Here is a 72,089-nt window from a genome sequence, read left to right as displayed (position 1 = left end):
ACGTCTAATTTTTCATTGTAAGCCCTCCTTCATATGCTTGTACATCCACATTGAAAAGAGGTCCCTTCTTAAGCACCCATTTTCATTTCATAGTTTGTTTCATGAGTGTGTAGCTTCTGCAAACCAGTCGGACTCATATGGCACAAATGCAAGTGTTTTAGGATTTTATCATCAATCATCAGTTCATGTAGAATATACAATGAAGCTTCACCTATCACAGTGATCCCCCGCTGGCTGCACGGCGTATATAAACTAGAATTCCAGAAGATGAAAACAAACTCGAGGCCACGCTGCCTGGACAAGGTTATCCGTGGAGTTTCTCTGTTTGCAAATAGTTGGAACTTATTTCAAGATAATTCTCTTAGGTCTCAAGAAGTATAATACTTTCTGGATATTTTGAATTTGAGAGTGGCCCTTAAAGAGCTAAACCAGGTTTTGGATTTAAGGTTTCAACTCAATTTTTAATTGGTTTTCGGCTTCAGTATATTTTTAATTAATTTGAATGAAAATGACATTAGATTCTTATTCGCAGTTTTTTAGAACCCAAAGAGTGAGACTTATAGGAATGACTGATTTCCAAATGATAGCTGCTTATAATAATTCCAGTGTAATTATAGATTTACAAATTTAATAATATTTTTAATTTCACAAAATTGTTACCCCTCTTTTTGAATTTTATTTTTAAGAAATTATTTTTAAAATTTAGAACTTTTTTTATTAGTAGGGTACTACACAAATTGCATTTTATCTTAAATGTCTGCATTCACTGTATAATTATAAAAATAATAAATATCAATGAGTTTAAATTATCAAGAATATAAAATATAATAAAATATGAAAATTAAATATTTAATTTCACCCAAAAATTATTTTTATGAAGTTAAGTACTTGAGTAAATATTTTTCTCTATAAAATTTATCTTGAAGTCATAAATTTTAACATTATTCAATTTAAATTAAATTATGTCATACAATTATTGTGGTTCATATTCAATTTGAAATTTTAAGTGAATATAGTTTTTTTTCTCATTAACTAACTATTCCAAGCTTCCTTAAATATGAATATTTTATCAACGTAATTAAAATACACAATAACTTTATGTTATTTGAAAATAGAGTTTGACTAATTTTAGTATGTGCCTACAATCAATTGTGTGAAAATTTAAAAAATTTTAAATATTTTTAATGTTTAATTAGATGTGTATATTAATGGTAGAAGACTCAAAACTATGATTGTATTCATGTTTTATGATACTATCAAAAGGCAGGAAAGATCAAATTTATCCAAAGTTACAAGGTTGTAATCTGTCTAATAGTCTAGTATATTTTCTATAATTGTACTATATTTTCATAATAATTAAAATTTTTATTCAAATATACCATAATGTGTGGTTTGTACATTATAAATACATATGCAGTGTTTGAATTTGGTAGAAGACATTATATAATTACATGATCTCTACATAATTTATTAAATAAGGATTTCCTCCGTATGCATGAGTTATTCCTTAAGATAAACATTGGAATGCATAAAATTTCATGCATTTGATTACCACATATTTTTTAGAGTTTTTATATGATAGTTGAGATTTTTTCAAATATTTTATTATTTTTTAACATTTTACATCTCAATGGATGATTTTGACCTATTAATGAAAGTGATCACCCAATCAAAGGTGAAGGTCAACTAATTCCTTGAAGTAAATTGGGACTATGGATTACTACTTGAATATATTAGTTTGTCCAAGAAAGCCAACCAAGGATCACAAAAGCATGCCTTAATTGAGATGGTACCTTTTGGTACTCCCACATCAGGTGTCTTGGGGCCATTCCAAGTATTCTACTAGGAGTGGGGGTATGATGAGAGAAAACAATGTGGTCATTTAAACACCTGATTTTTTTATCAAAAATAAAGTTCCAAAGACACTAAGAGGTAGAAACTTCAGTACAATGATGAATGCGGGTCAAATCCACTCCCAACAAGGTTTAGTTCTTAAAACTGTTAACTACGTAAATCAAACTTAATTTTATGAATAAACTTATGAAAATAATGTCTCCAGCAAGCCAATCACACATTCCATATCTTGTTCTATGTTCATTAATAGATAATATTCATTATAATACAAGTGTGATGCTTATTTGATCAGACTTATTTAATTATGATGAGATCATAATACAAAGATCATTAGTCTTTAAGCATGCGTTTTAAATCTTCATGTTCAAAGGAAACTAGATAAGGACATCAAATTATAGAGATAGAATAGCATTACCTACCTTCACTTATATGACGAGTATGGTCGTTCCTACAGCCATTAGTGTGGTGACACCAAGAATAGATAGTGGGTGCTCTGTAGTGGAAAGAATTCACTGAAGTGATCTGTATGAACTGTCAATCAGGTTAATTCACATCACAGTTGTGCAAGTGGTCCTTAGACATGAGACACCAAAGACATCTTGTGGACAGACATTTGTACTTTGACTATGATCTACGTGTTCTTAGTTCTTAGTTCAGGGGATTATAAATATTCTTAGTTCAGGGGTATTAAGAAGTTCATGAAGAGGATTGAGTGGTCAAGATGGGATCATCCACCCTTGGTATAAGAGGTGGCAGTTCAAAGAAGGCAATGCAATGAAGTCCTTGGCTAAGGCAGTGAAATATCAAAGAAGAGTTCTCCGATGAGTTTTGAGCGCGTTAGTACTCACTTGGATCACCAATTAGAGTTTCACAGTTGACTACCCTTAATCATCCTCAGAGCGTCAAGTGGATGAGGGAATATACGTACACAATAATCGATGACGAACAAGTTTCATGAGTGAGTCGATATACACTCCTTTGTATCTTCTAGAGCACGAGGTGTAGCTTCGCACCCCACATGTTGGAGACTCAACCTATTAATTGAGTGAAATCGATCCAATGTTAGTTAATCTATATGATAATATAGTTAATTAATTTGGAAATCCAATAAAGGTTATTGGATGGCTCGAGTCATTTCCTAGATTGATACATGGGCCTAGAGGGTCACACATGAATGGTCTTTTAGACGTCAGAAGATATAATTAAGTTTTGGGGGTTTTATGAAAAATACCCACTTAGTATAAATAGAGAAGGCCTTGAGCAAAATTTAAGCCAAGCGTGGAATGTTCAGGGGCCTTCCCCTTCTTCTCCCTTCTCTCCATGAATTCTCTCCATTTCCAACGTGACCGGGACGGTGTAATGACAACAACAAAGATTGAACGAGGCTCTTCTATGAGAAGGAGGAGATCCGACGTGTCGAAGAAGTCATGGATATTTTTAGAGGTTTCACACTTGAGCATCTTGACTCTTCTCACTTTGGGACCCAAGAAATCATGGATGCAATCTGTGTACTGGTATTTGGTTCAATGGTTTTATGGATGTCATTTGATTCCATTTTAAGTCTTTTGTTGTGGATTATTTTAATTTCTTTATCCATATCAAGGACCTTAGAACCCAACATAAATAATTAATATAATTAAAAATATTAATCTAATCTAAAAAATATGGTCAAAAATAAGATTCAAGTTCAAAGGAAAATGCAACAAGAAGTCAACTCATCCAAACGTACTCTCCATTTCAACTCACTAGTTTTTATGAGAATTTTTACAATTTATTATTTTGAAAGATGATAATATAATGATTATAATAGGTATTTCTAATTTTTTTTAATTTAAAAATAAAGAAAACAATGGAAAATTCAAAGTGTTGACTTTGACCTATCCATCAACAGTAGGTAAAATGACGTGAAATGGTAGTATAAAGTTAAAAAATTAAATTCTTTGAAACTAGACAGTAGATAAATTTGAAAACTTAGAAAATGACCCTACTTTTGACAAAAAAAATGATTTATTTGATGAGTATGGTATTTGCAGAAAGCTTAGAAGAAGAGAATTTCAAATAAGCTAACATCAGACAAATTGAAGGTTTTTTTGGAGATATGGCTTTCAAAACACAAAGCACAAAGATCATGAGCCACATGAGGATAAGGTGATCAAAAAATGATTTGAGGGGTCAAACCTCAATTCAGTTGCATTGTATCCACAGAAAAAACTCCACACAAGAAATCTACTACGATCACAATCACAAGATTAAGTTAAGAGATTAAGGGTAAATCCCTGGATGAACTCAACATAAAAGAATCATTTGAAAATTGGGGGAAATGTTGATGATACTTTCCAATTCACTCCACGATTCTTATCTAATCACAAAATTAAATCTATATATCAAAATCTACGAGGATTCAATCTATTCAACCCATAACATACAAATCTAGGCCTTAAATAAAACTCAAAGTTTGTTAATTATGTTGTTCCTCATTTTTGGAGCTATCAAACTTATTGGAAATGATTCTCCCTCTGACCAATTGATGGATTTTCACCAAAGTGAGTGTTACCAAGCCAACAATGAAATTTCTCAACCTTTTTCTAAAGAAGAATGACTATGCACTCAATCTATCTAGGTTTTCTGGAGTATCATTAAACTAAAGAGTAGGCAATATTAGGTTTATTTGCTTGAGTAAAAATAACAGCAAAAGAGCATCACCAATTCACCATATGGGTAGATGTTTGAATGACGGCTAGTGAAAAGAGATTGGGTCCTGGGAGAGGCCATGACATACAGCGAGAGGACTCTTCAAAACCTGCAATGAATAATAGCCCAACATTATTCAAGATTCGCACAACAAAAAAATGAATCAAAATGGACAACTTAAAAGGGGAACAAAATTATATGACGAGAGCCTCTCACATGGAATCAAGTCTGTCTCGAATTTCTGGACAAAATTTGACCGCAGGACGATGGGATGGGACAATTTTTGTCCTGTCGGACAAAAAATCTGTCCGTTCGAAAGACAAGGACGATGGACGGATGAATGTGGGACGAGGAAAATTTGGTTAATTGGATTAAATTCCCAAAATAATGTATGGTTTGGCAATTAAATATGGAAAAGTCATTATTTAATCCCTAATTAATAAAGAATACAATAAATCTTAATACATGACATTCTCATGTTAAATCATTGGATTAAATTGGCAGATTAATGTATGGATTTACAATAAAACTTGGAAAGGGAAATATTTAATCCCTACTTAGTAAAGTTTATAATCAATTTCTATACATGCCATTTTCATCATATCCAATTATGTTTATTTTTTAAATTCATTGGGTTTAAATAATAGTTAAACATCTAATTTGGGTAAATTAAAATTTTCAGCATGGCATCTTTATTTGGATTATATTCTCAAAGAATGTAAAAAAATTATAGCAAAATGAAAAAATGTCCTTACCTCCCCCCTGCAGTGTAATGATTTTTTATTACAATTGAGTCCATTTTCTATTTAATTAATCTAATTTAATTGTGGAGTTTCACGATAGATATGGAGAAAGATCTCATTGTGACGTAGGACGACTAAGGAATGGACAACGAAGGAATGGACGACTGGGTTGACAGGACAGACTACGGGTAGATGGACTACTAGGGATGGATCGGATACTGGAGGAATAAAACAGCCACAGAAATCACACGGTCGAATTCGAACTTTAAAACTGATGAAAATCTGGTGGTGCAGCTCCGACCCTTATCGAGTGTGAGAGTACTGTCTTCCCCACCGCGTCGATGCCTAAGCACCGAAATCAATATCCGAATTCGCATCACGAAGAAACACTCGAGAAAGAGAGAAAAGAAGTGGAAATCCAAACCAAATCTAATTTTGACGGCAGTGGAAACTTCTCGAGAAAACACTGGACGGAGAACACTTTTGACACCAAAGAGTTCAGGCGTACCTCAGCACTGTAGTGTGTGAAGAGGATGCAGGAAATTCTGATCGCGACGAGGTTGGGCAAATCTGGGCATTGAGCGGCCCACTGGACGAGGAAGATTCTGGGCGTTCCGGGCATTGAACGGCCCTGGTTGAGAGTAGATGTCGTTGTCGCAGAGTCAGGCGTAAGCAAATACCCACGCGCACGAATCGCTCATAGGGTGCGCAGAGCGCACGGAGCGCGCGGAGCAGCACGCGCGGGCGCTGAGCGCGCAGAGCGCCGGCCCGCACGTAGCGCACGGCTCGAAGCATTGGACGGCGTCAACGATGAACCGTTGGACGGCCTCGATGACGTTGGTGGCTGGCGTGCGGCGTGTGCGGGCCGCCGCGTGCTCAGCGCGGGCAGGCGATCGACATGCGGCGTGTGCGGGCGGCCGCGTGCTCGGTGCGGGCAGGCGATCGGCGCGCGGCGTGCGCAAGTGCCCGCGTGCACGGCGCGGGCAGGCAGTCGGCGCGCCGTGTGTGTGGGCGGCTGCGAGGCTGGGGGAAGAGGTGGAAGGCCGGCAACGCAATGTGGCGGCGGCGGTGACGACGACGGCGATGCTAGGGTTGAGGGAGGATAGGGAGGTTGGGCAGTCCTCCATGAAGAGTTAAACAAAAACTCAATTCTTGAATAATGACTGCCTATTGTTTCTTGAAAACAATGGCCTATATATAGGCCTTGGAGGAAAGAGAAAATGACGAGAAATTAGAGACGAGAAAGTAAAGACGTGCGCCGTGTCTTGCCAAAGGGTAGTTGTGGATCTGCCTCTGGCGGCGTCTCATGAAGCGTGTAGGGACGTGCACGGGTGGAGACGTGCTTGTCGACGGCTGCGGCGTGTTGACTTTGGTGTTGACTTCAGTTGACCGTGGGGGGTTGACTTCGGTTGACTTCGCCGTTGGGTCCATAGCAGACGTGTTGACTGTGGTTGACCGTGGCGACGCGTTCGACAGTGATGTGTTGGCATCCTCGCCATCACATTGGTTTTCTCTATAGAGTTCATCAGGAGAAAATGTAATAACCGACAAATTTATACAACTTCCTGGAACCTTACCAGTAATCCATATGATATTTAATCAAATTTATCTGGTCATTAACTTGTAATTGGCGATTATCCCTGTAAAAAATGCCTCTTTTATAACTTTGTAAAATAGTCGCTATATTTGGAAAGTCAGCGCCAACCGCCGATGAAAACGTTATACTTTCCAGGCCACTCCTAGAAGATCTGGTGGATGAACGCCAATGAAATCAGAAAAAAAACAATATAGAAGATAATAGTGGTGTGGAAAATCCGAAAGTAATCTGAACCCAAGTTTTTTACCTGTTCTTGAGAGAGAACTGCAAGAAAACCCAACCAAAGCCCTTAAATCTTAACGGGTACACATGTTTTTGAAGGGAAGGTTAATTAAAGTATGGAGATATTTTTGGCTTCCATTGATTGAGAGAGAATAGAGAGAAAATGACTTTTGTCCCACAGAATTTTAGAGTTTTATTGGGAGAGGACGGCAGGAAACCCAATCCAAGTCTTTAAATCATGATGGGTGCGCATGAAAACTAGATATTTCACAATGGAATAGCTGCATGGGTGAAAATTGAGCAGGCAATATTAGGTTTATTTGCTTGAGTAAAAATAACAGCAAAAGAGCATCATCAATTCACCATATGGGTAGATGTTTGAACAACGGCTAGTGAAAAGAGATTGGGTCCTAGGAGAGGCCATGACATACAGCGAGAGGACTCTTCAAAACCTGCAATGAATAATAGCCCAACATTATTCAAGATTCGCACAACAAAAAAATGAATCAAAATGGACAACTTAAAAGGGGAAAAAAATTATATGACGAGAGCCTCTCGCATGGAATCAAGTCTGTTTCCATCAGTCTCTTTGATTGAGATGTGTCAAGCATGGAAGATATGAAATAAAGATACCATTTATGCGTTACATGAATATGGAGATGTGTCAAGCATGGAAGATATGAAATAAAGATACCATTTATGCGTTACATGAATATGGAGATGTGTCAAGCATGGAAGATATGAAATAAAGATACAATTTATGTGTTGAATGAATATGGAGTGCTACAGGTCAGTTTAATGTGTAAAATTTTAAACCGATAAATTTATGGTAAATGAGTGCACGTCCATCTGCAGTCATCTAAAATGCAAAAGATAAGACGACACTATGTTACATGGAATGAATCAGCAAATGAAATAGAGAGAGAGTAACGAAGAAGCATAACTTACATTAAACACTAGAGTGTATCAGCAAATGAAACCCGTCCACTGCGATCATGTTGTCCCCCCTTACTCTGTTGTTACATGGAATATAGAGAGTCAGGAAAAAGAAACATGCTTACAAAAAGTTGGAAAGCGATAGAGCATAACGCACCAGCACCCGAGCTGTCATCGTTATCAGAGTCATCATCGGAGTCAGAGGAGTCCCGCTCTACACGACCCAACCATGCGCAAAGCATCATCAGCATCTTAATGCTCTCTGCATCCAGGAGTAATCATTGATACGTTATGATCCCTCGACCGACTGAAAAAAGCTGCTCCACTAGTGCGCAGGTCAGACTCATGGCCAGAAATTGGCAAGCAATTTTTGTCAAATTTGGAAAGTGTCGCGTCCTGACATCCTTCCACCAACTTAGAGAATTATCATCCTCCTCGCTGCATGGGATGTTTAGATACTTATCCAGCTCTTGCCTTGGCATTGACTGTGATTGATGACCACTGCACAGACGCGTATATTGCCATTTGGACAAAACATATTGTGTCGGATGGTAACTTTCCGACAAGTCTCCCTGCTCTGAGTCACATTTAGCTGCTTTTGTAATAGAAGCATAATCTAAGAGACCACCAAGATAGGAACATGATGGATGCACAACCTCTAATTTAGAGAATGGGTCCAATGTCGCCGCTATAGCGACGGTATTATTGCCCCAAAATACAAGTGCATACTGCATCAACTTGTTATGCATAGCACCACACGCAGACCACAGGGCATCCCGTCGCTCAGCATCCAATGCTGCCCCTGCATTGTTCGTAGCCTGCTCAAGGTGATTCTTCAGCTCCGCGACCAATGGCGTTACTTCAGTTATTGGCAATTTCTTCGTCGAACATACAAAGTCAAGTTCCCTGGCACAGTGGGCCGATGAGGCCCAGGTATTCGTCAATCAACATCCAGTCCTCCTGACATAGGCCGTAATCTTTAGTCGACGTCGAAAGGAACCTCACAACCATGTGGTCCAGAACCTCTCTCTTTGCAATGGCACGCTCTAACATAGTGAAAGTAGAGTTCCAGCGCATTGGACAGTCAACCTTTATCTTCTTCGAATCTAGGAGCTCAAACGTTTTGCACATATCAACATATTTCTCCATACGCTACGTGGATCCCTGAATGGCATTGACAATGGCTCTCATGCGTGAAACTACTTGTCCCAAAGGTGCAATTGTCGCCGCACTATCTTCGTTGACCTGTGAATTGGTTGGGTCATTTGTGTCCAACGGTGTATTTGGGAGAAGATCTCGAACACGTAGTGTATTACTTTTGGGAGGTTCTGGATTGCGAATGATCTTGAGTATGCCTGGATTATGAGGTTCAGCACACGGGCAACGCATATTACATGTCGGTCCATAGTGAATTGGGGGTTTATAGGCTTCAGTTGATCCACAATGGAGGCTATCATTGTTCTATTGTTGGACGCATTGTCCATGGTGATGGCACATAGCTTTGACTCGATGTTGTATTCATATGCAACTTCTACAACGATCATCGCTATGTTAGTACCGCAATGGGGTCCCTTGATCTATCGCAGTCCAAGAAGAAGCTCACATAGCTTCCTGTCATTGTCGATCCAGTGGGCAGTGACTCCTAGAAGGACGAGATTATTTTGGGATATCCAAGCATCCACGGTAAGTGAGACGTTGGAGACGTCGGTAAACATCTCAACATGCTTCCCTTGGACTTATCTGTACATCCTTTCAGCCGTCGCCTTGACCGCATCTGGACCAGGGATGTCCCCGACCACCTGTGTCCCATTAAACTGTAGTCTTCGGAAAGATTTCTTCTTCACAATATCCCAAGGAAGATCGTTGTTGCAGATGAAACTGACAAAATCTTCCTTTGTCTACGGTTTGGTGATGACGCGTTAGTCAGAATGAATTAATAAATTAAATTTCCACAACATCATTACATTAATTTGCATGGAAGTAGTTCATTCTTAAATTGTCGATTTTAATAAGAAAAGATTAAAGTCCTACACATCAGTTCATCCACAATGAACATTAAACTAAGATACAATGAATTAATAAGTTGAATTTTTTAGAGAAAAGTGCAACCCAAAGAGAAGATAAGTGGGCAATCTGTACCTCTGGTTTATGATTTCAGAATATAATGCGTTAAATTATTTGAGAAGGTATGGCTCCTTATGTATTATCCCAGATCTATGAACCACATAAAGAAAAATGAAATAAAATAGGAAATAGGAAAAAGAGTACATGACTAAAATCAACCGGAGACATTTAACCTGCATGTTAATTTTCATAAATTGAGAAGTGGCAGAGGAATAGCAAAACGCAAAAAACAGTACATGACTAAAATTGTTGATTTTAATAATGAAAGATTAAAGTCCTACACATCAGTTCATCCACAACAAACGTTAAACTTAGATAGAATGAATTAATACGTTGAAAGGTAGTATTATCCACTGAGATATGAAAGGTAGTATTATCCAAGATCTATGTACCAAAAAAAATAAGAAATTAAAATAGGAAATAGGAAAAAGGGTACATGACTAAAATCAACCGGAGCCATTTAACCTGCATGTCATGTTTCATAAATTGAAAAGGCGAGACTAGGAGATTAGGAGATGAGTTAAGGATTTGAGAAGATAATGTGTTAAATTATATTTAAAATGCTCCAACGACAGTAAATAAATAGAGTTAGCTTATATGTCCATCGGATCTACCCCATCTCTTTTATGAAGTTAGGATTGAATACACTGAAGATTATTAGCAAATTATTCAAGAAACGAATACAAAAGTAGGGAGAACAAATTTACAGCATCATTTCTTATAGAAAACATTTGATTACACCGCTATATAGAATACCGATCTTAAAAAAACAAATAAAGAGGGTGTAGGACGGGTGAAAATATTTCTTTAAGAACATACCTGGACGTCGGAGAAGTGGTGGAGGATCGCGCAGTGCCAGAAGGGGGTGGTCTTCTTCTTCCCTCAGAGAATCAGAGACTCAGAGTTCCTTCAGAGAATCAGAAATTGACCTAATCTTTCAAGCGCGGCAGCCCTTATGAAATATTGAAGTTATAGATATTAATATATTATATTTTTTCATCCACGATGAAGGACAGAATGATTTTTAGCCTGGACGGGACAAAAAATTGTCCTGAAATTATTGGACGGGACAGTTTTTTTTGTCAGTGGATGAAAAACCATCCTGTCCTTGGTCCCTACACTAACAATGGACGTAGGAAGGGTTGAATTTCATCCCTCTCGTCCTTTGTCCACATCCGGGGCGATCCGGAACTATAGGGGAGGCAAGGGAGAGGAGGGCAGGGGGAGAGAGGGGGGGGGCATGGCCGCACGGGAGGGGGTGGGGAGAGAGGGAGCGCGGGGAGGGCGCGGGAGAAAGGGGTCGGGGGGGAGAGAGGGGGGGGGGGCACGGGAGAGGTAGTAGGGAAAGTGAGTGAGAGAGAGAGAGAGGAAGGGAGGGAGGGAGTGGAGAGGTGGGGGGCGAGAGGGGAGGGGGCACGGGAGGTGGGAGAGGAGGGCGGGGAGAGAGAGATCGTCGTTCTCCCTCTATCTATTTCTGTCTTTATCTCTGTCTATGTCTCTCTCTCTCTATCTATCTATCTATCTATCTATCTCTCTGTATGTGTGTATGTGTGTGTGTGTGATAATGTAAAATAATAATAATTTATATTGCAAACACCATTACCTCAGGAATGCCACTTGTTCGCGAATGGTTCATCTGTTTGTGAACCGTTCGCAAACATGTTCGTGCCCAATTTTGACTGTTCATACTCGTGTTGGTTTGTTTTTGTTCATGTTCGTTCGCATATTCGCGAACGAACGAAATTTTTTTTCCCATCCCTAGGGGTGGCCACCATGCACAGATCATGGGATCCAGGATGGTTGTCTAGTTGAAATAGACCTGTATTGTTGGATCATTATCTGATGCATCCACTAAAGCCTAGTGCCACTTTGCAATTACCTAGATCCGAGGTCAAGTCATAGTTATTGATATTCAATTATGCAGATAAATAGCTCTCAATTTACCCATGGGTCCATCAGATCCACTCCCTTTGTTATTTTCCAGCATCAAACATTCAGTTTTTTGCCATGTTTACCTAGAAACCAATCATGTTAGCTGGTAACACATGCCTACAAGAAAATCTGGTTATCTATTGTCCTTTTCATTTCTAAAAGGTTCCAAAAAAATGAATTTAAAAAACCTCAAAAACTCATATATTTTTATCAATAATGCATTTTATTTGTAATTTTCTCCATTTGTTTTTCAATTTTGTCTTCTTTTAATCAATGTGACATTAAAAATCATAAGAAATAAAAAGGATTAGTGGCAAAAAATCACTAGTTTGACTTGAAAAGTCAAACTACATCAATTTTAAAGGTTAACTTTTATTCTTCAAATTTTCTTCTTTTTGCTTCCTTATTCATTAACTTTAAAGTTTTTCAAATGTTTTGAGCTTGAGAAAGGTCAAACACAAATAAATGGCATAATTAACCTTAAAACAATGTCCTTTTTGAGACAGTGGAATGCCATGGTAACATTGAAAATATTGTACAATAACGATAACATGAGTCATAATCCTGAGAATTAAGCATTGAAAGTATTCATTTATGATGTAAATGAATGCAATAATGCATTTTACTTAAGGCAATGATATTGAAATTAATATACCACTAAGTGATGAAAATTTTTATGATTTTGATTAACTCATGATTGAACAAGCAGAGGAATGACTTCCCCCTCATAAAAAAATAAAAAGGTGATTAAGTCTGGTAATTATAGCTATTTTGGTATAAATAATTTATTTATTATTTTTAACTATTTTTTTGGCATTCCATGTGGTTAGTACAAAATGGAATCCTAATTTAGATATTTTCTATCATGCTCATGTCCTGATAAACCATCTCATAGACCATTTGTGTGACATTAATAATAGATCTATTATTTTTTAAATATTTATCAGGCATTCCAAGTGGCTATCAACAAATGGAACCATAATTAGCATCATCTGTAACCTAACACATATGGATGGCTAAACCATTCGGTTACATATATTTCAGTAATTCACCAAGTATCCTTGTGAAATAAGCTTCTTCTTCAATTTTAGGTTTGGGGCGATGATATAAAGACTACATGCATCCGATAAAAGATAACTTCTTTTTGAATTTTGAATTTCCAGCATTAGATATCTCTTGGTATCAGGGGCAATTTTGGATGTCCCGTCTAAATATGTGAATGTTTTAGGCGTATAAAAAGGGACATGACAGCTACATCCCCATGAGCTTGTCTTGTAAAACCAACATTATAGTCTCGTGTGGCTCTCTACTAATGTGGAAACCATAATAATGAAAGGGGGACAATGCGATGACTCAAGATGTGTACTTTCATCGACCTTGTCGTTAAGATCATTCTCTAAACACTTTTGCTGATTTTTTTGATTTTTTATTGAAATAAATTTATTCCTAGCATCTTAAAATATCCATATAATCTAGAAGTGTGCCATTTATTGCATTATGCAATAATTTACAATGTAACAAAACAGAGCTTTACAAAATCATGGAGAAAAAGAAGTTTCCAACTTGCCAGATATTTAACAAAGATTCACTAAAAAATAGTAAGAAATCAATTTCTTATTATCATTTTGTTCTCCAGACTTTTCACATATTTTATCCATAGTTTTTGTGAAATATTTTGAAACTTACGGGCACCAAGAGGAGGAAACATCAAGAAGCAGTCCAAGGAGAATTTCGATTTTTATAAGTCTTCGACTAGTGGTCAATTATATCTCAAAAAAGGAATTTTGAGGAGGAACCATCCACATTAGGGTGCTACAATTCAAAATATGGTCATGAAACTGGGCATTGGTCATTGAATATGGATGGTATTTCCTTCACAGTTGGTACATTATTCAATATTTATGCCAACAGATGGCTTGTGGAATGAAATACTATGTGGCCTCAATCTTGCCAAATGACACACATTATGTTTACCATCTTTACTTTTACAGTGTACATTTGGTCAAGTTTCCTAGATTGACATCAATGTGGAACATTAATTTAACATTAGATGTTTGTTTAGCCTACATAATGACATTATCTACATTGTCCATTATCTAGCTGATAATTTTTAGTAATTAAAAATTGGCTGATTATTTTTATGATGAAAAATCTCAGTATTCCACACAGTATCTGTTATTCGTGCCGATATCCTATTTGATATCTATATCATTATCTGCTAAATGGTATGAATAGCTGATGTCGACATCCACCTTATGTTATATCCGTAACTGCTATCTGTTCAGCAGCACATAATAATATCCGTTATTGATATCCGAATCTGATCTCGTCCACCTTCTTAATTTTTTGGGCAACGGATATTGGCGATATCTGATTACGGATATTGCATATGTTGATCAACTGTAGCACCTTATTCAATATACAAGTGGAGATAGAGTTAAAATTAAGGGAATAAAATAATTAGGAGATTTGTAAACGCAAGGTGTATTGAACCATCTTCTTATAATTGGTTGAATTTTTAACGCATTTTTTATTGAAATAACTTCAGTGATTATTTCTTATTGGATATACTTGAATTTATATTTGGTTAAAACTATCTACATATGTGAGTATTTGATTAATTAAATATATATAAACTTTTAGTGTTTTGTAGTAGACTTTGGGGGTCAATTAGGTGGAGGCTTTGGGGGGTTGAATAAGACAAGGCTTTGGGGGGCAAGCATCACCACTCTGCACAAAACTTCAGGGGTTAAGGACAACAGAGCTTTACCAGGATTTTATTTTTATCAGTATCTTTGTTATGCCCTATTACCAAGTGTATTGCTTGAGGCATTCACACAAGCTTGGTTTGGGCTCATCATCAACTTGGGCAGGATACCCTCGAACAGCATTACGGACCAGCCAAACCTGTATAAAAAAAATTAGACAAGTCTTCCCTATCCCCTACCTCATTACCTAGATAGCTAAAAAAATTAACATAGTTAACTAGATTAGAGTGAGTAAAATTTGAAGGAACTAATTCATCCCTTCCCCCTTTTGGTCATAAGTCAGCCACTTAAACCTATGCAAGACCCAATTGATGAACCAAAACTATAATTTTGTTCTTCGACTTTATGAGTATAACTCTAAATTTAAACTGATCATTGATTAAAAAAAGCCCCATTTAACTGGACTCTAAAATTAATGAAAAATAGGAATGGTGGGATTTGAGTATTTTCTCCAAATTTGCATAAAAAATATAAGGATTTTCACCAAGGTAATTGATTTCACGATTTTGAATTTGTATAAATTATTGTTTGTCCTCTAGAACATGCATACCCATAAAAATATATCTTGGACTAATTATTCTATACAATAAAGGGAATCAAGGAGGTTTCAGACGAAATTACAATGATAACCACATATTTTATTATGCATGAATCGCATGCTAGTGATCTTACGTCTATTGTATCCTTTTCATTATTTTCTTAATCTATTGAAGAATTAGTTACTTTCATATTATATAATATGATATATTTATATTTTTATAAATTAATAGACATTATCATCCCACCATGAATATAATTTATTTAATTACGAGATGTAATCAATTTTTGTTGGTTTCTATTAAGTTTAAAGAAATTACGAGTTATGTCATCATTTATCTTCAACATTGGATAAATTATGCATGACATTGATTTATTTATCATGTTGATATAATTTTTAGGACAAATACACCCTTTATGTCAATACTTTTTATTCTTAATTTTTTTTTTCTCATGACTGGCACAGCTTTGCGGGAGCCCTGAAAGTGCCATGATTATGAAATGGCCTTAAAAAGGTTCCACATTAGACAGGGCCAATCTACTAAAGCTATTTGTGCTGATTGACAAAATTTATGTCCAACCAAAAAATTAAAAAATTGAAATTTGTGTGGGAATATTAAGGGTCACAGTTCACTGGATCATGACCCTACATGAACGTGTTCTCGTTGTGTAGGATTGTTGACTTTCATGAAGAATGAACTTACACGAATTATTTCAATACATATTGATTCTAAAATAAAGTTTTTTTTATTTCATATCCTCAGTTCTGACTAATAAGTGTCATTTCCATTTTTGAACGACTCCAATGAATATCCATTCAATATGAGAGGCTTTATTAGTGATCCTTGTGATGCACATTCTTGATTTTTACTATGATCCTCATATATTTATTCTAATACTCATACCATATGTGATCCCTGAGTAACCATCTGAAAAAAGTCTCTAATAATTTTATCAAAATGAATTATGAAACTAAGTGGAATGAATGTGTTTATTCATAAATTCACAACTACATAAATATTAAAACTTCTTTCTACATCTGATTTAAGTAAACAGCATTTCATTTGAATATATTCTTGTAAAAAAATAAAAAATATGCTGAAGCCCTAGAAAATTTAAACTGGGAACTATTCCATGCCAATTTATATGTTTCACAATCATAAAAAACTAGTATCCTAAAATAAACGTTCTATTTTTATAATCTGATAGAATGCATGTCATTTTTATTAAATTGAGTTCCTTAATCATGTCTAAAATTTTAGCAAATATTGAATCAAAAAACTTATTCCTAGACCATTAGAAAATAAGAGCTACCAAGAGATCAAAGTTACAGTGAGCCAATGTTTAATGTTTCTCCAATTAAGATGTATCCTAGAGTTAGAGTACTTTCCCCCGAGATGTAATATCTTTATATAATTTTTTCTCGCCATCCATATTATATCTAAATAAACACTTTATTTTTAATATTCCCCAAAATATGAAAACAAAGGAGCTTTGAGAGCCCAAAATCCATTTTTATTTTTTAATTTATTTTTTAACTATAACTTTGGCAACTTTATACCATGCTTAAAAAGCGACGAACACACATCCTAGCTTCATTTTTTTATAAGAATTTCGAAATATTTGTGTATGAATTCACTTACTCCTCTCATTATGCACAATATTTATGTGTTTTATATTTATCTTTATTTTTGTAAAAATATTGATTTATCAATCTACATTTTATATTTATCATAAATGGTTTTTACTTCATTCCATATTTTTACTTATTACATTCACTTTCCTTTAGGAAACTAGTTTATCAATTTTTTTCAAAATAAGTTGAATGAAAAAATATTTTTATAAGACCCCAAACTTATGTATCTTAAAATATTAAATATGGAACTTTTATTTTTATCCACTGATTTAATGTGTGAAACAGTGTCAATTTGATAGAAATATGGACTTACCAAATACTTAAGGTCAATTTTTTAATGGTGACACTCACACCCTCCTGAAAATTTCTTGGAGAGTAAAAAGTTCATGTTACTAGAACTGTTAGACACTCTGCGTTTGAATGGTAAAATTCATGGTGTAATATTCAAAGGTTAGATTGCCTACTTATTGCATACTGAAAACTAATAAATAAAGGATTATCTTTTTTCTTTCCCACTTTCATTTCATCTAATCCTGATCCTGAAAATCTTGACATGGTATGAGAGTATCTTAATCATGTGTTTTTTCATGATCAATTAGATAGGACAAGAGAGATTGTGGAAGCGTAATGTGACAGTTTGCATCCCAAATCCTCAATCCATAGTGGATCAAGATTAGGGAGTTCCATGGTACTTTTTTAGGGTTTATCAGAAACCCAAGTTTTTTCCATTCTCATGACATTTGATAATGAACATACTCAATTTTAGGGTTCCATAATGTCATTGAATTGTCTGAATCTAGTACAAGTAATTTTTACTTGTTATCTTAATTGATGTATAAAAAATAGGATAAGGGTTCTCCGTATGTAACTAGTGATTGAAATTGTGAATTGTATATAGAATAATAGTGGAAAATGTTAGGTGAAATGGAATACCACAATATATATTTGATTACTAAACCCTATATTGATATTTGATAATATAAACAGTGATGCCAAAAAATATTTCATGATATGATCTTGATGAATAAATTTATCCTTTGAAATACAATCTAAAAACAGATACTTTAATAAAGAAGGTTCAATATTGAGTAAAATAACTGACATTTGGTATTCTATGATAATAGTAAATTAAATTATCACAAGTAGATGCATCTGTCACCCTGCCAGTACTCCCACTAATTTCAACAAATAGTAGTGTTTTCTTTGGTATTGGCTTTGCTACAGCTAACTGATGGGTGCTAGTGCAATAGCTGCATGCTAGTTACTGGGCACTCAGCATTATTTGTGCCCGTTAATAGATCTAGGATCATAGCCATAGGTAGCATGATAATTGAATATAGTCACCTTGATCATTGGATTGTCTCTAGAGGTTGTGCAATGGCTACATCAAGACCAGTAGCTCCATCCACAGCTTAGGGACCTGGAATACAAGTAAGTAGTTCTAACTGGATGTTGTTAGCCCTAATGACATGTTACCTTTATAGAGGACAAACCATAATTCACCGATAATGTCAATAACCCTAATGTGCACCCATCTATTGTGGAAAATATGGTGAAGCTATTACTTATGGATAGTCAACAAGGTCAACATCCAACATAAATTGCACGGATACTTGGCTAGCTAGCTTCAGGTTAGCTGAATGGCTATTGTGGGGGCTGGCTCATAACAGACTGACCATAGGCTAGCTGGCTTCTGCAAAGTTAGCAGGCCGGCTATATGCTGTCTAGTTTCTAGTGTGCAGGTTGGTCATCGGTGTGTTTTGTAGCCTCTATGATTTGGCCGGTTATTTTCAGGCTGAATAGCCACTAACAAGCTGACTTTCTTCTCCTTGTTAGGATAAAAATATTCTACACAAGTTAAAGAGAAATGCCTAAAGAATAAGGAAGTACCTTTAAGATTCCCAGCCCTATTCTATGATTTGATTTGTTTTCATATATTTACCACTAAGTGAATCCCTCGTGGGGCAAAAATGGTCATGTTGTCAATTCTTAAGCACAGAATCACCTTTCCTGAGCCACCTTGAAATACCTTTTGAAACCTATATGTGTATCCTCTTCACCCATTTTTCCTAGCTTACCCCTTACCATTAACCAAATTTCACTCAATCTTATAGGTGCCCATCTACTCCCCGCTAGTCCTAGATGCTTATGATATACTTACTCACAAGTTTCTTCTCCTCTTCCCTTTGTGATATTACCTTCTTATGATATATTTTTCTTTGTATCCCTCTCTCTATTTACATCTACGTCCTCTCATCTTAGTTCATCTTCCTTGTACTAGCATGGGATGTATATGATGTTGTGTATTTGATCAACCATTATCAATTCTCATATTAAGCTTCCATTTATGTTCACCCCTGTTTGAAAAAAAGGAGAAAAAAAGGAAGAAAAATATTTTATGGGGTATATTTTGGAAGCATTTATTTTTGTTTTTTTGTGAATGTTGATCAATTTATCATCCATGCTTAGTCGATTTATTCCATCTTCACTTATTTTCTCATACCATTGAGGTGTCATCTACTCTTTTCGTCTATCATGGGAGTAAGCTATCTAAGTACTCTAAGCCCATCATTCCTATTTGACATATCTTTCATCCATTCTTTTGAGCCATCCATCATTCTCTTCTCTCTTTACACATAGTTAGATAGGAGCCTCGTCACACGAGATTCCTTTATACACAATTGATATTTATGTGTTTGTATGAGAAGTGAATAATGGCTATCTCTTACTCTCAAGAGGGAGCAAACTTAGCGGGGAGCCATCATATGTGAGTGAGTGATAAGAGCAAATGAGGAAAAACATTGCCTAGATTATAGTATCATACCCGGCAAGTAGGCTTCACTCCTCATGACCACTAGCTCTTTCGAAAATCACAAGGGAGTCTCTCATATGCATTCTAGCATAACATGGGTATAATCTTAGTTTGAGGTGTAGTTGATATCATAATTACTTCAAGCTCATATTGTTATGACTATAAGGTGAATGGATCAACCAAGATATTTTAAATGCCATTACTAAGGGACTAGTGATGATTCAAGTTAGGGGGTTTGATAACATGCATTTTTAGTAGCTTAATATGACAATATTTACATGTTTATTTGCATTGAATTAATAATATATGCATGTTATCAAGCATAAAATGATTAAAATCATTTTAAGAATGATATTCTGAATTTTATGTATTTTGAGAGTTTTATCTAACATCATATTCTGAAAGAAAACAATTTTTTGAGTCAGAATATTACTTTTTTGGAATCTTTTGAGGTTAAATTTTGAAAGATATGATTTTTCTAGTCAAAATATACATTTTTTATATTTTTGGGATTTTATTTTATTTTATATGAATTTTAGAATATATTTGGTTTTTTTGGAATCTTCTTGGCATAGGTGACGTGGACCAATCAGAAAAAGGATGTATTTTTTAGCATCTGTGGACCGAGGATTAAAATACTATTTTTTCTTCTTTTCCTCTCTTTGGAATGGCCACCAATGACAGCTAGCAACGTGGCAGCACCACATTGCGTGACGTGTACACGTGGCTCGCACGTGTACATGTGGCACATAAATGTCAATTTTTAATTGGATAAAAAAGCCAAATGGCTGATGTGGTGCATGCTGACGCGGTGCCACGTCAGCTGCGAGATATACAAATATCTGAAAAATATATAATATATTAAATAATATATTACTATTATTCCTTTTTGTCTTCTTTTTCCAAGGTGACACGTGGCGCAATGAGAGCCGTCGATTGCAGAAAACAAGAAGGAATCTCAGCCAATCGTCGCATTTAATGCCCAGACAAGACAAACCCTGACCGAATGGTGTGACAGCACTGAAGAGGATGAGGAGAGAGAAATATTTAGATTAAATCGACGCCTAGAAGTCATCCAACTTCCACGCTTGATATCTGATGATCCAGAACTGGGATCGAGCTGAAAATTTTAGGGCAGGTTCACCTTTTAGTCCTCTATCCATCCAATAGTTGGATCTATAAATTGAGCCCCTGATCATTTTAAAAACATCTTTAAGCTAACTTCCTCCTGGCGAGGCTGATTGAAAGAAAGTGAAGTTTTGAAGGTCCATCAAGTGTTCCTTGATGTCTCTAGTGTTTGGAGAGGTTCCACATAGAAGTGGGGAGGTTGATCTGCAGAAGGAAGATGCTTTTCACCTTACATAGGGATCAGTACAAAGGGATCTAAGGTTAGCCTTTCACCTTACATTGAATCATTCCAACACTATAGTTTGTTTCATCTTCTTTCACTGGCATCCTTCACCATCATCCATTCCTATCCTTCATCCTCTCTGTCATCATACCTTATCATCCACTCTCACCCATTTCATATTCTGTCTTACGCAGTGACAATCTCGCCACCTACCTATATCTTTCCCATTTAAGCTAACATTTCTTTCTCCTTATTCAACTAATCATCCCTTCTCGATAGCACTACATCACTCATTATATCTACCACCTAACACGTCGCCATTACGACCCCATCACGTTTCTCCATCCTCATCTATCTTAAATCCTAATTAGTAGAACCCTAATTCACCATCTCTCATCTTATTGTTCACTCTCATCACACATTAACTACCGTACATGTAACTCTTCTCATTTTTGTGATTCACCCAATTGAGATTGTATTTTCCCTAATATCTGTTACCTGTGGAGACGACCCTTACTCATCGCTATTTAATTAAATTATCTACGAGTATAGGTTTATAAATTTATTGATTAAACTCAAATTGTCAACGATCTAATATTTACCAAAATTTTGAGTTTATCAATAACCATAAACAACATACAAATTTTAATTGTATTTTCATGTATTTATGTGCTTGTTTAAAATTAATGATCATAAATATATGTTATTAATGCTAAAATGAATTTTCACATTTCTTGATTTTATAAAACATTAATAGAACTTTATGACATTAATTTCCCCAATCAAATAAGTTTTTAAGACATGAAATATATTTCATATCTATTAAAATTTTATGATTATATTACTATGATTTCAAAATGATATTTCTGACTTTTCTGAATTTTCTGAATTTCCTAGATGTTATGGAATTTCTGAAATTAAAAATAAATAAAATAATTTTATTATACACAACATATATGGAATCATTTACATATTTTATAAATTTACAAATATTATAATCCAACCTTCCAGGTGTTTCAATCTGACTCGCTTGGATGACAGCCAATATTTGGGGTCAGCCAATCATTGGCGGAAACCAATGCCATGGTGCATAATTGAACATCACTTTTTACCAAACTGAAATTGCAGCCAATACAAAAAAAAACTTTTACAAAAAATGTGCTGACCTGTTTTTAAGGTGTGAGGCAGGACACATGGCAGAGCGAGATTGAATAAAAAAAGGTGCATTAAATGCATTTCAATTTTAATTTATTTTCTATTTTTCACATGTATAGATGGCATTCTCTGAGGGGACTTGGCAATTAAAGCACATAAAAGCATGCAAATGATTGTCTTTTTCAGGAAAAATCAAAGCATGTGTTAGTGAATCATTGATGGACACTATCAAGTGTGGAAGCTAGATATTTTGTGCTACACTGGCAATACATGAGGAAATAAAAAATACCAACTACCGTGACGACAATGATCGCTCAAACTTCAAATGGCGACATCCAATGATCCAGGAGTTTCAGGCTAAAATTTTAAGGAAATTAACATACTTTATATATCCATAGTAACTAGTCTATAAATATATCCCCCCCCCATCCGAAGATTTTGTGCCATGCTGGCGATACACAATTGGGGGAGAGAAAATACCAACTATGATTTCTCAAACTTCAAATGGCGACATCCAATGATCCAGAAGGGGTTTCAGGCTAAAACTTTAAGGGTAGTCTGCACTAGGTATCGGGTATTCAGACAGATCATTCGAATGTTCGATTGGATCGGGCATTCAAACGATCGGATCCAAACACCGATCTGTCTAGTTCAGATCCGATCCGAACCCGATCTGCGCATCGGGTTCGAATCGGATTGTTCGAACAAGATGGATGTTTAGATCGAATGTTCAAATTTGATCCGATTCGAACACGTTCGAATCGGATCGAATCAAATGTTCGAATCCGAATTCAGTGTTCAGTTCGGCTCCTGCAGTACTGGGTTAGCCAGCAGCACCGAGCAACCGCCAGCGGCAGCCAGCGACCGCCCGCGGCTCCAGTGATCGCAAGCGGCCCCCAGAGGTGCCCAGCGGCCGCCAGAAACCGCCAGCGGCTGCCAGCAACCGCCAGCGGCTGTCAGAGAGAAAGTCGCTGGTGGTCGCTGCCACCGCTGGAGCCCGCTGGCCATTTGTTCAAACTTGTACAAACAAATGGCTGATCGAACACGAGGAACCAAATTGTTCGGTCGAAACTTTCAATCAAACACGAACAAAAGGTCTGTTCGATTGAAAGATTCGAGCAGATCAGTTCGAATCAGCATTTGTTCATTCAAATCTTTCGATCAAGATTTGAACGATCCAATCCGTTCCGATCCCTGATGCCTAGTCTGCACTTTAATCTCCTCTATCTATCAATAGTATATGGTCTATAAAGACCCCCCCACACACACAATCTTTGTAAACAAGGCAGCCTTGTATTGTGTTCCAAATTACAATTAGTACAATGATTTGCTTATTCATAATCTCTCTTGGGTACATTATTACATTCCAAGAATGAAAGATTTCAGGAGTGACATTCATAACAAGACCCGAGAGGAGAAAGCATAACTCGGCCTTCATCCTTTTTCCTAAGTGTTGAATGTATTAGCCAATTATAGAAATTATATAATTAGATTATTATTAATGGGCCAATACTTATGGGCCCATCATCCGATTTAATTAAATCGGAATTATAACGGCTAGTCAAACTAGCCATTATAAACAGCCTGTATAAATACTCTGTTATGTTAATGAAATGTGTGCTTCTTTTCTTTAAGATTTTTTTTCTCTTCTTCTCTTCTATACTCTGTTCTTCTCGCCTTCTGCTTCAAGGACTCAGTTCAATCTACACTAAGTTATCATTGTCAATGGCCAAAATTTTCACCATTACACATACAACCTCCGATGTAGCTTCTCATCGACATGTATCTGCCGCCATTGATGATGGTAAACCATGCATCACATGGCCTGCGCCAACACTCACCAGTGTGTATACGCAGCCATCTCCGACATGATCCAAGATGATAAAAACTCATCAGATCACTCTATTCATGCCACCTATATCAACTGTTTCTCAGTGCCTTTGAAGCACCAGCCAAGTTATTTAATTAGGATTAATTAATATTTCTAATTATAAAATTACAGAATGGAGTGAAGACATAATATTTCTCATTTCTCATTGCAAATATGGCTTAATATTTCCTAAAACAGTTTTCAAAAACAGCAATTTAACAAGAAAACAGTTGACTCAATTTGTGATATTATACACGGCAATATCTGTTTTTACTCCACAGAAAGAACATGATTTTAAGAGTTTAATAGCTTTTCTGACAGAATAGTTTCGAGGAATGAAATTTTACAAGAACTTTTTAAAAGTAGAAACAGTGAAAGGAATTTATGAATTAACAAGATATTATATACACAGGGCAATATCAGTTCTAACTATACAGTACCTGAACCCCAAAAGCATGGCTCAAATTTCTGCGCCATATCCAAAGTTGTGATCCATCAATCATCTTACTTCCGAGAAATCTGCATTTATATTCGCCAGTTACACAAAAAAGATAATCGAGTGGATCATGTAATTGCATCGTTGGCGAGCTGCTTACAACATGGGATCTCCAGTCCTTTTTGTTCAAAATGCTACCATCTTCCATAGACTGTGGATGTGAACAGACACGATGGAATATATGAACAAGAACTATGGCATCAAGAGCAGCATATTCCACCTGCATTTCATCAAAGTAGAAACTTTACTAACAGAAAATACCTTCCAGATCTTCACGATCATCAAAATTCATATAAACAATGCAACTACATGTCAATTCAGGAAAAAGATCAAAGTATTGGGAAACAATGGCACGAATGGCCGATAAATAATAAACTTTCCAGATAAATAATCGGCAGATATAAATATATAAGAGAAAGAGAGCTGTATTTTCCAGACAATTGAAATCGGCAGATAAATAATAAACTTTCGCACAAAATTTAAGTCATAGAAAGTTTGAACGATACTGGAATTAAAATAAGGAGCCCAGTATTCAAGGACAATCACATGAATGACCCCAGTCCAGGTACTGAAGTGATCTGCATTTTTCAGATCAACTGAAGTTGGCAGATAAATAGCAAGATTTTCCACAACTTTTTAGTCATTTAAAATGTCGAACCAGATTGAAAATAAATTAAGACGTTATTTCAGAAATAAAACAAATTTCCGTATTTTTTTGAATAAACTGAAAGTGGAAGATATATAGAAATTTTTTCCATGATTTTTAGTTACTTGAATATTCGAACAAGGCTGTAAATAAAATATTTCAGATATAAAATAAAGTGATAAAGAACAATCGCGTAAATGACCAAAGTCCAGGAACTGAAGCGAACTAAAGTTATCTGCATTTTCCAGATAATATAATTCAGAATCTTTGGAAATTAATTCCCGTTACTTGATTTTGGCTCAAAGGTCTTTGCTCCCAGTCGCTGTTCCGTCTTGTCTTGTTCAAGGCAGCCCCAAGAATTTCCTAATATTCAAATAAATTAATCAAAGTTCATAATTGACATAAGAAGAAAAATGCTATTCAGTTCTCTCCTGTAATCTGAATACCTTTGTTAGCCCAGAAAGCCCGCCATGAGGTTCTTTGAAGAGCTTCTGAATGTCAAGCAGCGTCTCATACGTTCTAAAGCACTCTAGGTCTCCATAAGATCCCCAGAGCTGACGGATATCGCATTGGAAGTTATAACCTGTGTTTGAAAAATACACTTCCATCATCGAATCTACAAGAAACAAGATTTTTCAACAATATGATACTAGAAGCCTACCAAGCTTCAAAATTTCTGAAGAATGGAATAAGACTCTCAAACAATGGTCCAGCTCTTGCCTCCCTTCCTCATAAAGCTTTATTAAATCAAAAATAAAAACTCTATTCAATGACGCAATCTGCATGATAGATACCTGCAGACAAAGCAGACTCAGACCAACCGGTAGGCAGAAGAGAAAAACTAGATGCTACACCAAAAATGCAAGGATTTAGGATTCATTGGATGAAATGAATTCAACGTTCGAAGTAAAACGTTATTACTTGAACTGTATTGCTTTCATTTTAAGTTCATTTGGGGATTGAATTGCCTTTCCCAGACTACGAACCACGGCAAAATGTAACGAAGATGATTACCTTGCTGGGCTTGCTTCCTTTTTCATAATTTGGTTTCCACTCACAATCCACCCCAACAACTCTTAAATCCCTGAACTGCATCATGGCACCATGTAATCCCTGGATATCATCAACCCATGTGATACCATCTAGAAGAAAATTCTTGGCATCCAAATAGGAGGACGTTGGAGGGCAGGATACCAACACTGCACATTCACATGCATGTTCATGAGAATGACCGTATAAAATACGTAAAAATATAGAAATTTTTTAACAAATTTTACTCTCGCGATGACAAACATCAAGGCCATCGGTTTAACATCAGACAGTCGACAATGAAAATGTTCACACAAGACCTAGCTCACGAGAAGTTGCTAAGGATATCACCAAAGACCAAGTCAACGGGAGGCTGAGTCGATGAAAGAGACTTGGAGAGGAAAATACCCCATTCGTGAAATATTTTTGGGTTAGATAAACCCCGTTGTCAAGATATTTGAGACACTTTTGATGAAAGATATCAGAGCGATTTGCAAAATATGCAAGAACTTTCCATCTTTTGGAGTTCTTGAAGCTTATTGTGTTCTTGAATTGGTTGATCGCCAGGGCTCTGATACAAACCTTCCACACGTGTATCAGAGAAAGTGCGCGAAGAAGACCATTCAATCAAGCGGATACGTGGTAGTCAAACAGAGTTGACCATCAAACTCATGACCCTATATAAAGAGGGCACTTCGAATAAAGATGGGAGCGAAAAAGAAGTGGTTCGTCCAGATGGCTGGAGTTCGGGATCACGATCTTGGATCCGGAGCAGACGACCGATACGGCCACTTTCCATTCTATCGATTCTTCCTTTACCTTTCCCTTCTAGTTCTTGAGAGTGTGAGATTGTTACATTGTGATTGTTCAGCCTCTTCCGGGAAGTACGTATTCAGATCTTCTTTATATGATCGACCTTTCTCGGTGAATCAAGAATTTCCGTCACATCATTTCTAGTAAGATCAACTCAGGATCTTAACAGGCTCTCACAGAAGTCAATGATGGAGTCCAAGATGAAATACAGGCCCAATGTAGACTGATTTGATGGAAGCACATCGAACCATAACTGTTGACCAGCGTCCAATATATATATCAAGAGATACTATTGTTTCGTAGCCCACGGGATAATTACCTTATTTGTTTATACCAGGTTCCAGTTAAATACTTTAACAAAAACACGATACAATGACAAAAGTGTTTTTCAAAAGTTATGGATGAATGAAATGTGACACTTGCCGACAGGTTCCATTCCCAACCCATCCATTACTATGCAATTGAAAAAGTCTGATTTTGTTATATTTGGAGATGTTTTCAATATTTCTAGCAATCAACATACTTCAGACGTACATTCAGGCGCATAGTTCAAACAATCAATGTCGAAACAATACTTTCCTCATTGATAGAGAAGAAAATTAGAAAAATGGAAAACAAAAGTGCACACCTGTCTCCGGGGTGAAACAACTGATTGAATGACGCTTACACAATTCATCCACTTTCTCCAAGTAACCCGCTTCAGCAGCCAAATATATCTTCATAGCCAAAAAGCCCAACGTTACATTTAAGATTCAACTCTGTACTATACAAAGATACATTAACTGCAACTTTTAAAATTGGTTGCAAAAAGATTTCCAGAGGTTGTGGAGTAAGAGCAAACCAGGTGCTCTAGAAGTTGCCTCTCGTTGTTAGTCTTAATCTCAGCAATGTCCCACAAACCCTTTCGAGCTAGTTTCTTCAAAGAGCTGGATGGAGGATTTTCGAATTTATTTATTGACAGGATCATTGCACGAACTACAGTAGTGACAGAAAAAGTTTTTTTCTAATTTACCTTCGTTTATATAAATGATAGACATCTGAAAACTCTTGCAAAAGATCATTATTCTTGATAATGATATATGCCCTCTTCAGCATATTGATATCCACGTATTTCTTCACGAGTAAATGAATCATTGGTTCACCCAATTGGATCGCCAACTTCTCAGCAACGTTATACTGCTTTTCTTCAATCAGCTTATCAAAGAGGGACTGAGAGGGTAAGCAATATTGGTAAACTGGAAAACGCTCTAAGAGGGCGACAGCTGTTATGTATGATCTGGACACTATAAAACCAGATATATACTTCCCCATTTGCGATTTAGCCATCTCCAAGGAAGCATCATTAACCTCTGATCCGAACATGGCTTCTGCAATTTCTTCAATATCGATTTGAAAAACTTCAAGAACTTTTAAAAGTATCCTTTCCTCATGAGAAACTCGTCCAGAAAGGATATCACGAAACAAATGAGCTGCAAAGCTCTTCGCATCGGGAGTGATTGCTTGCTTATCGTCCATAGAAAGCAGTCGGCGAAGGGAAGAAATCAATAAATGGCTGAACCCTTCGGTGTAAGAAGGCCCCAAAATCGGCAAAATATATAAACATTGTAGGACGAACATAGCTGGTCCTGGCTGAGGTGAATTGCTCAGCGCTTGAGGAACTTGGTGTTGAAGAACCTTAAATTTTGGAGTCGCTTTTAGCGATCCTGAATAAAAATGTTCATAAAAAGATAACACAAATTAAACAACTTTAATATAAGATCAGTGCTAAAGAATAAGGTAAAATAATTCGATAGTTTTACCACATATGTAGCATTCTTTCATAAGATACACGAACATCGCAGGAGAAACGTGGGATAGATCAGAGAAAGCGTGCAAGTAGATGTCTCTTCGCTGGTCCATATTTTCTGGATTGTCCGGACTAGCCCCGACTTCAGCTCTGCGCATGACTAAGAGACTACACGGTACGTTCATTTGAATCAAGGTTTAATAACGACATTTCCCTCATAAAATTATTTTTTTTGGAAAAATCGAGCTAACTAAGCAAGAACAGAGATATTTGAAATAGGATCGAACAGTCGTCCAATTTACGCATCAAATGAAGTTCTTATAAAACGAAGTAAGCTCAAATTACGAGGTCCGACGGCAGAAATCATTTCCAAGCTAGAAAAAATCGGGTACAGAAAAATCGAGCAAACTAAGCAAGAACAATTGCATTTCGAATATGATCGAACAATCGTCCGATTCATACTTCAATTTAAGTTCATACGAAACCAAGGTAAGCTCAAATTACGAGATCCGACGGCAAAAATCACTTCCAAGCTAGAATTGACCGGGAGCAGAAAAATCGAGCAAATTAAGCAAGAACAATAGCATTTCAAATAGGATCGAATAATCGTCCGATTCATGCGTCAAGCAAAGTTCAAATAAATCAAGTTAAGCTCAAATTCACGAAATCCGACTGCAGAAATCATCTCCTTCTCAGAAATGGAAGGACGTCAAGGGGATTTTGAATCATCAACGCCATAAAGACATTCACCAAGTCAACATTGATGAAATCCTAGCAGAAAAGACAGCTTAGATCGGGGAAACCGGAGGAAATAGAAATCGGAAACAGAAAGAGGCAGAAATGGAAAGGAATGAAGAAGGAAAGATGGAGAGGGAGCGCGGAATCTTACCTCGACGGAGAGTTGGACGCGGGGATGAACTCGGTCGGATTCGAGGGGTTGGCGAGAAGGATCGGGATGGAAACCCAGCGACGATCGGTGGTGTTCTCGAGGTCGATCTTATTCCCATAATCCCGTTTTCTGTTCAGATTTTCCACCGTTTGCCCTCTTTTCCCGCCTTTTCTCTCTCTCTCTCTCTCTTTCCCTATTCTTTCTCTCTCTCTTTCTCTCTTTTCTTAATCTCTCTCTTCTTATTCTCTCTCGCTCTGTTCTGACTCTCTCTCTCTGTTATTTCTCTCTCTCTCTTTCTCTCTCTTCTAATTCTCTCTCGCTCTGTTCTGACTCTCTTTCAGTTATTTCTCTCTCGCTCTGTTCTGACTCTCTTTCAGTTATTTCTCTCTCTCTCTGTTATTTCTCTCTTTTTCTCTCTTCTAATTCTCTCTCGCTCTGTTCTGACTCTCTCTGTTATTTCTCTCTTTTTCTCTCTTCTAATTCTCTCTCGCTCAGTCGCTCTGTTCTGACTCTCTCTTTGTTATTTCTCTCTCTTGCTCTCTCTTCTAATTCTCTTTCTATATCTGTTCATTGTCTCTCTTTGTTCTTTCTCTCTCTTGTTTTGTTCTTTCTCTCTCTCGCTCTGTTCGTACTCTCTCTGTCTTTGTTATTCTCTCTCTTCCTGTTCTTACTTTCTCTCGCTTTGTTCTTATTCTCTCTCTTTCTCTTATTATTCTCTCTCGCTCTGTTCATACTCTCTCTCTCTCTCTTTGTTCTTACTCTCTCTCGCTTTTTTCTTGCTCTTTCTCTCTCTCGCTCTGTTTGTACTCTCTCGCTCTCTTTGTTATTACTCTCTCTCTTCTTACTCTCTCTCGCTCAGTTCATACTCTCTCTCTGTTCTTACTCACACTCTCTCTCTGTCTTACTCTCTCTCTCTCTCTCTCATTAAACTTGCTCTCTGTTCTTACTCACTCTCTCTCTAAACGTGCTCTCTCTGTTCTTACTCTCTCTCTAAGCGTGCTCTCTCTGTTCTTACTCTCTCTCTAAAATTTCTCTCTCTGTTCTTATTCACTCTCTCTCTCTCTCTAAACTTGCTCTCTCTGTTCTTACTCACTCTCTCTCTAAACTTTCTATCTCTCCCTGTTCTTACTCACTCTCTCTCTCTAAACTTGCTCTCGCTGTTCTTACTCACTCTCTCTCTAAACTTTCTCCCCTCTCCCTGTTCTTACTCACTCTCTCTCTAAACTTTCTATCTCTGTTCTTACTCACTCTCTCTAAACTTTCTCTCTCCTTGTTCTTACTCACTCTCTCTCTAAACTTTCTCCCCTCTCCCTGTTCTTACTCACTCTCTCTCTAAACTTGCTCTCGCTGTTCTTACTCACTCTCTCTCTAAACTTTCTATCTCTGTTCTTAGTCACTCTCTCTAAACTTTCTCTCTCCCTGTTCTTACTCACTCTCTCTCTAAACTTTCTCCCCTCTCCCTGTTCTTACTCACTCTCTCTCTAACCTTTCTCCCCTCTCCCTGTTCTTACTCACTCTCTCTCTAAACTTGCTCTCGCTGTTCTTACTCACTCTCTCTCTAAACTTTCTATCTCTGTTCTTACTCACTCTCTCTCTCTAAACTTGCTCTCGCTGTTCTTACTCACTCTCTCTAAACTTTCTATCTCTGTTCTTAGTCACTCTCTCGAAACTTTCTCTCTCCCTGTTCTTACTCACTCTCTCTCTAAACTTTCTCTCTCCCTGTTCTTACTCACTCTCTCTCTAAACTTTCTCCCCTCTCCCTGTTCTTACTCACTCTCTCTCTAAACTTTCTCCCCTCTCCCTGTTCTTACTCACTCTCTCTCTAAACTTTCTCCCCTCTCCCTGTTCTTACTCACTCTCTCTCGAAACTTTCTCCCCTCTCCCTGTGCTTACTCACTCTCTCTCTAAACTTGCTCTCGCTGTTCTTACTCACTCTCTCTCTAAACTTTCTCTCTCTCCCTGTTCTTACTCACTCTCTCTCTCTAAACTTGCTCTCGCTGTTCTTACTCACTCTCTCTCTAAACTTTCTATCTCTGTTCTTAGTCACTCTCTCTAAACTTTCTCTCTCCCTGTTCTTACTCACTCTCTCTCTAAACTTTCTCCCCTCTCCCTGTTCTTACTCACTCTCTCTCTAAACTTTCTCCCCTCTCCCTGTTCTTACTCATTCTCTCTCTAAACTTTCTCCCCTCTCCCTGTTCTTACTCACTCTCTCTCTAAACTTTCTCTCTCTCTCCCTATTCTTACTCACTCTCTCTCTAAACTTTCTCTCTCTCTCCCTATTCTTACTCACTCTCTCTCTAAACTTTCTTCCCTCTCTCTCTCCTTCATGTCACATAATCAGTCTTTTCTCTTCCCTCTTCTCTCTCTCCTGTCACACACTCTAATATTCTCCTCTCTTTCTTTCCTCTTTTTCTACTTCTTGTAATGCATATTATTGGCTTCTCTCTCTAATTCTCTCCGCGCTCTTCTGTTACACTCATTATCATCTCTCTTTCCCCTGTCCCATACCCTCATAATCTCTCGCTCATCCTCTCCCATTTTTCTCATTTCTCATTCTCCTCATTTTCTCTTTCTCTTTCATCCTGTCCCATTATTTCATTATCTCATTCTCCTCATTTTTCTCTCTCTCATCCTGTCCCGCTTTCTCACAATCTCATTCTCCTCCTTTTTTTCTCCCTCTCTCATCTTGTCCCATTTTCTCAAAATCTCATTCTCCTCTTTTTTATCTCTCTATCATAATTTCATTCTCCTCTTTTTTCTCTCTCTTCCTGTCTCATTTCCTCATAATCTCATTCTCCTCTTTCTCTCTCTCTCTCTCATCCGGTCCCATTCTCTCATAATTCATTCTCCTCTCTTCTCTCTCTACCCCTCCCTATCTCTCTCTCTCATCCAGTCACATTCTCTCATAAGCTCATTCTCCTCTCTCTCATCCTGTCACATACACTCATAATCTCATTCTCTCTTCTCTCTCTACTCAAAGACCTGTGATCTCACAGACCTCTCTCCTCTCTCTACTGTCACATACTCCCATTTTTCTCTCTATCTTCTCTCTCCTATCAGGATGTTACATTCAATCTCTCACTACATTCCTTCTCTTCTCTATCTCTCTCCTCTTCTTCTCTCTCCCTCCCTCTCCCACTCTCCACCACCTCCCCAGCTTCTGGGTGATATTTTATTTCTTACAGTTTTCTATATTTTCAGTTTCACAATTAATTGAGCGGTTGACCATGGAAAAAAATAAATGTCAGGAAAATAATAAAACTTTTTACAATTAAAATTCCATCGACCACATCGGAATATTCTAAAAATCGTAGAATTATGAAAACTTTGGCATCCAAATTTTTATTTCACAGAAATTAGGAAAATCTCAGCCACAATAAATGGCAAAAATAAAAATTCAGAGAAATTTTCGATTAAGTATAAAATATCCTCGTGGCCCCCAAGATCTGCAATCTGTCTCCAGTTTTAGAGATCTGTGGTAAAAGAAAATCAGTTCTAAAAGTTAAATATAAGCGAAAATATAAGATATAAAAATGGTACTGAAGAATGGGGAATGAACCCTTCAATTTAGCTGCGAAGAAAAAAGTATAATAAATCGCATAAAAATTATAAACGTAAATATTTTGGGAAGGGAAACAGTGCAGTGAAAATAATTGAGGAAAAAGATGAAATCTTAATCTGAAGTCCGAACTGAATAGAAAAAATTGCGGTTCAATTATAACTAAAAAAAATATTTGTTTAGTTACCGACAGAATTTTGGGAGAAAATGAATGAAGTCACTTTTCAATCTCAATATGATTTATTCATACCGACAAAAAAATCGTGATTATTTATGGCGAATGGCACTGGAGTCAAATTAATTTCATAAAATTCTGCAGAAAATCAACAATGTCGCAGTCCAAACTAATTGAAATTTGTGATTGATTCATTAATACGAAGAAATCGTGACTTTTTTTTTAACAATATTACGAAGAAATCGTGACTTACTCAGAGAAATATATGGGATCTTAAATCTGAAGTCCGAATTACAGAAAAAAACGTGATTTAATTACAGCTAAGAAAAATTTGCGTTTAATAACAAAACATAGAATTTTCGGAAGATAATTAACGTAGTTAAAATCTAATTCAATAAAATCGTGATTTATTCGTAATGAAAAACGTATAAATAAAAAGAAAAATCGTGTCCTTCAGCTGCAACATGAAGAATTTTAGAAGAAAATGAATCATGTCATTGTCCACTCTAACTGACAAAAGTCGTGATTTACTCATGACTAAAACAATTCGAAATGTAGCCACAGATTAATGTCGCAAACAAATTAATTGAGAAAATAGATGAAATCTATAATCTGCCGTCTTAACTAAATAAAAAAAATTCTGATTTAATTGTGACAAAGAAAAATTATGCGTTTAGTTTACCGCAGGAAATTTTGGAAGAAAATGTACGCTGAGCGAACTAATCGAACAAAATCGTGATTTGTTCATACCTAGAAAAAAGTCGTGATATAATGCAGAGCAGTAAAATTAATTGAGAAAACAGATGACATCTAAAATCCGCGGTTCAAGCTGATCAGAAAATATTCTTGATTTAAATATTCTTAAGCAGTCTGCATATAGTCACAGGAAAGATGATTTGGAAGCAAATGAACAATGCGGCCATTCAAACTGATCGAAAAAAATATGATTTCATAATTGCTATGAAAAGATCATGAGTTAGTTATATGGGTCAATGGAGTGCAGCCAAAATAATTGCAGAAGTATAGATGAAATCTAAAATGTGACGCTCAAACTGAATTAAAAAATTGTTTCGTAATTATAACTGAGAAAAAGTATGCGTACGGTTGGTTACAGAACAAGGAATTTCGGAAGAAAATGAATAATATCACCGTCCAAGCAAACTGAAACATCGTGATATAATTATAACTAAGAAAAACTCCGTGCGTAATCACAGAAAAAAGCAGGAAAATAACTCGGAAGAATTGCAGCAACCCGAACACCCATTCATGAGCTCGGCTCCCGAGTACCAAAAAAGAGGTAGGATCAAGAAATAAAAATCCAACCACTCATACCGGTCTTTCCTGCTTGGAAAGTAATATCACCGTCCAAGCAAACTGAAACATCGTGATATAATTATAACTAAGAAAAAATCAGAGTGTAATCACAGAAAATGCAGGAAATTAACTTGGAAGAATTGCAGCAACCCGAACACCCATTCATGAGCTCGGCTCCCGAGTACAAAAAAAGAGGTAAGATCAAGAAATAAAAATCCAACCACTCATACCGGCATTTCCTGCTTGGAAAGTAATATCACCGTCCAAGCAAACTGAAGCATCGTGATATAATTATAACTAAGAAAAAATCAGTTCGTAATCACAGAAAAATGCAGGAAAATAACTCGGAAGAATTGCAGCAACCCGAACACCCATTCATGAGCTCAGCTCCTCAGTACAAAAAAAGAGGTATAGATCAAGAAATAAAAATCAAACCACTCGTACCGGCATTTCCTGCTTTGAAAGTAGTATGAAATCAAGACTGACGATTCACAGGTTCCACAGAGCATAATCCTGATTCTCTGATGATTCTGCGATTACGTTCATCCCTCCCATTTACCAAAATCTCCCCGTCACCGCCTCCATCAATCTCCGGCACCAATACACTAGCGTTCCGTCGATTTCTATTCCCCTGATTGAACAGCATGATCCTGATTCTCTGGTGAATCGAGCGCCGTCCGAACAGAGTTGATGCTAGAACACCGGGAGACGGCCGCGAAGGTGTTTCAAGACCGAATGGAGGACTCAGTATTCCATCTGAAGGAATCTGCTCATGTAACTGACATGACGAACAACTTCCCAAACTGCTCTCGCAGTGGTGGCTTTCTGGAAGTGGATTGCTTCTCGATCCGGTGTCGATGTGAGGGCCATGAGAAAGAGGTGTTGAGGACGCCGGGTCAGTATATCTGCAGCTGTTGCAGTACCAGTTGCCTTCTGGAACGTCTCGGCCAAGACCAACGCAGTAAGTATGCGCAGGTGAATCGCATATGTCGCATAGAAGCATTAGATTATCATCGCCGCCCTGCTGGCATTCTATGCACACTACGCTGGCATATGGATCGAGAAAGCCCATAATTTCTTCTTCGGAAGGCTGGTAAACCTGCAAAAAAAGATTCAAAATCAAGGTTTCACGACCAATTTATGTGGAGCTCAGAGATAAGCGCAGGTGAAAAATAGTGATGGTACGAACAGTTATCTACGTCAGGAAGAAGAAGAAGAAGATTGTAACACTTATTTAGGCCATTGCTACAGTGTGGTATTGATACGTCCTCTAACCCTGAAGGGTATCTTAGGAATTTTAGCCACTAGGGGCATTTTAGTCATTTCATGTTTAGGGTAGATTGCTTCCTTTTCTTATAAATATGTGTAGCTCTCCCTCGAGGAGGGATGTCAAGACTGAAGGTAAGATTGGCCTCTTGGCTCACTATCTCAATCCTCTTCGTCTCAGTCCCATCCCCTTGACCATCAACGATCCCCTATCCTTATGATCATCTCACCGGATCTTCAGCCGGCTCGTCCCTGGTCGACCCCTCTACCCCCTCTGTTCGACCCCTCTTATCATTCCCGTTTCACCTCTCTATCCTGCGAAATTCTACCCTCCTCATCCTCTACTCTCCTCGCGATACGAACCTAGATCAAGGTTCTTATCACATGCCCCCAGTAAAGGGGCAGTCGATTGAACAGGGATTGGATCCTGGTTTTCAGACTCAAGTTTGGGAATGAGTATCTGGCAGAGACAACTGAGGAGCAGGTAAGGAATTTTCAAAGAGTTCCTACCAGAGAGAGATCGAGGGGAAAATCTCAGTTCTCGATCACATCGAGAACTTGGGAAACAGGTTCAGGTAGCTGTGCATTTTCATGCGCTCAAACTTGCTCACATTATTTGGCTCCTACCATAGGGGTTTTGCCGTCCTTAATGATGATAATGATGATGAGAGGACGATGATATAATTCTCGTCATTCAGCTTTACTGGGATAAATATGACAGTGACGAGAAGAAGTTCAGTAATCATCATCCTGATTTAGTATCTGTCATTCTTCATCAAAGCGAAAAAATGCTGAACAAAGACAATTATAATGGGGGGATGAATTTCTTTTAGATACTGCAGTTTCTTCCTTGTAATGTGACTCATTATATCTCTGCATGATAACAACGGGCTTCTCATCGTCATTGCAGTTACTATGTTGCTAGGATTTTTTTTTGAATGAACTATGTTGCTAGGATGATAATGATAATGATGACATCATATTCCATATCCAAACTGCGGAAGATAACCATAACGATGAGATTGATAGTGAATGACAATGCCAATGAGGCATTCGTCGTCGTCCTCCAACCATAATGAACAGTACAATTTCACCGACAACAGTAAACCGACAGAAGTTTGCTCGTTGACTGGTCATTTTTTCACGTAAATTGGTTTTTTTGTACGATTCCATTGCTTTGAATTCTAAACCATATTTCAGAAAGCAAAAAAATCTTTGTTAAATAGTTTAAAAAGCTAAAGTGACAAAAAAATAATAGTAAATGTTAATTCTTAGTCAGCATTTTACGGTTCTTAAATTTGAGAGAGAGTGTGAAAGAAAAAAGGGTTTCAGGTTGACCCATCATCTGATTCTCGAGCCAACAAGAAAAAACAAAGCCAAGAGAATTTTGAAAGAAGAGTCAACATCCAATGCCAAATGCGAAATACAAGAATATTTTTTTCTTTCCCGTGGATGATTCAAAAAAATTGTAAAATACTCATTCATCAAGTAAGGTCAACCGCCAGTTTTCTATGACAACCAATTTTGAAACAGACTTAACTCGTAAACGAAATATTCTTTGCTTGGATGGTTCAAAAATATAAAGCGAGAACAAAATGAAAATTGAAAACCCAAAAATCCACGACATTATTCATCTAAAAGAAGCATCACACCATAGTTTAATAGATTATTTCATCTCCAGAAACCTGATTAACCCACATCCAAGCAACTTGAACAAAAGATCTATTTTTTTTTTTGAAATAAAAAACTGGGTTCGAAAGAAGCACCTGATCTCTAATCGGAATCCTAACAACAGTCATCCTCAGGCTGAATCCAGACTTTGTGACCGTCTTAAATCGCCTCTTGCACACTGGGCATCTGGACTCGACCTTTGACCACTCCATGATGCAAGCAAAGCAGAAGAAATGGGCACAGCAGTCAAGAACACCGCGTACAATCTCTCTTCTCTCTTCCGACAAGCAGATTCCACAGATTTGTAACGCCAATTTGTCGAGATTCTTCCCTTTCCCTTTATTTTCAGCGTGATTTCCCACCAGAGTCGGTCTCTGATTCAAATCCGGAATTTTTTCAATCAAGATCTCGCGAGAATCACCCGAAGAATCGGACTCCGAGGAATCTGATCGGATCATCCGCCGCTTCCGACCGCGATTCCGCCCCTTTTTCTCAAAGCAACAATCTTCATCGTCCGAAATCGAAACCCTTGTCGCATTTCTCCTTCGAATCGGAACTTTCCTCCTCCGATTCTTCGAGATCTTCCTCTGGGGGGACTTCGCCGGCTCCTCCTCTTCCTCTTCGTCCTCGTCGGGAGCGAAATCCTCGTCTTTGTCATCATCATAATCATCCTCCTCCTCGGGAAGAACTTCGGGGACCAGCCGAGGCGCAGCCCGAGCTTTCCTCGGCATCGGAGGCCCCAAATCCCCCTCAAAATCGACAGAAACAATCGAATTTCTTCGCCTCTTCGCCCTAGATTTCCTCCTCCTCTTCCGCCGGGGCCTTCCCCCTTCTCCATCCTCCTCCTCCTCCTCCTCCGAATCATCTTCCCAATCAATCTCCTCCTCTTCTTCTTCGTCTTCTTCGCCTTCAGAGCAGGAAGCGGCCTCGGAGGCCTCTCTGGAGGCGTCAGAAGAGTAGGAATCGCAAGAACTCTCGCAATCTTCGTCCAAACCCACAACGAATTCCTCGTCGGAGGGGTCGTCTGAGCCGCTGCAATCTCTCGCCCACCCCCTTCTCCTCCCCTTTCGCTGCAATCTCTTCTTCTGGGTCTTCCCCAATCCGGCCTTCTTCTTCGCCATGGAAGCCCCCACGAACACCGATCGAAAGATATCTTCTTCGGCACTAGAATTCCTCCATTGATGATCTCTTCTTCTTCTTCTTATTCTTCGACGATAGCTGAAGTTTGATCTGGCTGGCTCTCCCCGAGAAATCGCCCGTTGAGGAGAGAGAGATGAAGAGAGAAAGAGAAGGAAATCGAGAGAGAAAGAGTGGTTTGTATTTCGTATTTATAGCGCAGTTTGTGTAGGCGGTTTTTTGCATTTTACCCCCGTTTATTTCCCTAAATTGTTGTTTTATCTACCTCATGATCTGTCTAATTTTATTATTTGTAGTTGCAAACTCCCGTTATTTTTTTATTCGGTGAATCTTAGGTAGTTGCAAACTTGCAATTTGGGTAAATCTGTACTTGAGAAAAAAATAAAAGTTTGGTTGTGATAGTTTATTAGTGTTGGCAAATTGAAATTTTAGAGTAAACTAGGGTTTTCTCTTTTAAAAAAATGACCATTAGGGTTTTATTTCAAAAAAATGAGTCTTCAGTTGTGTTATCAGTACAGTTTAAGTAGAATGTTGAAATTGTAAAATCTAGCAGTTGGAGTCTTTAACTTTTGATGATTCAGAGCACTGGTGGGCCATCATGATCTGCATGTTTTATGATATGTTATTTTTTTATTTGATGAATCTTCGGTAGTGGCAATTTTAGATAGGAGTTGTCAGAATGGGCAAATCAGTATTTGATAAAAAATAAATAAACTTGGGTTGTGGTATTTTATTTGTGTTGAAAAATCTATACAATAGAGTAGCTAGGGTTTTTAAATTTTAACTACTATTATGGCTCTTCAATTCTGTTCTCAGTAGACTCTGAATCAGCAATAGAATATTATTGTAAGATATTGCGCATTGAGTTTTTGAGTTTTGATGATTCAGTACATGAGTGGGCCATCATGATCTTTATATGTTTATGATATGTTGATTTTAAATTTAATAAATATTCGGTAGTTTTATTTTAATTATAGGTCAGGTTTGGATGAATTACAAGTTTGTATTTAAGAAAAAAATATCAAAATTGGGTTTTGAAATTGTACTTGTGTTGACGGATCAAAGGAATAGAGTCATTAGGCTGTTTTAAGTTTATAATAATTTAAGAGTCTTCAATTGTATTCTCAGCACAGCTTAAAGAAGTAGAACGTTGTAGTTGTAAAATCTTGCACATTGAGTTTTTAACTTTTGATGGTTCGGAATACTCGTGGACCCTCATGATCTTCCGATTTTTACGATATGTTATTGTTTATGTCATGAATCTTAGTTGTAAATTAGATATGGGTGGGGGTTGTATGAATGGATAAGCCTGTATTAAAGAAAAGGTAAATTTTGGATTTTGAAATTTTGCTTTTGTATAAATCAAAATAATGTAGTCATTCAGGTTTTTAAATTAAAGTATAGCCAATATTTTAGACATATACATTTCTTATTTTTAATCATTAGGGTCTCTGCCCTTTTTGCAACTTCTTATTCAAAATTTTGTCCACAATACATATCTTTTTTCTAATTTTTTATTATTATTCAATTCTAAGAATTCCCAACGTGCGGATATTCTAAATCAGATCTAGATTTGAACATATGGCAGTGATTGTTCTTAATGAATTAGTGGCGTGAGGTTATAGTAAATCTCTTTTTGGTTTTGCAATTTTGAATTTTTAATTGCACCCAAGGATATAAACCTCAAAATTTTAGTAATATTCAAAATTTTCAGCACACATGAGAACATGAATAAATATTCTTCGCCATAACTCTAATTCATACAACTAAACTTGTTGGTCTTGATGTTAGTGGAGCTTTCTATTCTGAATTAAATTTTCTCGTTAAAATAGCTTGAAGGTATTAAATGGGACATGTAAAGTACACAAACTAGAGGATGAATGAACTTGGATTTTGGGCAAAGCAGCAACCAACAATGCAGAATTACTCTTTCAATAGATATGAAGAAAAGGAGAAATATATCATTTTTTGAGAATACATTTTTCAAACACTTACAGATTCACCATTGGGCTTCTCTAGCATAAAATTATTATGTAGAATACAGGAGAAATCAAGGTGATATGAAATGAGAAATCAAGTTGATAAGAATTAAGAATTAAGTCAAACACAATAAATTCTTTTACCCAACTCTAGGAAGTCAGCCCTTTTTTCCTCCTTTTTCAATTTGGGATTTAACTCTAAAGACTTTTTGACAGTGGAAGGGCCCTACTTTGATACCTCCTTTGCATGTCTTAGCTTTTACATGGAAGGTTACATCTCCCTTTTGACATAACAAGAATTAGGTTCAGTAAATCATGAAATAAATTTCCCTAAAATATGCTAGTGTTACATTGGCCACCTTAGTGATCATGCTCAATGGATATTACCTAAGATAGGTGATTATGTAATTGTGTGTTTAGTGGGATCCACTAATTGGAAATTCTTATAAATGGGGTTACCATTAAAAACAACGGATTGATTTGCTAAAGGAAAATATCCAATGAATCACTCTATTTAGGCACACAATTTTATATAATAATCTGAGTCTATGAATTTAGTTTTGATTAAGTCCTAAAAAAATTTTGACTCATTTTCTATTGGGAGCATTGATAGGAATATTTTTGGAGTACACGTCTAGTTCTCAAATGGTTGGATATTCACAGGCCTTCAATCACTCCATGCAAATCCCTGTAGCTGAATCCATTAAATGATTAAGCTCAATGTGACATCACATTTTGGTTCATATCTTCAGACAAGGTCAAAGGATCACAGAATCATCAATGTATATAAACTTTATACCAAATCATGAGCCTCAAAGCTTGCCCTAATTTTAGTACTTTGTGGTCTACAATGATTTGGTCTAGAAAGTTCAATGTGACACACATTGATCAAGTGATCACTGAGATCTGCCTATGCTTGACTATATTAAGATACTAATTCTTTTCAATAAGAATAAGTTGGTAGGACAATTATAAGTAAAGTGTCATTCAAAACAATGCATTGAGAAAGGAGAAATCTTCTCTAGGATTTAATTAGTCCAAAGGGAAGCAATGTCTTAAAAATGAACTACGGCAACCCAAGAGTTAGTAATTTAACCACCTTAATTAGCACAAAAAACTCAGCTTTCTCATGGTCGCTTTTTGAGGTTGATGTTTCATTCGTTTAATGTATTCCCTAAGTTTTCTCATGCACTTAACCTTATCAGAGAAGCGACAATAGAACACGATAAGAGACCATATTTTATCTCCCTGACATTCTCTTCTATGATCCATATGATGTCCCCTCTGAATTCCTATGATTTCTAATGATTTAAACACTGATCATACTTTGTTTGAGAATGGAACTTCGCAAATGTTTGAGATGATATTATTCTAATCTCACTTAATTGAACTAATATATGGAATCATGTATTTACCCATTGAGATAAAACACTGATCATAACCATTAATTCCATGAGCACCATCCTCCACATCCTTCTCTATTTCTTTCTCTACCTGGTTCAATTCATTCTTCTTCTGGTAATAGGAGAATAATAAGGGATGGGAAGTTCGTCGTTCACCTAAGAATGAACATTGATGTGGGTGGTTTGACACAATCGTTCATGTCCAAAGTACATGTTTGTGTTCATGTTCGCGTTCATGTTTGTTTGGACAGACACAAACTTCCCATCCCTTGGATAATTGAACTGAAGATTGCATTGGACATACATCCTTATCATTAGAAATATAAGTTCACATTTACATAATACACTTGCCTCGATGTTTGGGCCAACACCAGCTCAGGAATCATCGGCAAACACTGCAGACAGCACAAGCTCTTGCACGAAGCTCGATCTACGCGCCCTCTCCTTCTGCTCTTTCTCCGACAAAGATTGCTCCACGCTGCTCACAAATGTAAAAAAAAATAAATGAAAAAAGAAGAAGTAATCTTCTGTTTCAGCCGAAGTTTTGATCTTCTGTTTTTAGATTCAACTACACGATGTAGAGAATAACATCACTAATTAGAAAAAAATGCAGTATACTTGATTAAAGAAAATATAGAAGATATGATCACTCCATAATTAAAAATATTAGGAATCTAATAAGATGAAAGCTTTAGTTTCTTCCCCTTTGTAAAACTCGAGGCTTTTCTCTCCTGCAGCTAAATAGGACTTCCCATGAAAACAGTATCTCGACTAGTAAAATATTTATCTGCCCGACAGTTATTAATTTGACTTTATTTTCTCGATTCAGCTTACACAAATACGAGAATCTTTTGTAAAAAAAGACTGAGATGAATTTGATTCATAGGTAATGATTGCGAAAATTCCTGATCAGTACAGATACTAAAATCAGAAAAAATTAATCAAATGAAAGCTGGCGTCTGAGACTAGCGTGCTTTCTCTCCCTCTCTCTCTCTTTCGCTGAGTCAGGAAGAGATATGATAGAGGACATATTCATAATCTGGAATCAACAAACCTTCAAGAACACGATAAGAGCAAAAGCTCCGCCAAATAATAATCATTTTAAAATTTACAGGAATAATGTTTAATAAAACCTTACTTACAAAGTGTGAAATCCAACTGAGTACCGAACATAACTAGCACGCATCACTTTTCAAACATATCTCACGCTAGGGATGACCTGAATAAATCTCCTCTTTAAAATAATCCAGTTTCAGAAGAAGTATTTCTCTTTTATCTTCTTCCAAGAAGAAAATTCAAAAAATCCCCAAGATATGAATTACTTGGGCTTCATAATTCTCAGCACTATTCTGCTACTTCACAATACGATAAGAGATTTCTTTTAAGCAAATAAAGTAGCAAGAGTTCAAAGTTGTTAAATCACGCAGAACATACCTTTCAACATTCTTTTTAGTGGTTGTTTTGTTCTTCTCTGCGCTTTTAGAGTCAGATGTCTGAAGCAGAGCGTCTTTGAATGAAGCAGTGCTAGGAGATTTGTACATAAACGACGATAACAAGGGATCCGGTGCCGTGTTCGGAGCAGGAGTCATGTAAGAAGATCCTCCCAAAAGAGTTTGCAACTGTCCTTCCCTCAATTCCTTCTTCAACTGGGACAGCGCAGAATGGGACATAGAGGACCCTCTGTGGAGTCTCCTTCTACGGTGCACGTGTAAATTCATCAAGGATAACAGAAAAATAAACCAAATGGACAAGCAGTTAGTTGAGTGATCCCGCTTGATGTTGAATGACAATGACGATGACGACTTTATAGGCATCATCATCATCATCATCATCATCATCAAGGTGTCAACAAATGGCAATAATAATTCATCATAATTATCTCGTCATTCGTGACGACGCCGACAATCTATCGGTGTCAGCTGCTGACGACAAGGCTTGCAGCAGCTGCAAGAAGCTCGTGGTCGACAGCAGAGGAGAGAATTGGTCCTTCAATTGACATCATCTGCCGGCCGTTTCGATGACGATGACGACTTCGTTGTTGTTATTGTCATCTTGGCACGGATGAATGGCGAGGACGACGATGATCCGTCATCATTCTCTCATCATAAAAAAACAGCAGAATTTATGATTAAAAGAAAGACAACACAATAATGATAATAGATGAAACTAATCCATTTTTTTTCATTTTTTTTAATTAAAAGAGGGAAGACCACCCGGAATTCGGTGGCCAACCCAATGATGAAACTAATCCATAGCAAGGATATCTTCAAAAAGTGTCCGTGCATAATAGTTATGTGACCCACGTAATCAAGAATGTCCATTCCAATCCTCGCTTCACAAATTGGGCACACCTGAAGAAAGAAGTGCGCAGAAAAACCAAATAAGTTGCAGCAAGAAGCAGAAAACACACGAAATTCTTCCACGAGGTCGTAGCGCTACGAAAACTACTCGGAAATTTGATCTCAAATCAAAATTTTAATATAAACAAGTCGAATGGGTTTCCTCTGATTCAATCCGTTAAAAACAGGGTGGAGCGTTTGCCAATGTTTCAGCGGTTAACCCAAACTTCATTTCATCAGTAAATGAACCAAACCCTAAAATTCATCGACGATTGAGCTATTAGATGAAGAAGAGACAGCGAAATCAAGACAAAATACCCCGGTCTTCGCCTCGAAAGCATGCTCATCGGTGATGTGATGGCAGAGCCCAGCCATGTCGAAATCCTCCCCGCAATAAGGGCAGGGGAATTCCGTTCGCGCATCGTCCTCTCCAGCCTCGACGTCCTCGAACCCTAAAAACGAATCTGCAAAAATCACGACCCAAAATCAGAAACCGGGCGATTACAACAAGGGCACCGATTCCCGAAACTGACCGAATCGGGACTGGATTGCGCCGAAGTGCCTCCTGGACGTGCCGGCGGGACGATCCCAAGAATCGGGCTCCATCGATGCTTCTGCCGGAAACCCTAGAAGACCCAAATCGCAGAATTTGCAGCGATTGGCCGGCCCGGTAAGGATTGAAGATTTGATTGTGGAAATGGGGAGAAGGGTGGGTCGGGGACGAGGAAAGATGAGTTCTTGCAGCCGCTACGGGCAGAGAAGAAGTCGAGAAGAGAGTAGGGGGGAAATGGGGATCGAAAGCTTACCACCCCTTTTGCTCCTTTACCGGCAATTTATGCCAGTGATTTCATCGAATGATGTCTCACTCGCGCGCGTGGAATATATATAGAGAGAGAAAGGGGGAGAGAGAAAGAGCCTTAAATGAGAGAGAGAAAGAGAAAGAGAGATGAAGAGAGTGGAAGGAGAGAGAGATAGAGAGAAAAAAACTTAAATGAGATAAAGGAGAGATATATAGAGATAAAGGTGAGAGAAAGAGACTTAATTGAGATAAAGGCAGAAGAGAGTTGTAGTGAATTGTTATAACTAGTCCCAAGATGCTATGGTAACTCCATAAAATATAAATCCAAACATAATCAATATGATGATGCAAAAAAAGGTACTGAAGATCTCTGTTTGTCACCAGTGAGACATCGACGCCCTCAGCCTGCACCGCTAGGCGTGCACTTGTTGCATGCGGCAATGGAAGAGCTACTCCAAGACAAGGGAGAGATAACCGCCAATGATAAACCCACAGGGAAATAGTAAACTAGGAGAGAGATATATATGAAAGAAGAAAAATGCAATAGCTCTTTCACCGGAGCAGTAAAAACCTTCCATTTGAGAAAAGAGACATCTGATGCAAGCGGGTGTTCAAGAAAACATTTTTCTTAGGCTATAGATCAACCTCTTATTTTTCATCAACACCTTTAAAGTCATAACCTAGACATCCAAATATGTACAATATGGGATAGGCAATATATTTTCTAGTCATACCCTTTTGGACACATTCCTATCAAGAGGGGATTTTTGTATTTTGTTAATTGATTGGAATTTGTGACCTAAACTATCTCTACCCAAAACTCCAAGGGAAAATTCACATTCAACTAAAAACACCTTACTCTATTTGTAATTATGCAGTATGTTTACTTTTCTAACTCCAATTCGAACAGGACGAGTATGCCATGCTAATGTGCCTTGGATGATCCACATCTCCAGGTGTGATACGATGAGATAGAATGCAATAGAAACAAAGACAGGGAATGGGTTACCTACTCCTAACAGTCAAAACGATACCTTTCATTCAATTCTTCATTAGAAGTCTAGCCACAAGAAAAATTCCCGCAGCTACCACAGTAGCAGCATGTATAAGAGAGGAAATGGGAGTAGGACCCTCTATAGCAACGGGTAACCATACATGAAGAGGGAATTGTGCGGATTTAGCAATTGCACTAAGGAATAATATGAAGAACATGTATGGGGGCTGACTCCTGCCCAGTGCCGAAGGTCAAGGAAGTTGGTGACCTGATGACAGGGGAGCCAGCGACCGAAGCCCCGGTGAACGGCGGCTGTGGCTATAACGGTCCTAAGGTAGCGAAATTCCTTGTCGTGTAAGTTCTGATTTGCATAAAAAATATTTTTCATCTCAGAGCTGTGTAATTTTTTTCAACATCTATTTTCTTTTGTCTTTGTATATCTTGTTGTGTATCTGATCCAAGATCTCTTTGGCTTAGCATTTGTTTTTTTTCAATTACTAAATTCTGATGGGATGATTCTTTGAATCAAAGAATGATCACCAATATCAATGTATATTGTGTACTACTTAGACTGATAAATCTGAAGGAAATTTCTATATCCTCAATTCAAAGAGGAGAGATGCGTCTAGATGTAATGTTGATTCAAAAGGATCTATCTCTAATAGTAATAGGAGTTGGACTTCTCCTTTTTCCAAGAGCAACAAAAAAAAATTGTTGTATGTGGGCTATTCCTAGTATTTTACTCCTAAGTATAGGTTTTATTTTTTTGGCCAATCTGGCCTTTCAACAAATAAATGAAAGTTTTATTTGTCAATTCTATGGTCTTGGACCATCAATAGTGATTTTTCCTTGGAGTTTGGCTACTTTATTGATCCACTTACTTCCATTATTTTCTATGCTATTTTGATGAGGTGTTTTCTTCTGTATAAAGTGGTGATTAACTTCATGATTAAGGATTATTACCATTATCAAATTCACAAGGCCTTGATCTTCTTCAACATTTGACTCTCCACTCTTCTGCGCCAATTCTTGAACTGAGATAAAACCTCTAACGTGCTCCAATTCTTCAACCTATAAGTATCATTATTCCTAATAGAAACAACACATGTAGTACTTGAATAAGACTGAAACTAATCAATGTGAGTGCAAATGATAAGAGAAACTAGAATCAATAATACATGAGTTTACTAATCCAGCAGTCACTAAAGTAGCAGTGCTCGTCTTTCTAGAAGACATCTTCATGTTCTTCAACTTCAGACAATACTTCCTCAAGTGTCCTTTCTCGTGATGCTTATGGCAGGTCTTATTCTTGAACTAATTGATCCTAGCCTAGGACTGCTGAATCCTACCTCCTGAATTTTCCTTCTCATTTTTTCTTCCACGTTGCATCCTATTATCTTCTGACTCATCTTTTGCTAATAATAATAAAGCTAGGTCATAATAATGTCTTCACGACCTTATGCTTTACCTCCATGTAAAAAATTTGTCATGACATGATTATATGATGCAAGTAGTGATACAAGCAGAACAAGAACTTGTATCTTTGTCATAGAACACCTACTCTATCTTCATCATACATTTAACCAACTGACTAAATTAACCAATAAGACCACATACATCAGAAAATTCAGACATATCCCAAACTACCTTCTCTTTAATTCCAATTTTCTCATCATCAACTTTATTATAAAATTCATGACCAACTTACCCCGAATTACTGCATGATCCTTATCATAAATAACATGCTATATATCAATGTCAAAATAAATTGTACGTCCACTACTATGATAGGTTGAAGTTTGATGAGCTATCTAGCTTCTCAATGTCAAAACAAGATGATGATGATGATGCCAACAAGTCCAAATGAAATCAGCAAATAGCTCTCATACAATTTTTTATAAGAAACCCTTGATGCCTTTGTAAATCCATAAAAAAATCTGGAGAACATTAATATGATTGTATTAGAGATGGAATAAAGACCCACATTTTTTTCAAGTATGTCATCAAAATTCTTTGTTTAAAGTCAAATAGACGTTACGAACTCCGTTTTGGGGAGTTTAATTTGTCTTTGTTAATAGAGTGCATCCATAAATTTTATGACAGAACTTGATTCTTGAAAATATAGTTAATTAGTGATGAGAAAGGATTGCCTCCGTAATGAATACTGATAGAGAATTAATGACCTTTTGAATAGTTATTAAGGAATGAGCAGATTTATTTTAGAATATTAGAAATATGGTGAGATGATAAGTTGATAAATAAGGATCACAAATACTTGAACAGGTAGGGAATATAGATAGATGAGAGATAAATTCTAAAAATATGAAGGGATTGATGGATAATATGTGGGCGTCAAGCAAAATCACACCTCCATGTTTTTCTTATGTTGATTGAATAATATATAAGTTCATTATTATTCGAGTGTGAAGTTTACAATTTCTCAACATGAACACATGCAATAACTTAGTGAATTATGATGAGATCATAATACAATCATCACTAGTTTTTAAACATGTATTCTAAACACTCCTATTCAAGAGGGGCATCAAATTATCCTGATATAATAATACTATCTGATCTTACTTATACGATAAGTATGGTTGATCCTATGACTATTAGTGTGGAGACACTAAGGACAGATATTGGGTGCTCTTTGGAGAAAGATTTCACTGTACTGATGGTTATAAATCTCTGATTGTATAATACCTAAACATCAATCATGTTGATTCATGTCAAAGTTGTATAAGTGATCCATTGACTTGAGACACCAAGAACATCTCATGAATGGATTACTATGTTTTGGCTAAGACTTATGAGTCTCTAATCTTGAGATTCAACCAAGTTTTAGCTTGGATATAGAAAGAAGTCCACAGAAATGATTTTGTAGTCAAGACGGGGTCATTCACCCTCAGTAAAAAAAGAGATTGACTCAATGAAGACGATGCATCCAAATTCTTGGCCATGGTAGTGAGGATATTGGAGAAGATGATCCTCATTACACATAAGTACTAACCAAATGACGGATTAGGGTTTGACGATTAACCATACCCTAAGTCATACGGGAGTTTCGTGTAGAGGAATGATTGTACATGTAAGGTAACCCATGACAGACAAGGTTTCTTAAGAGAGTCAAATGACTACTCGATATCTTAAAGAGCATGAGGTGTAGCTTGGGACCCCATAGGCTGGAAACTTAACCTATTGATTGGGTTAAATCGATCATCTATTAATTAATCTATATGTTGATAAAGTTAACTAATAAGGTTAATCAATAAATGTTATTGGGCCTTAAATCTATTAACTATAATTATATATGGGCCTAGTACATCCTTTTAGTATTATCATTCACATAATACTAAAAGGATTTTGGAAGATATACTTTCTTTTCAAGGGTTTTTATGAAAAATCTTAACTAAGTAAAAAATAAGATGGCCCACCCATTTTAGGTGCCCAGGCAAGCCGGATATGGGTGCCCCCCTTTCTTATTTCTTTAGTTTCGCCACTCAATCCACAAGCCTCTTTGATGGTGAGAAGAATCACAAGATATTTGAGTGGTAAACAAAGAGAGGCTGCAACCTTCTAGTCACAAGATCTCTCCAGCAACCTTCTAGTTGCGTGGATACTGCTAGAGGTCAAGCAATTGATTGACTTGAAGAAACTCTCCCTATAAGCAAGTCGATTGTAGAAAAAAACAACCAAAAGGTATTCATTCTATTTTATATTTTATAGATCATTTTTGAAATGATCTAATGCTTCCGCTAATAAAAATAAATTTCATACATCAAAACTATATCCCTAGAACCCAGTACGGACTAGAATGATTATAAATTGGTTTATTCATATGTGTAGTAATTATTGCGTGTGGAATAAAAGGGAACAACTGAACTTGGTACGGATGGATGTATGTGAATAGATGGATTTGGAGGATGGCCTTTAGAACAAGATGGGAATTTAAGTGCAAGGAATCACCATAGATCCTTGTATTTCACTAGGATCAAGCCAATTCGAGACTGTATGAGAGCCCCTTTATTTCTGTTTTATCTTCTAACTTAAATCAATGATTTACACCAGTAAGATTGATGGACCTAAAAAACAGTTTCTTTCACTCTGCTTATAAATGTTGGAGATATTTTAAGATGATTTTAAAAAGGATACGAGGGCCTATTAACACAACCAAGGTATATAGTTATATCACAAAGATAAAGGTACCCTCAATGTCTCAGCTCAAAAATTATTTTGGATCTTCAGACATAATTTTATGAAGTTGATCATTATGTGACATTAATTTTTCCTCTTTTAATCATCCACATGTCAGATTACCAGCATGTCCACAGAACCCTCACTTTAGTTAAATATTTTGCTATCATTTTTTACATTTAATTACTGATTCGATGATTTCTTAAATTCTCAAAAATCAGAGCCAATAACTGATAAATTGTCTTGAAGATTCCTCAATCAACTATTATTGTGCTGTGACACATGCCATTCAATGACATAAAATCATAACATGTTTAAGTCACATTTAGTGCCTGACATGCTGATGTGACAATTTTTTCTCAGCTAACAAGGAAATGCCACATTTGAATGTATTTATGACTTCTGACACCATTTATGGAAATCTTAAGTAACAAGTTTTGTTTTACTGACACGTCACTTGATTTCTTGTTGAATTTATGGAAAATTTAATTTCCATATCTTGTAATGTTGAAATGTGTTTGACATATCAAATTTAATCCATGAAATTGATAAAAATTAAATTTACCCTTTTCTAGGCCATCCCAAGTCTCATGCATTAAAAAAAACAAAAAATAAGCTCATGATTGGCCCATCATGGTATCATGATTCATGATGACATAGCTAACCATTATCAAAAGCCAATTATTTGTCTCCATCAGAAGGAATTGGATGGCAACACAGGGTGGAGCATAATTAATATCATAAAATCCATTCAATTCCAAATTAATACCTCTATGAATTTGATCCCATAAATTTGAAAGAAAAATTTTTTTGCCTCAAAATTGTTTTCTTTTTGAATATGATGTCATAAAATTTTATAGAAATACCAAAAATTCATAAAGATCATGATGTTATTCTATGAATAAATTTAATCATTTTGTAATTGATAATACATATAAATGCTAATTGTAATGCAAATGGACATCATGCTCTTGTTGAATAAAATTTTATGCCATAAAATTCATGAGATGAATGTCAAAATTAGTGTATTATCAGCATGCACTTGTCACATGCTGCAATTAAAGAGTGGTAAAACAGAATTATTGTGTTATTTATTTGAAATTTACATATTTTTAAGCATTAAATAATTATAAATGTATTTTTTCAATATTAAAATTATTTTTAGAGTGATATTATGTTTTTTGGGATTTAATGGTATTTTTAAGGATTTTGTTGACATCACATTCTTAAAAAAATTATTTCTGATTCAAAATATATTTTATGAAAATTTTTATATAAGATTCTTTGAGATATTAATTTTATAAGTTGATATATATATATATATATTATATTTTTATGACATAGTATTGATTTTAAGGATTTATATATGTGTTTTTTTCCTTATAATCATGCCTTGTCATGTATTGCCATTCTATTCGATCAAATGGCGACCAATCAAAACCATTGGCAAATCACAGACAACATAATGCCCTATGTAGTGACTAACAAGCTGTTTTATTTTGTACTAGTAGGGCTGATGTTAATGAATATAAAAAGGGAGTGATTTAGATTGCAATAAATGCAATTTCAAGACTGAAGAAAAAATATGGAACAAGTCAAACATTATGGCGGTACACATGGCGCGCTCGTGTATCACCAAAATTGATGAAAAATAGAGATTGATGTTGATGTGGCACATATAAATGCATGCTACATCACACAATCATTTTAGAATATTACTTTTTTGACGCAAATGACATGCACCGTCGTGCCATTCATAACAAAAAAAATAAAGCATACAATATACTGACACAGTGTGCGGTGATGCGGTGCCAGATCACAATGATTAAATAATGATATCAAAATTTTTTGTCATTTTATTCTTTCCCATGCCATATGGCTTTCTCAAAGCGGTTGGCCACAAAGACGAGGTGATCACACAAATCACTAAATGAATGATGATTGGAATTTTAAATTGCCAAGATAAAATGAGGAAGCGGCAGCACTGATGATGAGGAGAGATAAAATGGAGAACTAGGATTTCAACATCACGTCCCACTATCGCATCACGTACAACTTGCTCTTTACGTCCCTCCAGTGCAATTTTCTCATTATCGTCACTTCATCCTCGTTGCCGCTCAATCTTCTAAATTCCTTATTATCATTATCTTCTTTATAGTATAATCATCTTAATTGTAATATGGATTATCATAGTCTCGCCTCGCATTTTCTCATCACTTGACTCCATTTTTTATGTGTATCTTATCTCATCACGCTAATAACTATTTGAAGAATAATAAATTATCACTATCTGTGGAAACAATCTATACCCATCACTAGCTATTATGATTTAAGTGAATACATGTTGATATTTTGACTGATTAATATAAAATAAAACACTAACACCATATTTAGGCCCTAATGTCTTAGCTCAATAAAGAGATACTCCATGGCAAGGGAGAAATCACCACCAATGATAAACCAATGTTGGGGGAATGGAAAACTAGGAGTTAGAGAGAAAGGGAAGGCATAAGGAGGTAGCTCTTTCACCGTAGTAGAACATCCTAGTGGCTATAGTTCACTTAGGGAAAGAAAGGGGTTTTGGGTTTGAGGGCCTTGATATGGATGAAACTTTTTAAGGATTCACAGTGGAGACTTTCAATGTAATTGAAACAACATCATTAAAACCATGGAATTGAATCAATTAGGCACATATTCTTGATTTCTTGGATCCTCAAGTGAGATGTGTTAAGTTGGTTAGGTGTCCACATCTAGACATATCCAGATGTGTCTGGGCTATCAGGCTAGTTAACTTCCCTACTAGTGCAATAACTTTTATTCACCTTCCAAGTTAATAAACTATAGCAGGATGTTAATTAATGTTGGATAAATTTAGCCCAATCTATTGGTAAAAAATCCTTGAAGAACTCTTCTCTGATATATCACTACCTTTGTCAAGGATTTCATCACATCATCTTGCTTGACATATATCGTCTAATACCGATGGTAGACAATCTTATCTTGACCACTAAATCATCTTCATGGACTTCTTGATGCACCTAAATTATTATGTTTTAGAATTTTGTAAATACAAACTCATAGGTTATAGTCAAAGTAAAACTGTCCATCCACAAGATGTCTTTGGTGTCTCAAGTTTAAGGACAACTTACACAACATTAATGTGGATCAGGATTGACAGTTTGGTGTAATACCATTTAGATATTTGTATGGATCAATTCAATGAACTCTTTTTGCTAAAGAGCACCCCCTATCTTCCTTAGTGTATCCTACACTTATGGCTACATGACTGGCACTATTCTTCATAATTGTGAGACTAAATAGTGTTATTCTTTTTGGATACTTCAATATCCTTTTGGAGGATCCTTAATACAAGACCCGCAATGAGAGTGATGGCGCGGCACCACCGGACGTCATCGAGCCCGCCACGGACGTCATCGAGCCAGCACGCGAGGAGCCGCCAAACGTCATCGAGCCTGATCGCGAGGAACCACCATCGTCATCAGGCCCGCCACCACCACGTGTCCAACCGACACGACGAGCCGCCGCAGCAGCCCGCAACCCCGAATTCAGATACTCGGCGTGACGCGTGCATCGTCTCACCATCGGAGCATTCCGTCTACCTTTCCCTTGCTTTGTTGTCGTTTCGCATCTTATGTTTCGTCTCTTTACGCCTTTGTTACTTTTCGTCATCGTGTCTTATGTGTCGTCGTGTAGTGAGGGGAAGAGCCCATATGAGGACGTCTTCCCCTCACATGGGCCTGACAAGCCCATTATCTTCCCTTTTTCTTAATTTCTTATTTTCTCTCTTGTTGTTAAAGGGGGGCCCACCTTCACCCATTATATAAGGGGAAGGGGTGGGCGTCCTAAGACCACTCTTTCTTGAATTGGCAGTTATTTTCTTAGAAGTGGAAGAGTCACGTTCGTGAGAGGAAGGAAGAAGAAGAAAGAAGAAGAAGAAGAAGAAGAAGAAGAGGAAGAAAGAGAAAGAAAGGGAGAAGAAGATCATCACCTCGACCCTCACTGCCGCCCAAATCCGATCGCCGCCGCTTCCCGCCGCCGGCCGCCGTCCGCGGCCGTTGTGACCACCTGTGCCATCTCCGCCGCCTTCTGCCGCCATTAGCACCACCCAACGCCTCTTACCGTCGCCCTCGACCCTCCCCTGCTGCCATTATCGTCCCCCGCACCTTTCCAGACTGCTACCATCGTTCTCTCTCCTCCCCGCGTCATTCCCGTTCTGTTGCCATCCCTCTCGACTGCTGTTACTCTTGATCCCGCCTCCTGCTGCCGTTCTCGACCCCCGCATCCTTCCGGATTGCTACCACCGTTCCCTCTCTCCCCGCGTTCCTCCGTTCTGTTGCCATCCCTCTCGCCCGCCATTTCTCACGCTTCACGTCACCTGCGCCGTCCACTCCCCGGATTCTCATCCTGCATCCGCAAACTGATCCACTCTCTCATTCCCGGGCCCGATCGCCGTTGGCGGGTTCCTACCGGCTGGCGCGAATTGCTGGGTTGGTTGCTGTGACTATCGGACTATCCGCAGCCCAAATCGGCTAGCCTAAGCCGCGGCCGATCACAACCTCGGGACGACGATCAGTGCCCACTATCGAACCGCAAGGATACCTACACCGCGGCCGCTCGTGCTTTGCCATCACCCTCCGGAATCTGACGGTACAAACAAACGTCGCCAGCGCGACGAAGGTACCCTCTCGCTCTGCTCTCTCTCGTCTCTTACCTTCTTCAGTATACTTTCGTATTGCCTCCTCCGCGCTCGGGTTAGGTAGGTGAGTGTGCGACAGGTTGAGACGACGATGATATCTCACGAGAGTCTTTACCCGTCCAGCACGAGTTGGGAACACCCGTCATGTGTGAGCATCTCAGCGGGAATTTCCCGTTCGATGACGTACTCGCCCTCGACCCCCTCGGGCGAGGTTCAGGAGGCCCGTCGGGCTTCACTCAGGCGACCCGTCATTTCTCTGGGGCGGCAATTCATTGCTCGTCGGCGCACACACGTACGATATTAGGCTTTCATTCATTTATCTCGTCATTATTATCTGTCCACCCGCCTTCATCAGACGACGTTTATCGACATAGTCCGATTAGTTACTTGATTCGATACCGAGCCCTTACCCTCGGTGACGGTTGAACGACGTTGCGACGATGTCCGGCATCAGAGAGTATAATGGGCTCATTCGAGGAAAAAGTGACAGAAAAATAAAGGACAATACGTCACTTTTTATGGGTGTTGAATGATGAAGTCCCCCTTTCCCACATTCTATAATGGGCTGCAGATACATACACCAACATGCATGATAAGGATAAAGAGTGAAGAGAGCTTGAGAGAATAAGAAAGAGAGAAATAAAAAATAAAGAAAGGATATAAAAGAGGTACAAGATATCTATGAGAGAAAAATAAAGAGGATGATAAAAGTGAAGTAGATATAAATATAAGGAAAGAGATACATAATATAGATAGAGAGATAAGTGAAACATAGAGGTAGTAGAGAGATGGAAAGAACAATAAGGAGGGAGAGACATAATAAAGCTAGAGATAAGATATCTACGAGAAGAGGAAAGAGATGTAGAGACATATTGGGATATATAAAGGAAAATAAATAGAGAAGAGAGATGAATGGAGAATGGGACAAAGAGCTAGAGAGAGAGACAAAAATATAAGATATAAATAACTGATAAATCAGATGGAAGATAGGTATGTAGAGGAAGATAAAGAGAGATAAAACATAGCTAGCAATAGAAGGTATCAATAGCAAAAGTATTGTAGAACAAAGGTAGAAAGAGATAGATCAAAGCGGGAAAATGGTGCTAGAGAGATAAGGGTAGATAGATGAGATGCAGAGAAAAAGATAGAGAGAGAAATATTGGACTTGAGATAGAGACAAAAAGAGATCAAGAGACATGGTTAAAGATAGATAGAGAGAGAGAGAAAAAAAGAGAATAATAGTTATGCAATTATAAAGTAAAAGTGAGAGATATGTAATATTTTGTATGTCAGAAGAAGACAATGCCTAAAGAGGGCTAGAGGAGCCATTCACTTCCTAGGGTTGTAGATTTCATTTTTTTATTTGTGTCTAAATTAGCCAACTCTTTTTAGAATGTAAAAATATATGAAAATTGAAAACATCTAGGCTAAAAAAGGCCTCAGGGCTTTGAAGAGTGCAATGAGCTTTTGTCAAAGACTTCCCATAACCATCTAGGAACAAAAATTCATCAGTCCAGCCATCATTCCCTCTCTCCATCTTGAGGTAGTATTGGATCAAGGCTGGAGAGGCTAAAAATAATTAATTTATGTTGTTTTATTGTTTCAGCATGTTTATGATTATTGAATTTCTACTATGACGTGAAGAGTACTATAATTTTTTATTACTCATCGTATAAGTTTATCTAAATGGCTGAGAGATGCAAGGCTTTGGGGAGGGGGGAGACAAGTTGACAAAGAGTTAAATTATATTTTATTAAGTTTTATCTCGTAAGTAAATCCTAATCTTGACCCATGTAAAAACATTTTTTCACTAAACGTTGATTTGATCTAGATGATCCAAGGCTGTAGAGAGATAGATAATTGTGATATATTAGGTGGAATTATATGATTGAAACTAAAGTGACCATTTGATAGCTAATCAATGACTGTATGAATTAAATCCAATGTGATAATATATAACTAAAGTGTGATCATTTTGGCAGAGCACATCAACACATATATGTTTGGGACTTAAAACATAATAGCATGTGGCAGTGGGAGAGATGATACTTAATGAATAATGATAAATTAGATAGGTACATGAGAATCAATGGACATTTTTCATAAGGAATGAAAAACATAATCTTTACTTTTCTTATTCTTATTTTTATTACATTTCTCATGGAAGGGAACAAGTAATGTATCATTTAATCACACAATATTGAAAATAACAGATACAACATGGACACTGTCCTACAGTGCACTCAATGGGCTGATGATTTGTGGACAGAAATCATGGTAATACCAATGGCACTTGCATAGAAACAAGAGAACCAGAAGGTAGCTATGTCTGCGACAAGGAAATGTAATAGAATCAGTGGTGGTGACATGTATGATGCCATCGGTGGCATTAGTACATCAGATCTTGGTTCAGGGCCTAGCAGGTTAGATCCAACCCAATGAGATAGATCTGGCCATACAAAAGGCCATCAGGGAGGGCGTCTCTAAGACCCATCACATCTAGGTCCAAAGAACAATGAGATTTGAGCTTGCATCTGTCAGGTCATATTCATCCATTAGAGGGAATATGTTAAACTTAATTTATGAGGCTCAGATGATACATTAAGGATTATTCGATATTCATAAAGGTCATAATTTTAATTGTATTTGTTGATCACCTAAGTGCTCGTCTATTGACCCACAATCATCAAATGTGGCTCACTATGACTGATTCATCCCCCACCACCAACATATGTGCTTCCTTTATGAAAGTGCAACATTAGGAAATGATGACGCCAAGTCTCTAAGAGGCTGTGTTTTATAAACCTATACCTTCCCTTTCTTTCTCCTATCTTCCCCCAACACTATTTCCTTGATATGTTTTAGTTTTTGGGGAAGATCCTCCTCTTATTTTCTTTTCATCTTTTCTTGTCCCTTGAAGCTTGAGTGGGCGACAGCTCTTTGGACCTTGAGGAAAGGAAAGAAAGAGAAGTTAGAAAAGATGATATACAATCAATATATCAAGATGAGGATTCCACTGGATGAGTGTGGTTCAAAACAAACAATGTTGGTCCCCACAGGGCCATGAAGTTCAATAAGTTTGTTATTATGGTTCATGTTAATAAAAAAATATGATAAAATACAATTACCTCCATTATTATTATGAAATTATTAAATAAAATTAAATAAAAAATAAAATAATTCCTTTATATTTGTCTCACCATTTAGAATATAAATAATTAACTAGTAAAATATTATAGCTACCTAATGCACCCATCTTTTCTCTCTCATTCATACATTATAGTATTATCATATGAAAATTACCCTCATTGTCAACTATATCTTATACATCAAAATTTATTTATTTATTATTATATTTCTATGTTATAGGATATTACTATTTTTCTATATTCAATTAATATTTATTTACATTATTTTATCTATTTCTCGCTCCTCTTTCTATATTATAAATATATATATTCTCTACATTAGCATAATATTCCAGATTATATCATAAAATTTTCTAGGCATTAATCTCCTTCATAAAATGCAGCAATATATTATAATACTTACCTTTATGTCACACTTCTGGTATACTATAATGAGAACACATAATAAGACAGCCCTCTCTGATAGTTATAGTATTATTCATATTTTTATATATCTTGGACTAATGGATTCATTGAGTAAAATGGTATATGGGCCTACAGGATCGCACACATAAATTTCATTGGATAATGAATGATATACTTACGCCCATGAGCTTTGATAAAAAAATTACATTTTAGTATAATAATACCCTAAGTCCTATGTGAGACACATCAATTAAAGTTTCTCCTTAGTCAACACCTTATTATCCCTTCTGATTTAACACTACCCCATCTCGTTGTGACAGTAATGGTCATAGTATCCTTATGGATCTCTGGCTGCATTGCTTGAGAAGAAGGCAAAAAAATCCTACATGATGTGGATGGCTCGCGACAACTTGTTCAATTAATCAAATGATACAATATTCAATTATGCAAAAGGTGATTTTATTTTTTAGTATTTCTGACTATATTTTTTTGAATTTTGATTTGATTTATATCTATTTTTATTCATGAATATTATTTCAGACTTTAATCACTACCAAACCCCACCACTGTATCCCAGACTTTATACTAGTCAAGATTAGGTACAAGCCTATAAATCATGATGGCCCACTTGCAGCACACATGGTCATTTTTTGCACTGAGTTGACAAATGGCCCGCTCCAAGCACATGTATAGGCACCCTCAGACATTGTGGTTGTCTGCTCATTTGGCGATCCTAGTGGCACAAATGTTTTCACTTGATCTAGATTTTTCAGCTGGGCCAAAAGGAAAGATCCACATGTAGTGGGCCTTAGAAATGTCGCTTTACCCTCAGACATGGGTGGGGGATTATAATCACAAATAATATGCTAATTTAAACTTCATTCAAATGATCATAAATACATATTTTTAAGGCTTCAATGATTTATTACATGTTTAAAATAAAATTATTTTTTTATCAAATTTATGGTATAAAGATATTTTTGGCATCACATTTCACGAGGAAAAAAAATATTCTTCAGAACATATATAAGAGGATTTATTTAAATATTTTATGGTTATATTATATTTTTAAAATGAAAAATTAAAATTTCCTGGTTATGGTATTAATAGAAAATCTGACATTCACTTCAGGAATTACATAATTTTATAAGTTAATGTATATCTAGGATTTATTTAAATATATTAGGGGTTTTCTTGTATTTTTTAGAATAAATTCTGATTTTTTCCATTTTTGGTATTTTGCTAACATTAAACTCATCAAAAATAGTTTTATAAGTCAGAATTCTAAAATTTTAATTTACTCAAATGTTTTTAAGGAGTATTTTTTACTATTTGAGTATGATACAATTCTGGGAATATGATACATTGATCAAGAGGAGAGATAAAATCAAACGGTTTGAGAATTATTCAACTTCTAATTGCTATATTCAATGATCCAGAAGAATGTTTTGCCAAAATTTCAAGGGTAGCTTTGTATTCCTCCCCTCTATTCAACCATTGCCTTGGAACTACATGTATATCTTCCCATCTTTGTAACAAAATGTACCCTTATATTTTGTTCCCCGTTATGATTAGCAAAATGATTTTCTCATGATAATCTCATTTGGGTATGTCTTGCATTTTAAGAATTAAGGATTGAAGGAGTGATACTTTGATCAAGAGTCATGTAGATAGAGCCCCACTTGGCCTGTTGGGCTTATGACGATGGAATAGTGTGATCATTTCCTTTTTCAAACTCACATCATCATATTTTTCCTAGGTTATCATCTTTGATAGACTATGTTTTCATCTTCCTACATCCACCGCCGACTCCACTGCTGTCTCTCGTGTATATGTCTCTATCTTTTTTTGGAACCATCAACAGTAAATCAGTATCACTTTCCCCTACTTCGCTGCTCACCAACATGTATCTTCACCATCTTTTTGACAATTATCGGTGGCATTAATAAATCTTCTCCCACTCCATTCGTGATGTCAGTATCAACCATTATTCCTGCATTGACCAAGCACCAGATAAGATATTTAGCTATAAATAATTAGAATTTACCAATTACTATAATAATTTGGATAAATTAGTTTAATTACGATAAATATTTCCCATTCTTCCTAGAATTATCTGGAATTGATTTTCACTAATTTTATTTCATTAAAATGAGATTTCATTTCCGAATTTTTTTAAATACTTAAAAATAAATTTAAAATTTAAATTCACTTATTAAATACTTTCTTCTTGCGGATTCTACTCTTGCTCTATACTCGCAAATAAAACTATAAAAATACGGTATACATCAGAAGCATCAGACCGCAATATTAACCCCAATTCTAATCCAGTAATTTGGCTCATTAGATACAAAATATGAGGTATTGTGCAACTTCTAGATTTTTAATTCAGAACTCATGCAACCTGAACGAACGCTCATATCAATGCACCATTTCATACCAATGTTCACATATGCCACGAGATTTAACTAATATTTATATAATAAATTGAAAAGATATTGTTTGTATATGTAAATAATCTAATATTTATATTACTTAATTTAAATTAAATATTAAAAATAGTGAATATATATATCTAATTTATTGATATTAATAATTTAAATTATATTTATTTAATATTAATTAAATAGATTAAAATTTAAGAATGTCCATTTAAAAATTTCCTACATGAACTAATTTGTTGCTGCATGAACTATTTTAAAATCATGAATATTTATAAAATTTAAGGAAAAACATATTTAAGACTTATTGGATTGAATTATTTACAACTATTTAAGTTTCACGAAGACTATTATATCATCTTAACATATTAAATTAATATAGGTTGAATTTTAGTGTAATAATAATTTTTATGTTTTGAAAAAAAAATAGCAAGACTAAATTTTCTTTTACATTATCATTGTCATCAGATTTACAATGTGTGATGTAGGGGCAACAAATAATGGTTGACAAAATATAATCAAATTGGGTTTTTAGGTTTGATTATGGACTATAGTCAATTGAAACTCATATGTGTAAGATTCATATTTCTCAGCTTTACGGATCAGTCACTATATCATATTACATAGGTTATACCCTGAAAATATAGAGCATAATAAAAGATCAAAAACCCTCAACTTGGGGTTGTGTTTTTTCCATGAGGGTTCCATCTAACTTTATACCCATCGTATAATTAAGGAAATGCTTGTATCAAATTTATAATTTTATTGTTGCCACAAATTTATTAGATGAAAGGTATTTTTAAGTCCTCTGAGATGAGTGCTTGATATGAACCATTATTAACAGGTTAATATGAAAGAATTTATGTATTTATTTTCATTAAATTGGTCATTTATGAAGGTTTTAAATCCTAAAATTAATCAAATGAATTTGTCTTTTTTAGAAAGATTTATGATTTTTTTCAATTCTGAAGTATTCTTTAAATATATTTTAAATGTATTTTCCTGGATTTTTTACATCATTATTTAAAATATATTTAAAATGCATTTAAAATATGAATTTTTTAAGTGATAAAATATATTTATGTATAATTTGGCATTATGTTTAATTTTATATGAATTTATTTGTATATTTTTGGGTTTAAATTTCACTGTGCCATGTGTTATCGTTTGATTTTATTAAAGGGTGACCGATTAGAATTTCCCACAGTGATTGGCCCCAATCATAGCAAAAAGGTGCCATTATGGCATTGTTAATCACAATTCCATAATGGCTAATTATTGACTGACATAAAATTATTTTGTAATACGAATATAGGACATGGTCCAATAAGATAAAAGGGGAGACTTAATTCATAATAAATACAATTTTGGAAATCAAGAGAGAGGAAAAAGTATTATTTACCTTTTTTACTTTTGACCAGTCAAAATGTATGGGGCCAACTGATGTGTCACGAGACACGTGTCACCATGTGTACTTGTGGTGTGCATGTCTACTTGTAGCACTGATGTGTCCAATAACCATTGGCAGTTAACAAAAAGTGTGTGGACGTCATGTGCGCTGATGCGATGCAATGTCACACACATCATCTCATTTTTATATTTTAATTAATTTCTAATAATAAGATACCATTATCCGTTTTGTCTTTTTCTTGAAGGGACACATGACACGATGTCAGCAGTCGACAGAAGATGATGCGGAATAATCATGGCCAATCATCACAATTAGTGTCAAACTAGAGAGAAAACCCTAAAATTTAGGTGGTTGTGTTGATGAGGAAAAGGAGACAGAAATCTTTAGATTAAATCAATGGCCAGAAATCATCCAACTAGATATAGTTTTGAGGGAAGCTTCTTATTTCTCTCTTCTATCCATCTGCATGGTTGGATCAATAAATTGAGCCCCAGATATTTTCAAAAACATCTTTAAACTCACTTTAAGAAAGAGAGGCAGATTGAAAGAGAATGAGATTTTTGAATGTCCATCATGGGTTTTCTTGGTGCCTTGAGGGCATGGATAAGGTCACAGAGAAGAGGAGAGATCAATCTACATCAGGAAATTGTACTGATCCCGTAGAGATCTATGCTTAGTCGCTTAGCTTACATTGCGTCATCACAAACATTAGTTATAACTTTCTCATCACCCATCACCATCCATCATCTATGTTATCATGATTCAATCATGTGTTCTGCCTTCTATTTAAATCATAAACCCTAAACTAATAGCTTCCTCCATCTCCCTTCTCACTCGTCTACTATATCCACCATTTTTACCTTTATCTTCGCCTATTTTACTGTCTCATTTGCATTCACTCTATTTGTGTCATCTTGCGTTCTTCTCATATTGACTGTCATTTCCATAACATCACTACCTCTTACCCTAAACGTATCCCTTATCATCCTATCTGAATCAGTATCTAGAGATAGTTGAATCCCTAAGACCCTTTCCCAATGGAGATGACATTTTATATTTTTTATTGATTACACTTCAATAAAAAACAACAACACAATTTTAACCCCAAATTTGACTTTATCAGTGCTCAATAATTGTGTCATTATTTGTTTTGATGCCACAATGTTATATTATATGTTGTTACTATTCTAATCCCCACCCGGGAAATGCTTACGTTTGTTGTTATTTTGATCTATATAGTTTTTTTGTCATTAAATACGCCAATGAGAGAGATACAAGCAACACAAAACATGGAAATTAGTCATGCATCTATGTGATATATTCAAAATTTTCCATCAGAGTTTATAAGTAATTGGTATCAGAAAATGTATGTGGTTCTCATCTTTGAAAGGAATAGGACCAAAGGTGAGCTGGAGCTGAGGCTAGGAAACTATGTACCTAAAGTTTTCATTTGTAAACTATTTACGCATATAATGTCGCTATTAATGTCGAGAAGGTTTCTATAATGTTGCTATTATGTTCCTGTTATAGGTAATATTATTATTTATGTTTCATGTCTCGACAACTTGGATATTCATTGACTACTAAAAACAATAGTTACTCTATTTTTTTCAAATAGACTGATTACTTTCGCATTTTAATTCAACATAATATTGATGTTAATTTATCTTATTCTGAATTCCAACTTTAATTCTCTTTTATGAAGATCAAGAACAAGTCCCAGATAATCAAGAATAAAATCAATATTCATATAAATTTCATGCATTTTATATGTTCATTTTCAATAAAGTTATAATAAACGCATGTTATTAAAATTTAAATAATTTCTTATACTTTAATGAATTTCTTTAGTTTCCAATATTTTTAGAGAATTTTTGACATTTACTTGATAAATAGAACAATTTTTTAAAATATATATATGGATTTTTATTTAATACTTTTATGGTGACCTTATATTTAATAAATATGAATATCATTTTCCTAGTTTTCTATTATTTTAAAACAAATTTTGCCCTGTTATCCATAAATAATATAGTTCTATAAGTCAATATATACGTATGTATTTATTTAAATATTTTAGAATATTTTTTAATATAATTAATTTTATTTAATGGAGGAGGGGGAGGGGGAGGGGGAGGGAGAGTAATAGGGAGAGGGAGAGGGAGAGAGAGAGAGAGAGAGAGAAATTTTGACTATTACCTCTGTTAGGTCGACTAGTGGGCTCCCATCTCTTTCTTAAAAGGATGAGGGAAAGAGATGGATGGGAAGTTGACTCATGGATTCAATAAAAAGATGCAGTTGTTTATCAGAATTTTTTAAAATGTCCTCTTGAATCAGTCTTGATGTCTATCATCTCTCTCTCTCTCTGTATATCAGTTATCATTCTGCAAGTTTTTCACAAATGTCAAATAATTCTCAGATACCATTGAATTCAGTCCCCTTTAATCATGAAATGTGGTTAAGAGTTGGCGTCTACTTATCATTAGCTGTAGGCAATGATTGGCACATGCATTTTAAAACATTCTTTATTATTAGTTTTTACCTTACAAGAGAGTGATCAATATAAAAGGCACTTTCCTTTCATAATATGTGATAACTGATGTTGCAATAGGCAGAACTATATAAATTGGTGAAAGGAAAAAGCGGTAGTGAATGCAACAAATTAGTTTTTTGGCTCTTTCCAGATACACGTGGCGTGCTCTAATTCAAGGAAAAATTTTCAAGCCAGAATTTCATGAAAATGGTTAGCACTTAATGCGGAAATCAAAGGTACATGTCAATAGTCAATACTTACATGCATATTTTGATGCCAAATCTTTGGGAAATCTGAGAGAAAAATAAATCATTGTGATGTCTACACCTTCAAATAGTAATATCTAACAATCCAAAAAAAATTTTGACCACAAATTTCAATGAAAAATCTATAGTTGCGTTCTCTATCCATTAATACTCTCTAATGTATAAATAAACCCCCATCATTAGAAAAGGAAACTTAGATTTTATTATTAATTACAATTAGCAGATTAATTTCCTCATTCAAAATATTTTTTGAATCCATTTTTGAGTTGTGAGAGAGAAGGATAGAAAGTAGAACTCGACTTGTTGGGCACATGATGATGAGGTCGCTGTTATCTTTACATTTTTCCGACTCACATCTTTCTCTTTATTCCTGGGTTTGCATTATTGAGGATAGCCTAGGTTTTTTCACCATCATGTACGCCATCATCAACTATGTCGCTCGCTAACTCATATCCACCTCCATTCATGTTGTTATATTAAAATAATAAGCTTTTATCACTCACTCACTCCACCACTCATTAATGTGTATCTGCTACCATCTCTGTCACACTCCATGATGGTAAAATATCTCCATTCTACTTTTTACACTCGACAAATTTCTCTATCACCTATAGTCAACAAAACATCAGTTCATATTTTTTTAATTAATGATTATCTTTTACAAGAAAATCACAAAGAAATTTATAAAGCTATTATATTAAATTAGGATTAATCAGGTTAAGACTTTGAAACCTTTCCCAAGATTCATTGAAGGTTTAATCATTATACTGATAATGATATTATATGTCCCTAATATATGCTTCAGTTTTGGAAAGAGGAAAAAACTTAGTTAAAATTTTATTCTCAATTTCATTCCAAGTATAAAAGCTAATGCCTAACTTTCTATAACAATCCTTGGCCTTGTATTCCAAGGTATGGTGAAAGTACAACATCTTCAGCTGATCAGATGTTATTCAAATTAAATTTTGAGAGTCTAAAAGTAAGTTGTATGTATCCATAAATTCATATGGATTCTCATGTGGCTTTCCATAAAATTTGGGCAAATATTTCCATGAGGTGTTGTGAATTTAAATTGTACCCAAGTTAGGGTGGATAGAAGTAGTTTTCCTTGCTGTCATAGGGTTGGATTCGTCCATAAGAGTGTTCACATCTCTTTGAGCTTGATTTTGAGCATTCCTCATGACTCCTTGGTCTCCCATCTCCATCTCTTGACTTGAAGTAGATCTTTCACTAGTTTCTTGTTCTTCCAAAAAAAATTTGTCTTCTGTGCTTAAGCCTGTGCTAGAATGTGTAGATAGTGATTTCTTTTGTGACCTGGTTGCTACCATTAAATCTCAACACACACAATTGGTAGCATGGTTAAAGGAGTGAGCTCCACCTAGATGGTCACCGTGCTCCCCGGCAATGTCGCCAATTGATAACCTCGGAACTACGGGTCTAGGTTATTGATACTAAGTATCACTAACCTAGGTCGAGTGTGGAGCTCCCTTGATTAATAAAATAAATTTATATTCTTCATTGATAGGGGAGTGAGGGTTAACCCACGGAGAGCATTAGACCAAATATTAGTGGATTTAAGCTAAAAACAGGCGTGCCAGAATTTTAGGAATTATATTCATTTTTTTTATTAAATAGAGTGTAAATGATAGTAAATTATGAATTTTTTCTATGGAAATGATTTTCAATGAGTGTAAAAAATTCAGGTAAGTTAAAAATACAATTTAGTGATTTTTAGGCATTTTTATAAATTTTTGCCTGATTTAATTTGTCAGAATTAAATTGGGAAGAAATTCAGAAGAAAATAACTACTTGAACAAATCTTGGTCGAAAATGAATTTCAACCAATATTTGCTAGATTCTGTTTCACCCCACACTTGTGGGACCTGCCAAGTGTTATGAAGGAGTTGGTTATGTTTTTGGCTGAGAATACCAAGTCCCACAGGGCAGGTGGTCTAGAGAGAGAAATAATCCTTAATCTTGATTTCTATAACAACAAATCAAGATTAGTAAAGAAGGAGAAGGGTAGAGAAAGAAAGAATTGGCATACCTGGCTGGTAGGCCTTTCCATCCACCTCCACAAGCCTTGGACGCTTCCCATTTCTTGGATCCTTTGGCAGTTCCAATGTAGAGAGAGAGCAGAGGAGGAGGACTTCTTGGGAGAGGGAGTAGAGAAAGAAGGTATTCTCTCTCCCACCTAGGCCTTGTCAGCTGATAACACCCTAAATTCTGTCTTTATTTCATGCTATTCGCACAATTTTATACATTTAAAGAGCTTAAAATGGGATTGTTATCATATATTTACATAAATTTAATGTTTCCAAGTGATTTATAATTTCCCCTAATTTTCTATTAATTTTATGAATTTTCTGGGATTTATTTGAGCTTGAAATAATTATTTTTAAATGAAAATGGCAGGTTTAAAATTTAATTTCGAGCTTAATTATTATGGGGATGAAATACCAAATTTTATAGAATTTTTTGGAAAATTCTGGAATTTCCTGGAATTTTATAGAATTTATTTAGGATTTAATTGGAGTTTTCAAGATTTATTTAAGTGAGAATAAATTTTTTAAAGAGGAAAATGATATATTTATATTAAGAAAATAAGTTTTAAAGCAATTTTTGCTCTTCCATGGGCTTTTTGTAATTCTGAGTTGCGATTATGTCCCTAAAAACAGCTTTCGGTAGTGGCATGGACACATAACGTAAATTTGGCAGGGACTTATGTGAAAATATACATGGTATTTTTGTGATTTCAGGAAAAAATCAGAGGAGAGAGAGTGCGCAAGGGGCATATACACAATTACTTTTGGGCAGCGTCCAGCAGCAATTCCAGGCTTTTTAAAGGACTTTTCTGCAAAAAGGAGAATTCAAAATGCGTTAGCCAATGAGAGAGCGACACGTCATGGCGTGTTAAAAATAAGAAATTAATAAATAAATGAAATTAAATCCAATGGATTAAATTGGTTTAAAATTCATTTATTAATAACTTTTGATCTTGAAGTCCGATTGAGATGATTTTTTTATGGATTTGCTCGTCTTGATCCCCTCTTTCTATCTGTATAGTTGGATCATTCAGATCCAGCCTACATTGATAGATAAAAATTAATTACTAAACGGGGGTAAAATGGTAATTTTACCATGTAACCTAAGTATAAAAGCTAAATTTTGAGAGGGGGAGCTCATTCTTGATGGTGATATATCACAGCTGCAAGACAGAGAGGAGATCCAGCTTGGATCAACCTATTTGGTACTTTTTCCTTCTTTGTATTTGAACTTTTGGTGTATTTTGGGTGTTGTTAGTTGAATTTCTTAATCGTTCTTCTTGATCCCTGTCTGAATTTTTAAATCGCTTGGCTTGAGCGGAATGTACAAGCCCTGACTAGGCTTGAGAGGAGAAATTGAGAGATTTGGTATCTATTCCAAGTGCATATAAAATAAAACTATAAAAAAAACTTATAAAAAGGGTTAACATTCTAGGAGATTAAAATTTCCATTTCATTATCCAATAGAGTAGCTATTTCTGAATTATCAAATTTACGAAACCAACCAAAACCAGATCAAAATTTTTCTATCAACCTCTCTTATTGACCCCTTTGACCCTTCTATTTGGATCAAAAAAGGCAACTTAGAGCCCACATTTCTTCCATTCCTCTCATCTCTCCTACCTCCCTTTCTAAATTCCTCATCTAATTAGGGTGATTTGATCTTCATTGTAGATCAAATTAACTCTAATTAGGGTCAAATTATTCAAGAAGATCATCAATTGAACTACCTTACTAGCTTCCCTTGGACGTTACCTGTACTTATCACTACACATCTTAAGTAGGGTTTTTATAAATTTTATTATATAAGCTGAAATTGACAACGACAAGGGATTAAAATTTAGTAAAATTCACCCCTATTTTTGGCTTATCGTCAGCTCACCTTCCACTTGGCCTTCACTAACTCTCAGAATTCTAGAGAGAGAGAGAGAGCAAGAAAAGAATATTCTCACGCTTTCACTAAAACTCCAAATGAAACTTCAGGGTGTCTTTTACAAAGGACTCTAAAGCACTTATAGGCATGCCTTAGATAATGGATCAATTTGATGGGTGAGATTTAGGTCAAGCCCACGGGCCCATTAGTTCCCCTTCTAGAAGATCTGAACCCTTTTAAAGGGTCTCTTGGAGCTCCTTGGGTCTTCTTTCAAGATGGAGGTCCATTAGTCCAATGATCTCTCCTTTGGCTTTATGAAGATTTCCTTGGTCCTTTCATAAGATCAATTTTCCTAGTCCTGAAAAAGGTCCAAAATTCTCCCAAAGAAGAGGTTAGATTTAGCCCATTTGGCTGATTGGCCTGGTGGGTCACATTACGTGGAGAGTTCTAACATGATATTTCACTAAATTCACATGCTCCAAGTTAAGATTTAATATGAAATGTGAATAAAATGTGATGTAATGAACCCTTATTTAATACTTTTTTATTGACTTATCATGAGGCTTATCTAGAATAATAAAATTCCATGGTCTTGGAAGATCCCAAGGACCTAAGGTAAGTTTCCAGATCGTACATTGTATGATCTCCATCACATTTATTAGGTGATATTTAAAATTTTCTGTCTTCACACACCATCTTGCCATTGCCATCATCTCTCACCCCAACATCTCGACTTGATCTCTTAATCTCATCTTCTTTTAAATTGTAAACCGAATTTACATGTTTCTTCAAACTTTATCCTTATACACCTCGTTCCTTCATTACATCTTTACATCTTCATCCATCCTAATCTCCCCTTTTTCACTCGAGTCATTCATGTTCTCCAACTGCTACTCACAGTAATGTTTATCTCATTCTTTGTAAATAGTAACTATCATCTTCTCACCTCCCCATCTCTCTCATTTCACTATTTATTATTTTATACATCTCTCCTATTATGTCTTATTGATTTTCATTTAAAAACAAGTCCCTATCATCATTTCCTGTGGAGATGACCCATACTAATGACTAGATAGATTTTTTACTTATCAGTTTTTATAAATTTATTGATTTAACTCAAATGAAAAAATGACGTAATTTAACCATAATTTTGAGTTTATCATACAGGAATACATGTGATCCCTTGTCTTTAGTTGATCATGCCGTTCATTGCTTTGGCTCCATTGCTTCCGGCTAAGCATCAAGATCCATCCTCTAAACCTGAAACTAGTGTACGAAGTCATCATACTCCATGAGTAAGAGACATTAAAATTAAATAAAATAATATCACCTAAAATAAACAAACAAAATGACTCATTAGAGGTCATTTACATCATCTATTTTGGATTCATCTACCTTATAACCTACATGGTCCTCACGAGCCCACCATTCTATAGTCATTAGGATCAGTATTATTTATGCAGATAACCTTCCTCTTTTAAGTGACATAATTCCTCACCCTGTAGAAAAAGTACACTCCGAGGAGCACTTGAGTATATTTTTTAAGGGTAGAAAGACGTGGAAACCTTTTTGATCAATATAATGCCACTAAGTGAGTTTTTCTTAGTACCGATACGATGTTCACATAGATAACCATCTACTTGATCTCTGGCATATATTTGTACCATTATTGTGTTTTTTTGCTTTGGATCCATCAATGTGTCATTTGCAACATGACTATCTTAAATAATTGCAATCAAGAAATTCATTGTGATTTGAAGCAAAAGAAGTAGAGGTGGAATGATACAATTCTGTTTACTCATTGAAATAAATTAAAATTTGATTTTTAGATTCAATATTCTAGAAATATATATCATTGGATTCATCTAAAGAGAACCACATGTCCCAAAATTTTTCTCTCATGGCAACACATGCACTTTTTAGTGACCTTGATTGCTCAAATCTCATGGGTTTCTTTCATTTTAAATATATTTGTCTAGACCTTAAATTGATGCTTGAGATTTTCTGAAACTAAATTCATTAGCCCTCAAAATGGTTGATGATCTAATATATTTGGAATTTGAAATTATGTTAGTTATGTCATCAGAAGCTTAAAGTTAGCCTGAAAACAACTATACAAGATACCATTCTTCATCAATAATGAAAACATGCACCCCATTGGTTTTGAGATAGTCACTTATCATCTTCTTTAATAATGTTTTCTCCCAAGATGCTTCAATCATATCATACGTCAATTTCCACCTAAAGGGTACATCTTCTTTGAGTAAATTACATTTGCCCATCCCTAATTTATTACATAGTGGGGAATATTTTGTAGTTAATCTCTCTCTCTCTCTCTCTAGTAAGTAGTTTGGACTCTTCCGAGAATGTATTGGAGTGCTATCTTCAACTATACATTCATATTTCTTGTTACTCTATTCATTTGGGTATTTGGCTCCTTCATGTTAATAAAAAAATTAATTTTATAAAGTTTAACAAACTTGCAAAATTTGAACTCAAAAGGTTTTATTATAAGTCCTTAAAGCCTTA

General features: G+C 36.1%; 3 protein-coding genes across 5 annotated transcripts; all 3 read right to left on the bottom strand.

Annotated features, from left to right (window-relative positions):
* Nucleotides 1-24,520: 24,520 nt before the first annotated feature.
* On the bottom strand, nt 24,521-30,437 carry LOC144714522 (Polynucleotidyl transferase, ribonuclease H-like superfamily protein). 3 transcript variants are annotated; one of them, XM_078589272.1, is made up of 11 exons: nt 29,888-30,437; nt 29,012-29,166; nt 28,225-28,915; nt 28,054-28,138; nt 27,841-27,928; nt 26,385-26,569; nt 26,032-26,164; nt 25,817-25,953; nt 25,659-25,733; nt 24,825-24,944; nt 24,521-24,747 (listed from the first exon to the last, which is right to left on the bottom strand). In XM_078589272.1, exons 2-11 carry the CDS (start codon nt 29,154-29,156, stop codon nt 24,733-24,735), a joined length of 1,674 nt encoding a protein of 557 aa, XP_078445398.1. In that variant the 5' UTR covers nt 29,157-29,166; nt 29,888-30,437; the 3' UTR covers nt 24,521-24,732. The 3 variants fall into 3 exon arrangements, with proteins under 3 accessions (XP_078445398.1, XP_078445399.1, XP_078445397.1); XM_078589273.1 differs by having other exon boundaries at nt 29,012-29,148; XM_078589271.1 differs by having other exon boundaries at nt 29,012-29,158; nt 29,888-30,436.
* A 2,703-nt stretch (nt 30,438-33,140) lies between these two features.
* On the bottom strand, nt 33,141-39,179 carry LOC144714681 (uncharacterized). The gene is made up of 3 exons (XM_078589462.1): nt 37,968-39,179; nt 35,380-36,034; nt 33,141-33,360 (listed from the first exon to the last, which is right to left on the bottom strand). The coding sequence occupies exons 1-2, from the start codon at nt 38,991-38,993 to the stop codon at nt 35,411-35,413; spliced, it is 1,650 nt and encodes a 549-aa protein (XP_078445588.1). The 5' UTR covers nt 38,994-39,179; the 3' UTR covers nt 33,141-33,360; nt 35,380-35,410.
* Nucleotides 39,180-42,680: 3,501 nt separating this feature from the next.
* LOC144714682 (protein DEHYDRATION-INDUCED 19 homolog 2-like) lies at nt 42,681-45,589 on the bottom strand. The gene is made up of 5 exons (XM_078589463.1): nt 45,264-45,589; nt 45,049-45,194; nt 44,656-44,742; nt 43,826-44,097; nt 42,681-42,869 (listed from the first exon to the last, which is right to left on the bottom strand). The coding sequence occupies exons 1-5, from the start codon at nt 45,334-45,336 to the stop codon at nt 42,767-42,769; spliced, it is 681 nt and encodes a 226-aa protein (XP_078445589.1). The 5' UTR covers nt 45,337-45,589; the 3' UTR covers nt 42,681-42,766.
* Between the last annotated feature and the right edge of the window lie 26,500 nt (nt 45,590-72,089).

This window comes from Wolffia australiana, chromosome 17 (genome assembly GCF_029677425.1).
Source record: "Wolffia australiana isolate 7733 chromosome 17, ASM2967742v1".
Classification (NCBI taxonomy): Eukaryota; Viridiplantae; Streptophyta; class Magnoliopsida; order Alismatales; family Araceae; genus Wolffia; species Wolffia australiana.
Note: the sequence above shows the minus strand (reverse complement) of the source record. Positions and strands in the feature narration are given on the sequence as shown.

Excerpts from the sequence above, each read along its gene's own strand:
- LOC144714682 (XM_078589463.1), bottom strand. The coding sequence starts at position 45,336 with ATGGAGCCCGATTCTTGGGATCGTCCCGCCGGCACGTCCAGGAGGCAC. Across the intron at positions 44,743-45,048 it reads CTTTCGAGGCGAAGACCGGG|GTGTGCCCAATTTGTGAAGC; the intron begins GTATTTTGTCTT and ends TTCTTTCTTCAG. Across the intron at positions 42,870-43,825 it reads ACTAAAAAGAATGTTGAAAG|CGTGGAGCAATCTTTGTCGG; the intron begins GTATGTTCTGCG and ends ATTTGTGAGCAG.
- LOC144714681 (XM_078589462.1), bottom strand. The coding sequence starts at position 38,993 with ATGGCGAAGAAGAAGGCCGGATTGGGGAAGACCCAGAAGAAGAGATTG. Across the intron at positions 36,035-37,967 it reads GGATTCCGATTAGAGATCAG|GTTTACCAGCCTTCCGAAGA; the intron begins GTGCTTCTTTCG and ends CTTTTTTTGCAG.
- LOC144714522 (XM_078589271.1), bottom strand. The coding sequence starts at position 30,005 with ATGGGAATAAGATCGACCTCGAGAACACCACCGATCGTCGCTGGGTTT. Across the intron at positions 28,916-29,011 it reads GAAAGAATGCTACATATGTG|GATCGCTAAAAGCGACTCCA; the intron begins GTAAAACTATCG and ends ATTTTTATTCAG. Across the intron at positions 25,954-26,031 it reads TTCAGAAATTTTGAAGCTTG|GTTATAACTTCCAATGCGAT; the intron begins GTAGGCTTCTAG and ends TTTCAAACACAG.